This window comes from Monodelphis domestica, chromosome 2 (assembly GCF_027887165.1).
Source record: "Monodelphis domestica isolate mMonDom1 chromosome 2, mMonDom1.pri, whole genome shotgun sequence".
Taxonomy (NCBI): Eukaryota; Metazoa; Chordata; class Mammalia; order Didelphimorphia; family Didelphidae; genus Monodelphis; species Monodelphis domestica.
Window position 1 is genome coordinate 68,391,813 of NC_077228.1, and position 72,089 is coordinate 68,463,901.

Here is a 72,089-nt window from a genome sequence, read left to right on the forward strand (position 1 = left end):
GGGACCATAGAACTGTTTTTAAGGCACAGATGATCACCAAATATATATCTAGGTATGAAAGGAACTCTGACAGTCTATACTTAGCAGCTGTAAAACATATCATTCTCCCACCCTTCATTTCCTTACTTAAAAATGCAGAGATTGGACTAACTGACCCATAAGATATTTTCCAAGTCGAAATCCTCTAAACCTACATTCCTACTACTTCTTCTAAGTAAGGAAATGGATTACTAGAGAATTAAGGCAACTTGCCAAAGATCACAACTAGGAAATGATACAGCTGGGACAATAATGATAATTATCCCAAGTCCTATAACTACAATTGCTGGTCTTTCACTTTTGTCTTTGAACTTGCCCAGCACATAGTAAGTACTTAATAAATGCTTATTGTTTGATTCTAGATAATACTCTATTTAAAGTCAATTATTGTATTTTTTCCCAACATGCCAAGAACAATTTTTTCTGTGTTTTTATCAATATGAGAAATTCCCACTGTGGAAACTCCCTCAGCAATTGGTAGTGGTTGTTCAGTCATTTCAGTCCTGTCCAACTTTGTAATCCCATTTGTGGTTTTCTTGGCAGAGATACTGGAGGGGTTTGCCAATCTATGTACAGTTGATTTAATCTAGCTACTTTTCCTGTCTTTATTCTATTTGATACTTTTTTTTTCTTAAACTATTACTTTCTGTCTTAGTAACAACTAAGAAAGGCAAGGGCTAGGCAATGTGATTAAGTGACCTAGCTAGGGTCACACAGTTGGGAAGTGGCTGAAGCCAAATTTGAACTCGGGTCCTCCCCACTCCAGGCCTCACACTCTATCTACTGGGCCACCTAGTTGTTGTTGTTTTTTTTTTAATACTATTAAACTATAAATATTTTCTATTTACACATATAAATATTATACATAATAAATAAATTCTTTAATACTATTTTCTAATCCCTCTATAAGCTTATCATGGACTATAATGATATAGACTAGGTACTATTGACATGGAGTCACTGAATCATAGATTTTAAGGAAGATAGGATCTTAAGAGTCACTGAATCCAACCCCTTCATTTTACAGATTAGATACCTGAGTCATAGCAGGATGAAGTGTCTTGACTAAGGCCACACAGGCAGCCAGGCGCAGAATGAGTATTCTAATGCAAGACTTCTGACTCCAAATCGTGAGCCCTATACTTCATGCCATATTGCCTTCAGAACTATCCTTGATTGGATGGATAAGTGGGCGTTGTGGGGGGAGATAAGAGAGGGTGTAAAAAGTTTACCAAATAAATTTTTGCACATCTTTCCCATTACTCTTTTATTTATTTTCCTCTTTTCATTTTCATCCTGAAATTCTTTCAAGATGATTTTGCTTATTTGGATTCATTGCCAAGCTTTCTTTAAACTAGTTTTACTTTCCTTTGCTTTTTTTCTGCTTTGTGGAATACTACTGCTCCTAATTGTCCATCATTCTTTTTGAAAAGATCTTACAATTCAGTTTCATACAAACAATTATTGCCTTCACCTGTTATCTCTCTCTATTTTGCAAGTAGGCTATGGCACTTTCCAGGCTCCTTAAGTCTCCTTGTTACCGTAATTCCTTTGTGATAATTAATCTGCATAAAATTATGATAATCAGTTATTCTATAGTTCGTTAATCTCTTCATGCTTTGTCTATTGCATTCCCTAACTTGTCAGTCCAGTGACCCTAACAAACAAAAAAATTGATTTGTTCATTTGGAGACTATAGAAGCAAACTTGATTTCACAGCCTTTTCACAGTCATCCATCATCCTCAGTTTATTCAATCCATTCTTCAATCTTTCTCTTGCCCCTAGTATATTTAACCCTTTTTAATATTTTTAGCATTAATCATCCACCCACATTAGCTTTAATCTTTCTAACATGATTTTTTATAGATCTGTGCTATTCTTTTAAAATTCATTCTCAGTTCCTTGGGATTGCTTTCAGGTTCTCTACATGTCTTTTTAAAAGAACTTTCCATTCTTTTTTAATCAATTTCACTTCAAAAATTTTAGTCCATCAAAAATCCCTTATATCAATTTCTCTGAGTACTTTGAAATTTTTACTCCCAAAATAATATATGTATGTTAGACAGTACCTGACCTTTTTTCTCAATTCTAAGTTCTATAAGAGAGTGTGGTCACTTACCCCCAAAGATACAATCACTTCTACACTAGCACTCACTTCCTCTTTGATGGCTAAAATCAGAATGAGAATTCTAAGGGATTTTGCTTCCTTTTCCTTTTAGAGTAGTTTCATTAAAGTAAAATGTAGATTTACACATAATAGGAGTTTGGTGCATTCCTAGACCATCTAAAATGGAGTTACCCACCTGGGAGAGGCTTAGGAATTGCATCTGGGCAACAGAAAGTGACTACTGCCTGGATATTCCATGATGGTTTACCCTTGATTGGGAGTAACCTCTTTCCATTGACTATGTGGTCAGAATTGGCTAAATCTTTAAATCCACCTGATGATAGGGATTATCTTGGTCTCTTTCTGGTAGCATCCAAGGATGGAGTACTAATTCACTCACTGCAGATGAGTAATGCTTGGAGTAAGTAGAGGAATGTCTAAGAGCCACCTTCCCCTGGGGCTACAAGGACTCTTAGAAATTAGCTTAGGGTGTTGGTCTGCTTACTTTTTCTTTATCCATCCTGGGTGTAGGAGTTAGAGTCATGTGAATCTTGGAGTCCAGAATTCTAGATTAGATGTTTCATCAGTCCATTAAGAAAGTCAAGAAAACAGAGTCCAAGGTTACAAGAAGGGTACTAGAAGGGAAGGATGAGTCAGCCTTTAGATTTGAATTTGGTGAGATCAGTGCTATGTAGAAACCAAATTAAACTGTAAATCTAATCCTCCTCCCCTCCCAGAGATTGAAGTTGTGCTTCTGAGATGCTGGGGAAAATATATGTTTATTCTCACTATACTTTTGAAGTAAATCTTTCTTTATAAAAGCTAATCCATTAAATAATAAAAGGAACTGTAGTTCTCATTTAACTAACATTTGGAGAAACATAGTTGGGAGAGCATGACTTAAGCCAAAAGGCGGGATGAAAGATAAACTAATACTCCAAGGGTACAGGAGAATCCTGGGGAAATGGTCAAATGTAACACATCTGACCCACAGATCACCTACTAGAGAATCCACATGTTATAATCAGCTGCCTTGGTACAATCCCAACAGGTTTTTTAGATAGCTGAAGTCCACCATTATGACAATACAATGTTTCCATGCCAGATCCCTAATGTGTTCCCCCAAACAATCCAATTTTTACTTCTCTCTGTAGGTATGAAATGTACGCCTTCATTTTGTGCTTGTCCCATGATGGCGATGGTCAATTATGAAGAATAATAATTTCCTCAAGGTGGCCATGGAGAAGCTGATGGAAATCTGTCCAGACCAGTCTCAGTATCTTCTCAGGTTGTACAATTCCTAACATGGAATGTGCATGCTGATGCCTGCACTATACAAACTCCCTCACTTGACTGTTGTGGTACATAATGTACTTGACAAAATATTCACATGAGAAAATCCAGGAACCAGGGGTGGAACACCATAGAGAGCATTTGGGTGAAGATCAGTGAAAGCAGAGGCAGGAGTAAAGTCTTCTCCCAATGCTGCAAATCACCTAATCAAAAGGAGATAGATGAGACAAATTCCAAACCTGATGAAAAGATGTTTTCAGAAAGATAATATTCATATTTTTACCAGTTTCTGGTGTTGGATAAATACAAAGTTTGCCTCAAGCTCAAGACAAAACTAACAACAAAAGTAAAAAAAAAAACTTCTTCATCAAGAATCAAAAAATTGCACTCACTTTTATTTTTTCAAACTGTTACCTTCTATTTTATGATCAATGTTAAGCATCAGGTCCAAGTCAGAAGAGCAGTAAGAGCTAGACAATTAATGTTAAGTGACTTGTCAGGGGTCACACAGCTGGGAAGTGTCTGAGGTGAAACTTGAGCCCAGGATGTCCCCTCTCCAGACCTGGCTCTCTGGCCACCAAGCTCCCTAGACTCACTTTTTTAAAGAAGCAAAGATCCTTTAAAAGTACAAGGACTCCAAAGGTATTCTGCTGATTATCGACAGAGCATGCAACAAAACAGTGAAATAAAATAGAAAAAGGAGAAGCTTCCTGGCAGAAATGAAAAATAATCTCAGCACTCTCAAGATTAAACCTGCCACAGACACCAAAAAGAAAAGCTTCAGGACTGACAAAGAAAATGAAGTAATACTTCAGCAGTAATAAATCTGGTTCCAATCACACTAATTTTCAGAACATCTACATCGGAAAAGTCAAAACCCAATTTCTCCTCTAAGTCTCAGTAAAATGAAGCACCATTTATCTCACCTGAAAATGCTACTTAATAGTGAAGAAATTCAAAAGACCCCATATCAAAGGATTTCAGAAATGTCTTGCCCTCACTCTTAGCAGGGAATTTGGTGTTAAACACTAATAGCTTTTGACATTGGAGAAGTTGCTGAAGGAGGAAGAACTGTTTTATTCATAGCTTTAGGTTTTCTGGATATCTGCAGCAAACAGTTTTCTCTGACATCCTTTGCATACTTATTAACTGGCATTTCTGGATTGCCTGGCATATGGCCTGAACAAGTTGTAAATAAATGTAGGCCTTATGATAATATAACATTCCTTAACATTCCATTGATATCCATCTAGATGTTCTCTACCATATTACTCCCTGTCTTTCCTCACGAATTTCTTTTTTATTTTTTTCACTTATTTTATTAATTAATTTTAACATACTTTTTTATTTTGTGTTGTCAATTCCCTCACTTCCTTCTGTGCCTCCCCCACCCATGGAGAAGGCAAGAAATATGACACCCACTTTACATATGAAGTCATGAAAAGCATATTCCCATGTTAGCCATTTTGGGAAAAATTAAAATGAACAAAAAGCAGGAAACATAAAGAAAATTATGAAAGTATACTTCAATCTTAATTCAGAATTCATCAATTCTCTGGAGTCAAATAGCATTTCTCTGTCATGGATCCTTTGGAATTACCTTGTATCCTTGCCTTGAACAGAGTAGCTAAGTCTTTCACAGTAGAGCCTCATTATTGCTGTTACTATGTACAATATTGTTGTGGTTCTGCTCACTTTACTTTGCATTGTTTCTATATTCTTAATATAAAATGCTACTAACCATCTCACCTGTTATTCTGTTTACTGTCTTTTGCGAGGTGTCTTCCCCCATGAGAATATAAATTCCCTGATGGCAAAGATTGTCTTTTTCTTTCATTATTTTTTACCTTTATTTGTATCCCCAGCAATTAGCACACTGCCTGACATGTATTAAATGCTTAATAAATTCCTGTTGCTTTCTTCCCTTTCTTTTAGCTTCTGTGTTTCTTTCAAATAAACTCTACCCTTCCAGAGGCAAATTCCATTCATGAATTTCATTTCATCGTCTCAGGATTCAAATTTACTTCCCTGCATTAGAATCTCTAATTAGCCATGTTTCCTTAATGTACATTATTAGCAGACATCTGAGCCCTTAGATTTTATTGGTGGTTCTTCTCTTGGATATTTTGGGATCATGATCCCTCCCTACCATGATTCTTTTGTTAAATCTATATTTCTCTATAGTATGAAGTTTGTTGTGTATTTACAAGTAGTTTTCTCTCTGAAGAGGAAGGGGAAAGCTCTGTGTGTGTGTGTGTGTGTGTGTGTGTGTGTGTTCATATGATATGGACAAGATGACTGGGCATTGTCCAAGGAATTGTTTGATGGATCAAACTGACTCCATTGTGAGGAAACAAGCTTTATTATTGGAGAATATAGTAATAGAGTATCTATTATAGTAAGCAAGTAAATAAGGTAAGATAAGGAGGTTCAGTAAGTAAAGAAAAGAGTTAGAGTAAAAGAAAGAGAGTGAATAAGAGTCAAAGGGGGTAGGGGCTTTCAGGAATGTTTTTTACCTTAATTGGTTACAAGGAAGGAGTCATTTGTTTGGGTGGTTTCAGGGAACTGATGTCACTTTACCCATGGTCCACTTTGGTCTGCATGGTTCCCTTTGTTTGCCCAACCAGGGGGAATAAACTGCAATGTCAATAGGATGCTGATGATATGTTAAATACCCTGGGGCAACTTTAGGTTCAGTTTTGCTCTTTTCTGTGTAGACTCTAAGAAAGGCAGTGTATGTAGAAATTAAGCATGATTTGAACCCAGTCCTGTGTGACTGAGGAACTGAACCACCTGAACTAGAGATTTCATCCAATGATCTGGTTATATTTAAAAACTGCTGTGAGGAGTTTTCTCCTAATTGTGAATCTGAGCAACTCGTATGTCTTCTATGAAAGGTAACCCCAATTCTAATCAGCTAGTTATTGTTTCAATGTTCTTTTGATTGTGTACAGCTACGTGGCAGGGTTTGTGAGACATTATTTCAGTCCACATCACATACCTACACACTTTCACCAACAAAAGAATGAACAGATGAATAAATTGGGCGTGAAACTTAAGCAACTAGAAAACCAACAAATGTTAAAACCTGAATGCAACACCAAAATAGAAACTGACAACAGACATACAGTCCATCCCTAGGCCATACTCAAACTCCCTCCAGGTTGGTAGGACTTGCCAAAGTATATACTTCACTGGATCAACCTTCAGAAACACAGGGTAGCCTACACACTTTAATGAGAGATCAGAGAAGGACTTCAGTGAAGGAGATTCATTCAGCAAATAGCAAGCATTCCTTTGGTAACTCTTGTGGTTACTATGCCATGCAAGGCACGTGAACCAAAAGGGTAAATAAGATTTAACCTCTGCTCTCCAGGTATCTACGGTCTAGTAGAGGCAGCTAGATGGCACAAAGAATAAAACTTTGGAGCTAAAATCAGAAAGTTGGTTCAAATTCAGCCCCAATCACTTACTAACTCTATTACCCTAGGGAAGTCACTGTTAACTTCTCTCTGCCTCAATTTCCTGATCAACAAAATGAGGATAATGATATCACATATCTCCTAGGGTTGTGGGGAAGACGATATGAGATGACATTTGTAAAGAGCTTTGCAAACCTTAAAGCACTAATATATAATGTATATATATATAATATGTATGTATATACATAGAGAGAGTAGAATTATTAAAGAAACAATATTAAAGAATTATTAATAGAAACAATAAACAACTTTGTTAAGGATAATGACAACAGTGAGACAACATGTCAGAATTTTGAAGATGCAGGCATCTTTAAAAATAGATATATACTAACTATTATTAGGAAAGACAGCACTGGCATGCAAATACCTAAAATACAGAGTAGATTTACAGAAGAAAGAACTCAGCACAATCTAGGAAGATTGTTACTATTTAGAATCAAGAGAAACAGAATCTATTTAAAGCTTCATTACTGACTCACTGTATGACCTGTCAGGTAAGTCCCTTTCCCTCCATGTATTCTAGTTTCCTCATCTGTTAGAGTCTCAGATCTATATTTTCTCGTTGTCTTTTCTATAGATTGTTTCATTAGGACTGTTTGTCCCCAGGGCAGGAGCTATCGTGATGATAGAAGAGGTTAGGGACAGAACAGCTGGTACAACCCAGCACTCTGAGTAGTCCTTTGCCATTTTAGTAACTAGTGACTGGGCAGAGACTGGAAGATTTCTTTGTTTTCTCATCACAGCCCCATGAGGTTATAATTCTAAGTATTATTACCCATTTACAGATGAAAAGACCGAGACACAGAGAGGTAATGGGGCTTGATTAGTGAGGTTTGAAACCCAGATCTTTTGACTTCAAGTCCAATTCTTTTCCCACCATACCAAACTGTCTGTTGACAAGGTATGGTAGCACCTTCCACAGCAAGCCTGTAATGTAGCTACAATTATCATCCCTATGTGAGAAATGAAATTAATATACAATAGCTCAAGTATTATACTTATAAGATTTATTACAATAAATAATTAGAGATTTTTTTTAAAAGGGAGCTAACTAACTTAAGCTGTGGTCTCCTTAAAGAAGAGAAAGAGGGAGGAGCCACAGAAAGTACTAAACAATCACTTAAAGGAAGGAAAAAAGATGCTGGGAAATACAGAAGGAATTCTGGGGAACATAGTCCTGGGATTCAATATTTTCCAACTATACACATGCTTTCCAAATATTTAAACTGAGTCATAGAGGGCCTAAATAACTTGCTCAGAAAATAACAGCTAGTAAGTGTCTAAGGCAGGATTTGTCTCTGAAATAGGATTTGAACTCAGTTTTTCCTGACTCCGGATGCAGTACTCTTTTCACTATTCTACCTAGTTGTCTCCAAAGCCTTTGACACTATCAGATGAGTCAAAATCAGAATAAATATGGTCTTCTCAATGGAAATGTCACTAAGGAATATGTATTACCATCTGCCTTGTGGATGAGCCCTAAGGATCAGAACCCTTTCACCACCCCAGAAATTGAACTCTCCTACTCATATAGGTATTGTTTCCTCTTATTAGGTTATTTGCTAAATGGGAGCAGGAGTCTTCTAGCTTTTCTATTTGTTTCCCAGCATTTGGTTCAATGATTTGAACACAATAAATAATAAATGCCTTTTTTTCATTCCTTTATTTATTTTTTAAACCCTTTCCTTCTGTCTTATAATCAATACTATGTCTAAGGCAGAAGAATGGTAAGGGTTAGGCAATTGGGGCTAAGTGACTTGTCCAGAGTCACACAAGTAGGAAGTATCCTCCCAACTCCAGATCAGCCACTCTATCCACTGTGCTACCTACCTGCCCAGATTCATTCATTTATAAGTTCCAGGGCTAGAATGCAGCTCTTCATTCCCACTCTAAGCACTCAGAATAGTGTTAAACACTGTGACAGAGGCTGGTACTAGAGAAAAAGTACCAGGCTGAAGAATGTGTGAAACTGATCACCTCAACAGGGTAGGGGTCCCAAGGGATTGGAATCTTGAGGAGGAGAAGACTCTGGCTGATAGAGGAATTGGTCTCTCTCAGGCTTTTGGAAGCAAAGGCAGAAGGTGGGGAAAGACTTTCTCCTGAGGATTGCCCACTTTTCCTGCTGGTGACTGGAAATCTTTCCCCCCAACACTCCCCAATTGAAGGGACTTTCTGAAGAGGAACCTGAGCAGACTTTACCTCAGCTCCTGTTGCCCAGGGGTGAGTCAACCTCACTTTCTCTCAGGGGGCTCAGGCTGCCAAGGCCTGAGTTCCCCCCAAACTTGAGGAGGGAGGGGAAAGGGTTTAAATAGAGACAGGGACTCTCTTTCCCCACTTTCCTTTACCCATTCTTCCCTGCCCATTATTCCTTTTGTATTACCTGATTGAGTTGTCATTAAAAGTTATCTGTTCCCCAAGCTGAGTGTGAGTGAAGAGATCAAAGGGAGGCCCTTTGGTCTCAAGTAGTGGAGGGGGGACAAGAAGGACAAGAGCAAATTGGGGAGAGCAGCTTTAGCTAAGAAAGAAAGGCAAAAGGGGGAAATCTTTAAACCCCCTCTCCTCTCTCTGAGCCAACCCTAAACATCAGCTGTCTCCCCTGAACCCCACTTTGAGAAGGGGGGATCTCTCCTCTTTTTCCCCTCTCAATACTGAAAGTCTGAACCCCTCAAATACATATTAACCCCCCCCTTTATAATACAACACAACATATACAATAATTATAAAAATAATTGAAATACTTTGTCAATAGACAGTTAAATTTTAGGAAACCAGACTAATTGAGAAATATCTGAAACCATGAAAGATTTAATCAGAACGCGTATAAGGAAACATATCATTACTTTCAGGTACATACAGAAATTTTATATATATTATATATATATATATATTATATATATATATATAGTTGTTGCTCATTCTTTCATGTCTGACTCTTTATAAACTCATGCACCTTAGTTGCCTACTACATTTTCTTGGCAAGGATACTTGAGTGATTTGCTGTTTCCTTCTCCAGTGAATCCTTTTGTCAAGCCATCAAAGGTTAAGTGATTTGCCCAAGGTCACACAATTAGGAACTGTCTGAGCTCTAATTTGAACTCAGGTCTTCCTGATTCCAAGCCCAGTTCTCTATCCACTGAGTCATCTAATTACCCCCTAGGTATATAGAAGTTAAGTGACTTGCTCAAGATCACATAGCTAGGAAGTGTCCAAAGCTGGATTTGAACTCTGGTCTTGCTGATTCTGGGATCAGTGGTCTTAACCATTGAGCCACCTAGCTACCACATATAGAAATCTTTAGGGGACCTACCTTAAAGGACAGATTAAAATGATTTAAAATTAGCAAATAAATTTTCAGTAGCATAGGCTTAAAAAATTATTGAAGAGATTTATTTCAACATAATGTTATGGGGAAAGCATTGAATTGGGTAATAGGAATCCTGAGTTTGGATTCCAGTTCTGGTGATTGGGCAAGTTACTTAAAATTATTTCAAACTCATTTCCTTCATCTGAAAAATGAAGGGCTTTCTCTTAATGATCTCTAGGTTCCCTTCTGTCTCTAACGCCCTATGATTCTACTTGGAAAGAATTTGTCCCTTTAAGGAATTTGAGCATGATCCTAACAACTGGCTTACCATACTTGCTTGCCCAGCAAACTTAACCCTACACAACCTGTGCTTATGAAATATTCACATGATTTGAAAATGGGTGATAGTTCATATTTTAAATGATGGAATATGAATTCCACCACACACACACACACACACACAAAATGGCGGGCAGGAGCTGGCAGTCAAATCTGCTTAGAATCAGTGTGAAAAGAATGAATGTAATGTGCCCCTGGCCTTAGAATACAGGCCTGGGGAGACATGACTAGAAAGTTTCATCTGAGGAGGATTAAAAAAAAACCCTGAGGCTTTCACTGGAGTGAAGACTCAGTAAGAGGCAACCTTATGATGCTGCAGCCAAAAATGCTAATACGATCTCAGGCTACATTAATGAAATGTGGCATTACAGGGCTTATTTCCCTCTATTCTACTCTACTCAGACCACATTTAGGAGACTGGGTTCAGTAATGGGCACCAGTGTTAGGAAGAATAGTAAGCTGGAGCAGACATAGCCAGTGAAAACTGATGAAGCTTGGGACAGGTAGATGATTGGGTAGTGTAATATAGGGTCCCATCAAGGAGGTTACTCCCCCCTGCACTGGTGCATTGAATGAAAGGGAGAAAAGGAGTTGAGAGACTGAAAAGGGAGAAGAGGTTGATCTTCCCCTCTCTTCCCTTTGGTGAAGAAACCTTACTTTGTTTTCCAGAGGGACAGAGTATGTCTCCTCAGAGAACTGGTTTGGGAGGCAGAGGATAAAGACTAGAGGAAAGAGCTTTTGTGAAATGACCTACTAACTCCTTTCTTGATCTCAGCTACCATTTGAGAGGTAGGATAAACTTTCCTGACACTGGGTCCTTCCAATATCCCAACTGCCACTTCTTCCCCCTAAGACTTGATGTTATTCCTCAGCCCAGAGGAGGAAATGGCTCTCTGATCCTTGGGATCCTAAGCTAATCTTTCCCTTTGGAGAGAGGTATGATTCTCCCAAAACCTTCATTCCCCTTCTTTGGTGTCAGAAAGTAGGCAAACCTGATCTAAATATTAACACTTTAATAGAGAATCACTCAGGGGAGAGAAAAATTGAAGGTTTGGATAAGGAAAGTAGGTGGCAGGAATCCCTAAAAGCTGGCAGATTGGCCTCCCCCTCAAATCTCAAGGGGTCCAGGCTCTCAGCCTCGATCCCCTTTCTGGTCAGCTACTGGTTGTTCTTACTCCTGAGCTACTCTGGTCAAGTTGCTGGAATTCAGAGCATGTTGGGGAGAGTGAGAGATGTGGAAAATTCTTGGAGAGGATTAATAGATGGCTTCCTTTGAAGTCCAATCTATAATAGTCGAGTTGAGTTGAGCAACAGATTTCCAGGGGTTGCTAGGAAGTCATTGGTGTCCAAAGGGGATCTCCAGCCTTTGAGACCTTCTGGTCAAGCTCTCAGCTAAAGGACTGGAGTTGAAGTGGCAGTTTCTGAGTTCCCCCTCAGCCTCTGAGCCTTTCCTGGAATTTTGGGTCTCCCCTTTCTGCCCTTCCCCTGCATGGGTTGTTCTTGCTTCATTGGATCTAATTCTCTCTTTTGCTATTTCTCTCTTTGTATATTCCTCTCTTACAGTAGCAAAGAGCCAGGACTGGAGATGGGAGGTCTTGACTTCAACTCTGGCCTCAGTCACTTCCTAGTTGTGTGACCCTGAGGAAGTCACTTAACTCCAATTGCCTGGCCTTTACAACCCTTCTCTCAGAATTAATACTTAGTATGGATTCTAAGTCAGAAAGGTAAGGATTTAAAAAAAAAATTTAATAGGATGATGAGAATTTAAAGAACCAGCAGAGGGAACTAGGCAACAGTTTCATGGGAAATATCTGACAATTGGCCTTGGGGGGGGAGGGGGAAGGGCGGGATGCACAATATTATTTTGAGTTTAATTGGCATCATTAACATTTTCTTCAATACTTTCAAACAAAAATTAAACTGATTCACAGATTTTGCTATTTCTGTAGTTTAATATTCACACTGAAAATGCAACGATCCAGCAATACCACTACTAGGTCTGTGTCCTAAAGAAATAAAGGAAAAAAGAAAAGATCCTATTTGTTCAAAAATTTTATAACAGCTCTTCTTGGGGTGGAAAGGAATTAGAAATTGAGGAGATGCCTATCAACTGAAGGAATAGCTGAACAAGTTGTGGTATTGGAATACTATTGCATCTTGAGAAACAATGAATATGATGATCACCAAAAAACCTGGAAAGACATTTATGAAGTGATGCAAAGTGAAGTGAGCAGAAGCAAGAGAATGTTGTACACCGTAACAGCAATACAATAACAATGATCAACTGTGAATGACTTAGCTATTCTCAGAAATAAAATGATTCAAAACAAATCTGAAGGATATGACATGAAAATTGCTATGTACCTGCAGTGAGAAAAACTGATGAAGTCTACATGCAAATCAAAGTATTCTTTTTTTTAACTTTTTTATCTTTCTCAGTTTGGAGGAGTGGGGTGTTGTTTTATTTTGTTTTGTTTTTGTCTGTGCACTCTCTTTTTTTTTAACATTTACCTTCTTTCTTAGAATTCATGCCAAGCATCAATTCTAAGGTAGAAGAGAAGAGCTAGGTAATTGGGGTTAAGGAAATTGGCCAGTGTCATACAGTTAGCAAGTTTCTGAAGCCACATTTGAACCCAAGTCCTCTGAACTCCAAACCTGGCTTTCTGTCTGCTAAGTCAAGTAGCTGCCCCACCTGTGTTCTCTTTTGCAACCTAGCTAATATAGAAATATGTTTTGCATGACATCTATCAGTATAATTTTCTTCTTGCATCACTTCTACATGTATAGTCTATATCAAAGTATAATAGAGGGAAAGGAAAGAGGGAAGGGATTTTGGAACTCAACATTTTTTATGTATTAAAAATTGGTTTTATATATAAATGAGAAAAAAATAAAATATTAAAAAAAAAGAAAATTCAACAATTGGCTCCTGTGAACTTTAAAATTACCCTACCCTACTTAGACTGCACTTTAGGGGAAGATAAAGTTGTAATCTTCTGATTGAACAATGAAGGTACTTAGTTCCCACCTTATAGTGAAGCTAGAACTTTAAGCTGTCTGTTTTTAGATCTTAATACAAAAAGGTGTTAAGTACCTATAAAGGTTAAATTAATCACAAAAAGGTCAAGTATCTTAATACAAAAAGATGCTAAGTAACTATAGAAGTTAAATTAATCACAAAAAGATCAAGTAACTAACAAAAGGTGAACTTAACAAAGAAGTGTTAAGTAACTCAAAAGGTATAATCTAATCAAACAAGATGAGAACTAAAAGTATGGGCAGTCCTGGAGAAAGCCTTTGATGTGATTGGTAGATGTGAAAATTTAGAGGAGACACAAGGGTGAAAGGTCTATATATTTGGGATTTTTTGTCTCTCCTGGTCTCACTCTTTCCCTGATTGGTGGAGGAGAGTTAGCTGAGAACAGAATGCTGAGCTTTTGGCCTCTTAGCATGGCTACATGCTATTGTGTTCGGTGGTGAGTTTCTGGCTGAGTTTACTCCTTTACTTTCCAACTTTACCCTCTTAGAAGCCGCTAATCTTCTTCAGAGACTTAGAGGTGGGGATTTTAAAATTTCCCTGGCATAGGCCAAGCAGGAGAAATCCTATATCCTCTTTCCTCCTCCTTAAATTTCTTTTCTCTATATTAATTAAATTACCATAATTTCCAGACTGACTTGGGTATTTTATTTGGTGACCAATTAGATCTAGATTTTTAAATCACAACCCTAAAATCACCTTTACACTCCTGGACAAGTTTAAGATGACTCCAGTATCCCCTTGGAACTAGTGATATTTAGCCTACAGAAGACTCTGTAGAGATATACTAGCTGTTTTGAAATATTTCAAAGGTCATCAAATGATAAAAGTATTAGGATCAATATGCTTGGCCCCAGAGAGACATCTAGGGATAACCATGAGACATTATAGAAGGGCAGATTTCATTTCAATATTAAAAAATAACAACTTTTTATCAGTCAGGGCTGGACTTATGAGCTCATTGGCATAAGAGGCCACCAAAGAAGGATACTCCCTCTACCAATGTAGAAAAGTAATTCTTCTGCAACTTATTGTCCTAGAGAATTGCCTGGGGCAATAAAAGACTAAGTGACTTGCCTAGGGTCATACAGCCTGTATGTCAAGAGAAGACTTGAACACAGACTTTCCTGGCTCTGAGACCATCTTTTAGAATTTGGATTATGCTTTATGCCACAACTGTCTCTCCAACAACTAAAACTTATTCCCCATCACTGGAAGTCTTTAAGTAGAGCCTCAGTGGGTACTCACTAAGGTTGTTATGGAAGGAATTGTTATTATAAAATGGATTAGATACTCTGGAATAAAACAGAAACTGCTCTGCTTAGCTCTAGATTATCTTTCAAATATGACTATACATTGTTGGTATTGTTGTTTAGCTGTTCCTGTTGTGTCCAACTTTTCATGACTTCATTTGGGGCTTTCTTGGCAAATACTGGAGTGGTTTGCCATTTCCTTTTCCTGCTCATTTTACAGGTGAGGAAACAGAGGCAAACAAATAAGTGAATTGCCCTCAGGCTGAATTCAAACTCATCAAGATGAGTCTTCCTTACTCCAGGTCTGACACTTTATCCACTGTGCCACCTAGCTGGCCCCATCACTATATTACACATTCAAGCATTCCTATCAGATTGACCAACTTAGTATCCTACCCACCATGGCACTACATCTCCTAACTCTGCAACTTCACTTGAAATATTTTACTTTCTCATTTCCACTGCTCAAAATTCTTAGCTTTCCTTCAAGGTTCAATTCTAGAGCCACATCCTTCAAAAAGCCTTTTCTGATTCCATTAGCTTTTGGGGAGTATGTGTGTTGGTGAGGTGTCCCACCTCAAAATTTCTTTCAATCAATCAACAAACACTTATGAAATACCATACCTGTCTTGACAAACCTTTGGAAAGTGTGCCAGAGCTTCGAGGGGGGGGGGGGAACCCTCCCTACAACTTCTCCATTCACACCTGAAGACACATCTCACATCACCCACCTCTCTGCCCAGCAGCCCAATGGGAGCACTTCCTCTCTCCCCTATCTGGGGTAAGACAGGGGGCTCATGTGCAGTGTGAGGGTTGCAGTTTGGGCACTTGATCTCTAAGGTCTCTAAAAGATTCACCATCACTGCAGACTATATGCCAGCCACTGGGATAGATACAAAGAAAAAAAGTAAACAGTCTTTGCCCTAAATGACAGGAAATATTACATCCTATAAGAGAAAAATACATATACACAAGAAATACATGATAGTGTTAGAGGAAGATATTAATAAATGGAAGAATCAGGAAAGGACTAATGTAAAAAGTGGTGAACAAACCAAGCTTTGAATGAAAATAGGGATTCTAAGAGTCAGAGATGAGAAAAATATTTATATTTTAGGCACGGGGACAACCTGAGCAAAAGAATATTGGCCAAAGATGGAATTCCATGTATTTATTTGTATTTTATATCTATTTTCATTTATTTTGTATATATATTGTCTTTATATTTGCTTATCTGTGAGTATGTTGCTTATTGCATTCTTCCCCTCTTACCAATAGAATATAGTCTTCCCTTGGGTCAGGGACTTTCTCAGTTTTGCATTACTATCCCTAGCACCTAACATGGGGTCTGGCATATAATAACTGTAATAGAACTGACAAGGCCATGCTGTAAATAATAGTGGTGTTCTAAACATGAATTACAGAGCAGCTAAGTGACTCAGTGGATTGAAAGCCAGGCCAGAATGTAGGTCTTGAGTTCGAATCAGACCTCAGATACTTCATCACTGTGTGACCCTGGGCAAGTCACTTAATTCCTATTCCCTAGCTCTTACTGCTCTTCTGCCTCAGAATCAATGCACAGTATTTGATTCTAAGTTGGAAAGTAAGGATTTTAAAAATAAATCAATCTAAAATAAGCATAAATTTTGCACAGTACATATTGCATCATACCAAGAAAACGACAGTTCTGACCAACATCCTCTTGTTGCCTTTTATAATTTTAAAAGTAAAATGCCCAAATACTATTTCAAAAACAGTGGGAAAAACTGTGAGCTAAATTGGTTATAACAGTGTGGACATTTTTAACCCTGACTCATACCAAGAAAGTGGAGGAGGAAACAATACTAAACAATGTTGAGAGAGTGACTAGGACATGTGTCTTGTTGAATCATTAATGTTCCCCCTTGGCATCTGTAGGGACTTTCTTCCCTCCCCCTCCCCATTTTTGGTGGATTAAGGACTCTTCTAATGAAATCAGGGTCACTGAATCCTTGAAATCATTGGCCCATTGGCCTCCAGGCTTAATGACCTTGACTATGTTAACATCATTCAACATTAAAGTTATTAGCATGCAGAGCATTTAGCATCTTGACAGGAAAAACTCTGCCCTACTAGTTCACATTGTATCAAAAAGCCTCATTTGCCACACTCCTGTTATAAGAGGAAAGACCATAGTTTCATAGGATCAAAAATATAATGCTCAACAATGTTATAAGCAGTAAGAGAGAATTTAATTGAACCCCCAAAAACGTATTAAACATATAGTTAAGGTACTGTGCCAGATACTTGGAAAACAGATTTAAAAAATAAAACAGTCCTGCCCTCACGAAGCTTATATTCTACTAGTGTATAAAAATAGGTTGAATGGATGGTCTTTTGGAGTTAAAGGAGAAATACAGACTAAGTGCTCTAATGAAATTTGGAAAGAGAATCTTTTCATTGGGGCTGAAGTTTGGGGAGAGAGGATGTTTAGGGAAGGAATTTTTTGAAGAAGCAGTCCCTGAACAAAGGCTGGATGACTAGAAGAATGATTATGTCATCAATAGATATAGGAAAAGTGGGAGATGGAAAAGGGAAAAAAGAAGTGATACTGTAGTAAGCAAAGACTTCTTGCAAAATGATTGACAAGGGACAGGTGACACAGAATCACATGAGAGCCTGAGTCAAGATTCTAAGGGGGTTGTGTGGTCCCAACTGAAACCAGACTTCTGGGGGAAGCTTTGGGAGTTAGCTGAGATTTCCAGCTTTATACAGGATTTTTGGCCCTTTTTGAGATACCAGCTTGAGAGGAGAAAAACTGTTTGAACCAGCTGCTGGCAGCTAGAAGGAAGACTAAAGAAGAACTTCTCTACTGGACCTACTTTGGACTTTACCTCTGGGATCTTGACTCATTTACTGGACTCAGTTTGTGAGGTTCTGTATGGGGAGAACTTAACTTATTTAGTCTAAATAAGTTAGCCTATAGGATAGTATTAAGAAAATTAGTTTGGGGATAAGATAAAGAACTTTTCCTTCTCCTTTGTTACCTCCTTCCTCTCCCATTTCCCATCAATAAACTTAAAATATTTAGATGTTTCCCTCTTGTCTCTTTCCCTTAAACAATCCCATAATAATAATACATACAATTGTAGACCTGTTGAAATTCAGGTGCTAATAAAATATCCAAATGGAGATTTTCAGCAGACAATGAAAATTTGGAGCTAAATAGAGTTTAGGGCTAACTAGTAGGGCTAGGTATATAGAACTGGGAATTATTGGCATGGAGGTGATCATTGAACCCATGGAAGGAAATAAGATCACCAAAGAATAAAGGAAAAAAGATGACCAAGGACAGATCCATCAGGGACTCCCATACTTTGAGATTGGGAAGAAGATTATGAATCAGCAAAAGAGATCAAAAAGGAGAAGTCAAATAGGAAAGAGAAGAGACTCCAGAGAATAATGTTACAGTTAGATCATCAAGGAAGAAAAAGATGGCCAACAATGCGAATGTGGCAAAGTACAAGGAGAATGAAGACCAAGAAAACACTCTTGGATTTAGCAAACGAGATCATTGGTAATGTTGAGAAACTAGTTTCAATAGTTGTTATTTGGGAAAGAGGGACGTCTGGAAGTCAAATTATAAGACAGGCAGGTGGCACAATGGATAGACCACTAAACCTGAAGATAGGAAGACACAAATTCAAATCTGATCTCAGACACTATTTGTAAAACCCTGGGCAAGACCAGGGTTATCATAGAACCATAGTTAGGATAACACAGTACCTGGCTGCATCCACACTGAAGGACCAGAAGGCATGGAATATGATATTCCAGAAAGCAAGGAAACTGTGTCTGCAACCAAGACTCAACTACCAAGCAAAATTAACTATATTCTTGCAGGAGAAAGTATGGTCATTTAATAAAATAGAAGACTTCTAAGCATTCATAAAGAAAAGACCTGACTTAAACAGAAAATATGATGCCCAAACACAACTCAAGAGAATCACCAACATATAATTAAGAAAGTGGGAAAAAACTTTTTTAAGGGTCCCAATAAGTTCAAGTGATTTATATTCCTATAAGAAAATATGATATTGATAACTCTTAAAAATTGTTATTGTCATCAGGATAGCTTGAAGAAGTATACTTAGAGGGAACCGTGACAAACTGCATTGGATGAAATGTCAAAATACATATATAATATAAACTAGGGGCAAAAAAGAAGATAATACTAAGAGAAGTTGGAAAAGAAATAAAATGGGGTAATTTTATATTTCATAAAGAAGTACATGGGGGCAGTGGGGAAGAAGACCAATACAATGGAAGGGTGAAAGAAGTTGGATACAGTCTCCAAGAAAATTTTAATCATTACAGTGGGAAGGGTTAGAAAGGTTCAAATGGAAAGAAAATCTCCAACTCCAAATTCAAACACCAGCAGCAGCAGCATCAACATCATTATCATCACCAACAACAACATCATCACCATCATCAACATCATCATCATCAAAATCATCATCATCAACATCATCAATATTATCAACATTAGCATCTATCCATCTTTTCTTGGCCCAGGAAAGATTTTTGCTGGGTGGCCTAACCTAATTGTATACTATGCAGAGTACTGAATGAGAGCCAAAAGACCTAGACTCTAGGCTTGAGTGCCACTATATGTTCTTTGGGTATAAAAAGAAAGACTGGACTCAGTTTCCTTATTTATGTATGAGTGAAGATTACCTGGACTCTGCACTAAGTTAATCAATTAAATCAAAGAATAAACCAAGTGTAAACAAGAGGGGGGGGGAAGAGTTCACAAAATGATACATATGATATTGATTTGGCTGTGCAAATAGACATGTACAAGGCAACAAGATATGATGATTATATATAGTACAGAATTAAGAATAATAAGTTACTTGATGTATATTTTTAAAAAAAAGAATGGTACAAGAGACAGCTAGGTGACTCAGTGAAGAGAGAGCCAGGCCTGGAGACAGGAGATTTTGGGTTCAAATCTGCACTCAGATACTGCCTAGCTGTGTGATCCAGAGTTAAGTCACTTACCCCCATTGCCTAGCCTTTACTACTCTTCTGCCTTGGAACAAATGCTTAGGATCCAATCCAAGACAGAAGATAAAAGTTTTAAATAAAAAAGAATGCTACAATAAACCTTATTTGTTCAGATTAATGGGGTTTCCAAATTTAAGTAAAGATTGGAAGATGTAGAATAAATTTGTTTCTCAGATAGAGGTTGGATTGCAATTAATCACCATTAATCAGAATTCTGAAGTCTTTTCCTGTGGTTTTCCTTTATAAAATAAGTTCCCTATATTTTCTATTTTTAATAATGTTATATATATAGTAGTAGTCTCTCAGTAACCGAGGATGATGATTGTCTTTGTGCGTTTTCATCTATGGTGTATAGATGAGTGTGCACAAAGACACTTGTGCGTGAAGGAGATTTAAGTGGAAAAGTCGATGCACAGAGACAGTCCCACTCTCTCGTCTTTGGAAGCCTGGGTCCAGTGGCACGAAAGGTCATTACACCTGGAGACTTCCTCAGCTGCATTGGATGGCCGTGTTGTCTTTTGTGCTCCAACACGCCCTAAGCACTCCACAGTGCCTTGCTGCGTCGCCATCTCAGCCGTCGAACCTTCTTATTGGTTTCTTCTGTCTGTATGGCCGAAGCAGTCTTCACATCCTGGGTGAGCAAAGCCCTGGTTCACCAGGGGTCGATGACCCGATGGCTACCCTCACAAGGTTTAGGCGGCCTGTTGAAGCCGTTGCCCGGGGTGTGGCTGCTGCTGCATGCTAGCAGCTACTGGGAGCCACAAGTGAGAGCTGGGGGTCAGGTGGGGGTCAGAGGCTGGAGAGCTGCCCTAAGAGGGCACGACAAGCCCTCCATACCAGAGATACTACCCCTCCCTGAACAGCCCATATATATGCCCTTTATATATGATATGTGTGCCATATATATGATAGAAAGACAGAGAGATAGATGATAGATAAAGATAGATAGATAGATAGATAGATAGATAGATAGATAGATAGATAGATAGATAGATAGATACATAGATACATAGATACATAGATACATAGATACATAGATACATAGATACATAGATAGATAAAAAGTCATTTCACTTCTTACTACTGTAGGAAACTCTCCAAGACTCTAAGTTGCAGGGGAGGTATCTAAGTTGCAGGGATAGAGGTATGGTGAAGGGTAGATTAGAGATGCAACCTTAGTTTCAGGAGGATCTGAGCTCAAGCAAAATACTGGCAGAGGGAGAACAGAGAAAAATGGAATAGAGCAGGATTTAAAGGTGATAACATGATGGAGGGCAATACAAAATATGTTAAAAGATCACTATTGTGAATATGAATAACATGGAAATGGGTTTTGAGCAATAATACATGTATAACCCAGTGGAACAGTTTTTCAGCTCCAGGAGGCAGGGAGGGAAGAGGAGTGGGAAAAATCATGAATCATGGAATCATGAAAAATATTCTAAATTTTTTAAAAAATTAAAAAAAGAAAGTGTGAGATAAGCTGGTGGGGAGATTAGAATTGCAGGAAGTTCAAGGGGAAAAAAGAAAATTTAGAACAGCTTCTATGCAGAGTGCAGGAGAGAATCAGAGTTAAAAGAATTAAATTGCTTCAGTGAGTATTTGTTATGATTAAATAGCATAAATTTGCAGAGACCTCACTTTGCCCAGTTTTATGGCTTCCTCCAGTCCAATTCCATAATACATAAGTAGCAATGGGGGAGACTGATCCTGACAGCAGTTCAATATTGGAGTGTGGCAAGGCTTGAGCATCAATATGGGGCAGAAGACTCAAGATTAAAGGACTGTTCAAGGGTTGAATGGGAAAGGAAGTGAGGCAGAGTCAGATTGCAGAATATCAAGAAATATAGCCTAAATTTGGAACTATGCCTAGAGGGCACTAAATGAGTGTCTGCCCTTTGATCTAGCCATACCGCTGCTGGGTTTATACCCCCAAAGAGACCATTGTAGGATGCAGTTAAGTTTTTCAGTGCATTGAGATCCAGGCCTAATAATGAGAAGTCCTGGGTTCAAATCTAATCCCACACACTTCCCAGCTGTGTGACCCAGAAGTTGTTTAACCTCCATTGCCTAGCCTTCTGCTTTGGAAACAATACACAGTTTTGATTCTAAGGCAAGGGTTTATAAAAATGATAAGAAGAATGTATAATAGAACTGAAAAGGTAGAAAGTAACCAGATTATGAATGACTTTCAATGTCAAAAGTGTTTGTATTTTATTCTAGAGACCAGTGGAATTTACTGAGTAGGGGAATGACCTGATTAGACTGATATTTTTAGAAATTCACTTTGGTAGTAAAGAAATTTAAATGATTCTGTATAATCTTATATTTTATTCTATTCTGTAATGGATCCTATTCTGTATTCTCTATTTTGTGTACTCTATTTCTGTATACTCTGTTTTGTATAATTGTTCAAGCCACACATCTATGTCCTTGAATTGATCTCAGGAATTAAAATACATAGACATCTATTATTATCTTTGAGTCTTGAAGCTAGATCTAAGAGGTATATTGTCCATCCTTGCTTGTCCTCCTACAGTTAAGGAGGTTCTTATCTTCCTAACAAACTCTCCCAGGAGCCAAGGAGTCTGCTATCCCTGGTCCACTAATATTGTCCTCATTTTTCAGATGAATCCTATAAATCAATCCTCAATGGCAGAGAGAAGTGGTTAGTAATTCCACATGTGTACTAGCCTGATATTTTTGTAACCAACAAATTTTTATAACCCCCCCATTATTCTCTCTACCCTGTAACATAGACTAACTCTCTACTCCCCAAAACTATAATAAGGCTCATGAACCCTACCTTGGAGTCTTTGGTCACTGAGAGAGGCCATTGACCCAATTTATTGGTTTCTGCTTGTCTAACTAATAAATTAATCATGCTCAGAATCTTGTCTTTCAGTTTAACTTATTTCAAATATAACTGTAGCTATGTGGATGGCAGATTGGAATAGCACAGGATTTGAGCCAGTTAGACCCTACTCGATTCTAAAATCAGTGTTTGCCTTTAATTTGTTCATCTATCAATTCAGCCTAGGCACCACCACCTTTTACTCTGTAACATTACCCTAAATGCAAGTCCCCTCCTCAATCTGCCTGGATCTATGATTCAAAATTAGATAGTAAATTGCAGAACTTTCACTTGGCATTAGTTGTTGCTTCTTGCACCAGGTCAGAACTCTCTTACATGGATCTATGCTTTCTTCTTGCCCTGGTGCAGTCTTTGTCTTTGTTCATTTCCTGTGTACAAGAATGCTTTTCATGGTATACCCCATTCCCACTCCTGTTGAAGATAAGCTTTCTGCCTTACCTCCCTATGTCAATCTGGGTTTGAAAAAAAGATGTATGTGTGTTCTTTTCTTTTCTTAGATTTCCCAATAAAGACTTGGACTAGTGAATTTTCTAGATCATTGTGGAGAAGGTATATTATAGAGGTCCATCCAACAGACTCTTTCAGGATTCAAGGTCTCTCTGCCCAGATGTGACATCACAGTCAGAATAAGGAGATGAGACACACCATGCATTCAACCCAAGTATGCAGGCATCACACACAGTGCTCTGCCATAGTACCATGGTTCATTTATTATATAGGTTTTTTTGATACATGCTTCTTTGACACACAATCAATCTTCTATGTATGTGACATTCTACAATTTGATTGGATATCACCTTATATTAAGGTGATTATCAAATCACCTTAACAATACTCTTGTGATGTTACTACAACAAAGAATTCTGTGATCATTTACTAGGTTTCTATAATACTCTGTGATAGATATGATTAATGTGAATAAAGCCATTTGTAGGTTAGTACCCCTTGACCTGCTAAGAGGATCATTGTGCTTATATTCAGTTTTCACAATCAATCACAATTGCTTAGGAGATGAATAGCAAAGCATCTTCCTATCTAGGTGTGAGGACTTAAGCAGAGCAATTTGGGGATTTTCCTCAATTTACAAGTTCTGTTTTTCTTGTGTTACTTTGAAGTGCCTAGCAATGCTGCTTGACTTCTGGTCATCAACAAATTCATTTAAGTGTAATAACTGTAGGGAAAGATTCATTATAGTACTCAAGCTTTTGGCCAGTGTTTATTGTAAGGCCTTGAAGCATGTCTTGTGCTTCAGAAAGGAGAGGTTATGTGCAATAATCTTTGATTCTGTAATTGCAATCTTTTGGGGGTAATAACCTAGGGGGCTTAAAGTAGGAGATAGATAGATAGATAGATAGATAGATAGATAGATAGATAGATAGATAGATAGATAGATCCTATAAGTATTTGCTCTCATATTATTTCTCCTGTATTGGGGAGAGAATAATAATTATAACAAGTCCATTAGTAGGGAAAATTTGGGGAGAGAAGTCATAGAGGGGGATCAGTGGAGGGGCCTCATTCTATGGTCTGCATTTCCTCAGACTGTGACCTTGTCAACTGGTTGGGGTATGATGGCCTTCAGCAGTATATGAAAGAATTTTGGGCTATAATTTCTGCTACTCTGCTATCTTAGCACTACCTCCCAATCAGTTGTTCCAGGTAAACTCACATTATAGTCCCCCATGCATACTTTATTTCCCAACAATCTGGGCTATTCATTATTCCCTGTACATGTTATTTCATTTCCCACCTCCATGCCTATACACAGTCTGTCCCTTATACCTAGAATGCTCTTCCTGCTCTCCTCCAACTGATAGAATTTCTAGATTCTTTTAAAACCCAGTTCAAGGGCCACTTCCTACAAAAAGCCTTTCATCATCCACCCAACAGTTGTCAGTGGCTTCCTTCACCCAGGAATTATTTTGCATTTTTTGTATTTAATTTGTATGCAGTTCTTATCCATTTACAAGTTGTTTTCCCCTGATTCTTTATGGCAGGAATTGTTGTGCTTTGGATTTTAAATTCTCAAACCCTAGCACACTGTGTCTTGCACAAAATAAACCCTTAGTGAATTTGGTGAATAATTAGTTTTACTCTTTATTCTAGTCAGATTCATCACAAGCCATTTTGAACTTTTTATCTCTTTACTGTGTTACCTTCCTTACTAATAGGAATTAAGGTGCTAGGATGTTGGACCTTTAAGGTCCCTTCTGCCTCTGACAATTCAATTCAACTTAGCGAACATTAAATACCTATTAGTGCAAGCATGATTCTAGACATTCTACAGATATGTGAAGTAGGAACAAAGAGATATTCTTCATTTCAAGTTTCACTGCCATTCATCCATTTATTCAATAACCATTCTAAGCTGAGAAGTAGCTAGGTTACTCAGTGGATAGAGAACTGTGCCTGGAGTCATGAAAAATTTGACCTCAGGTACTCACTACTTGTGCAAGACCCTGGGCAAGTCACTTAACATCAATTTGCCTTAATCTACTGGATGAGGAAATGGCAAACCACTCCATGGTCTTTACCAAGAAAACCTCATACAGGATCAAGAAGAGTAACATACAACTGAACAATAATATCTATATCTATGCAGGGCATGAGGGCAGATAGAAATGTAGCTTTGGGAATTTTAACCAATAATAATATGAGGCCATTTCTCCAGGAATAACATTATAACCAAAAATGGCTCTCTCATTGGCCTCCTAAGCAAAAAAGGGAGGGAGCAAGTCTTGTCTCTTGCTTAAAATGGGAGCTGTATCCTCTTTCCAATTTTGGAAAACCTTGGGACCTCCTCTTACAATCCCCATTAGGGGATATTTGGAAAGAGGAGGTAGGCTTAGAGACCTTAACCCCTTCCTTATTATTTCATCATATGAGAGGCTGATCTCACAACAGACAGCAGGGCAAGCTTTCCCCATCCATATGGCTACAAAATTCAATAACTAAAGCTTGCCAACTTCCCTTACCTAAGAGAGCTCTTGTTTCCAAATAAATAAGGAGCAAGTTTCCACCCTACCTCTAACAAAATCCAGCCGGAAGGAATGTCTTGAAGCCAGGGAGTAAATGATTGTATCTTGGAAGTTGACTGATCTTAGAAACCCAAGGATTAAGAAAGATTGTATATAGAAATGATGATAATTCAACTTTAATTTTCCTCATTGAACTCATCAAAGGAAGAGAATCTTAACTGATGTTTGTAACCAAAAGAAAAAGATCTAATCCTTTTGGATCTTTCTTTCCTCTTGCTGTCTGTTTAATTCTTGGGTTCAAATACTTGAATCCAGGTAGGTCTGATCTCAATAGATTCAAAAGCAAAAAATTTAGTTAGGGGGAAGGGTCATAAGTCAAAGTTATTCTTATGTTTAATAATAATAATTAATAATAGCCATTCAAAGATTTCCCAACCATCAAAAATAAATTATTGTCAACTATATGCCAGGCACTATGTTAAAGCACAAGAAGCAAAGAATTCTAGAACTAAAAGGACCATTAAAAAGTCCTGTTATGAACTTCCGCTGCCCCGAGTCAAGGAGATTCCATAATCTTTCACAGTAACTCATCAAAATAAATTATGGTATAATAAATGAAATGCTGGCTATAAATTCAGAATGACCTGAATTCAAGCCCCTTACTCTATTATGAGTAATTCAACTCCATACAAGTCACTTAATCTTTATAAGACAAAAGAAAACTAAAGCTTATATTTAAAGAATCTTAGAATGCTGTAAAAATAAAAATAAAGTTAGTTGTTATTATTACCAATGTTAATTACAGCTGGTATTTATATAGTGCTTTAAATTTGCAGAGTACTTTACATACATTATCTCTCATCTTCACAAAATCTCACACAGTATGTGCTATATAATTTCCATTTTTCCACATGAGGAAATAGGAATTGAGAAAAATAAAGTAAGTGACTAAGGCAGATTTGAACTCAGACTCCAAGTCCAGAATTCTTATCTACTATACCACTTAGCATCCTATAATGTTAAACTATTCTTCCTAAAAATTTAAATTTCTACTTAATGCAAGCCAGTCATAAAACATAAGTCTATATGCTCTTATCCTATTTTCAGTGGAACTAATAACTACTCTCCCTAATTCATTTTTTCTGTTTGATTTAATTAATTCTGATAGAGGAAGATTCGGGTCTCCCACTAGTATAGTTTTTCTATCTATTTCATCCTTGAGTTCCATTAGTTTCTCCTTTAGAAATTTGGATGCTATGCCATTTGGTGCATACATGTTGAGTACGGATATTTCCTCTTGTCTATACTGCCTTTTATCAGGATGTAATTACCTTCCCTATCTCTTTTGACTAGATCTATTTTTACTTTGGCTTTGTCAGATATCATGATTACAACTCCTGCCTTCTTTTTATCAGTTGATGCCCAATAGATTTGGCTCCATCCACTTACTTTTACCCTATGTGTCTACCTTCCTCATGTGTGTTTCTTGTAGACAGCATATGGTAGGGTTTTGGTTTCTAATCCACTCTGCTATTTGCTTGCATTTTATGGGTGAGTTTTTTTCCATTCACATTCAGAGTTATGATTACCAGTTATGTATTTCCCAGCATTTTGATTTCCACTCCTAGTTCTGTCCTTTCTTCTTTCACTATTTCCTTCTACACCAGTGTTTTATTTTTAATTAGTCAACCTAATTCCCACCCTTATTTTACTTCCCTTTCTACCCCCCTCCCTTCTTATTCCCCTCGTATTTTCTTTACAGTCTTTTTCAACTACACCCCCACTTTCTCTCTCCCTTGTATTGCTTCCCTCCCCACCAGTCTGTTTGTTACCCTTCTACTTCCCTATAGGGCGCAAATCAATTCTCTGCCCCAATGTATTTAGTTGTTCTTCCCTCTTTGAGTCAATTTCAATGTGCATAAGAATTGAGTATTTCCTATCTTCAACCTCTTTACCTTCCAGTGTATTGATGTTCTTCCCCCCTTCTGGCCATGTGCTTCTTTGTGACATATAAATTTACCCCCATTTTATTTCTTTTCCCATTTCACTTCATATTAGCCTATTTTTTAAACTCTAGTTGTACATATACACACACACACACACACATATATGTGTGTGTGTGTGTGTGTGTGTGTATATATATAAGCATACACATATCTATATACATATTTATGTCTTGGCATTTCATCCTATACAGTTTGTCACTGTTCTCTCTAAGTATAATTCTTCTAGAGACCCAGGTGATAATAACAATTTTTAAGAATTACCAATGACCTCTTTTCTTGTGGAGATACATATTATTTTAACTTATTGGGTCCCTTAAGAAAAGTTTGTTTTTTGTTTTGTTTTTGTTTTTCCCCCTTTCTTTCTTTCTTTCTTTTTTTTTAAACCCTTACCTTCTGTCTTGGAGTCAATACTCTGTATTGACTCCAAGGCAGAAGAGTGGTAAGGGCTAGGCAATGGGGGTCAAGTGACTTGCCCAGGGTCACACAGCTGGGAAGTGTCTGAGGCCAGATTTGAACCTAGGACTTCCTGTCTCCAGGCCTGACTCTCAATCCACTGAGCCACCCAGCTTCCCCCCCCCCCCCTTTCTTAATTACCTTTTGATGATTCTCTTGAATTCCGTCCTTGGGCATCAAATTTTCTGTTCGGGTCTGGTCTTTTCTTTATGAATACTTGAAAGTCTTCTATTTTATTAAATGACCATACTTTCCCCTATAAGAATATAGTCAGTTTTGCTGGGTAGTTGATTCTGGGTTGTAGACATAATTCCTTGCTTTCCAGAATATCATATTCCATTCCTTTTGGTCCTTCAGTGTAGATGCAGCCAGATCCTGTGTTATCCTAACTGTAGTTCCCTGGTATCTGAATGATTTCTTCTTAGCAGCTTGTTATATTTTTCCCTTGGTCTGGTAGTTCTTGAATTTGGCTATAACATTTCTGGGTGTTGTCAGTTGGGGAATAAGTACAGGGGGTGATCTGTGGATTCTTTCAATCTCCACTTTTCCCTCTTGTTCTAGAATGTTGGGGAAGTTTTCTTGAATAATTTCCTGTAGTATGATATCCAGGCTTTTTCTTTTGTCTTGGTCTTCCGGTAGACCAATGATTCTTAAGTTGTCTCTCCTGGAACAATTTTCTAAATCTTCTGATTTGTGAATAAGATATTTCATATTTTCCTCCATTTTTTTCATTCTTTTGATTTTGTTTTATAGTTTCCTGCTGTCTTGTGAAGTCGCTTGCTTCTAATTATTGTATTCTTGTTTTTAAAGACTGAATTTCATCCCTGGCTTTTTGATCATCCTTCTCCTTCTGATATTTCATCTCCTTTGTCTCATTTTCAAGCTGATTAATTTTGGCTTTCAAGACACTATTTTCTAGTTTTAGTTCAAGTGCCTCTGTTTCCAGATGACTTATCTTGCTTTTTAAGTTCTTTTCTCAGTTGTCTTTAGCCTATCTTAATTATGTTTTGAATTGTATTTTGAGTTCTTCCAAAGTTCTGTCCAATTCGCTGGAGTTTCTGTGTTTTTGCTTCGTGTTCCTTGACCTTCCTCTGTTACATTTGCTCTTTATTCATTGCCTGAATAGAAACTGTCGATTATAATTTCTTTTTTCCTTTTTCTGTTGTTTGCTCATATTTGCCCTCTTCTTTTCCCCCTGTAGTTGCCTGCACTCTTACTCCTCTCATTTTGTGCTGGATTTGTGGGTTTGGGCTTTTCTGTCAGCCTTCACCCTTGAAGCTTAGTCAGCAAAGCTCTCAGAGCAGTTTGTGGGGGAGAAGTGTTGGACTTTGAGCTTCTTGACCCTCTGAAGGCTTGATAAGATTAAGCCCAGTGGAGAGGAACTTGCAGAGCTGGATGTGCCCTGAGGCCAAAACCTTGGGAAGGGCATGGGGGGCAACATAGAGTGTCTCCACTGCTGCAACTAGGCTGCCTCCTCTGTGTTTCTCCTCGAGCTGCCTCCCAGCTGCCTGTATTCAAAGTCCTGAGCCTGGCACAGCTTTGCCCACAAGGTACTCCCTCCAGAATAGTGCCCTTGCCCGCCAAGAGATTCCAGCCACTGCTGGAGGCTGAGTACTGTAAGTGGAGGAGGAGTCTTGGGACCTTCCTTCTTCCTTCCCCTTAAACCTGAATGTTCTTGAATTCAGACGTTTTGGGAGGCGTATCTTTTAAGTTGAGTCCAGCAGAAGAGTTCCTTAGCTCTGTCCTGTTATTAGATTTGGTTTTCAGTCCCTTAGGAGTATTTGGTTTTTAATCAGTGAGGTAGAGTTTTCAGAGATCTGAGCTTTTGCTGCCTCTACACTGCCATCTTGACTCTGTCTCCCTCTCTCTAATTCATATTGTAGACTTGAAGATCATCAGAAAGTGGCCTATAGAACCCAGAGATCTATAAAAATAAAAAGTAGAATATGACAAAATAAGGCAAAATCAGTCCCAAATAGCTTCCAGGTAAAATGGGTGTCTGATAAATATTCCCAAGTGACTGATTTCTCACTGGAGTGATACTTAGCATTGAAGAGGTTGGAACAAGGGAGCCAAGACCCATAATTTCATTGGTATAAGTAAGGCAGAGATGTCAACAGCAGCCCACAAACTATATGCAGCTCACAACACTCCCCAGAGTCACCAGAGCCAGATTAAAATATAACTTGGAAAATATTAATAAAATAAATAAAAACATAATGGAACTTAAATAGTATTAATATGTGGTTTTCTATGGGATAGCTAAGTGGCACAGTGGATAGAGTACTATAAGGAGTAAATTTAGGGGTTTTTGACTGAATATATTATACTATGGTCACCAAGGATTTAATTCAAATCCCAATAAAAATTCTCATCAGTTTGGGAATTTTATGGTGGTTTAATTAATATAGAGGGAAGGAATTAAGAAGAAGAGAAAGGGAAAGGGCTATAAGATTTCTCTGGCCTAGCCTGAGCCAAGGGGATTTCAGAAACCTTCCAGCCACAAGGCCTCCTCTAAGATGAGGGGCCTCCTAGGAGGATGGTGTTTTTAGGAAAGGAAAAAGGGATAAAAAGAATCTGGCTAAACTCTGAGAGAGCTCAGGGAAGACACCTCACCTGAACCACACTACTAAGTTTCTCCCAGTCACCACATCAAAGACACACACCGCCAAACCAGGACAATTGCTACACCACATCAAGATGCCAAGACACCCAGCATGCTGCGACGAGTCACCTCTCTGCCAAAAAAGAGCCCAGAAAGAGGAAGTGACACAAAATATATAGACAATTTTTTACATCACTTCCTGCATCTCACATGTACCAATGGTAGCTTAAGCTTGACTTAGGACAACCCAGGGAGTCTGTCAGTTGTTTCTGATTTGTCACGTGATAGCACATGTCGGTCATAGGCAATCCTCCGCAACACTTAATCTTTAAGTAGGGGTGTAGACATTCCTGTTTTGTTAGGATTTTAAAGATTTAATCAGGGTGAAGAAAACCTAAAATTCTCAGCACCAGGCCCTGCCTTAGAGTTATTGCTAAGACAAGATAAGGTTTTTTTAATGTGAGTTTCTAAGTCAATACACTGTGAGCAAGAATCCTTATGTACAGTTTAGTGGCCTCATTTCTATTTGAATTTGACACCACTGGAGTAAGGAACTCCCAGAATAGAAGCTCTCCCTCCCAGTGCAGATCAAAAACTCATCTACCTCCATTTTGTTCTTATCTTGGTAACTGGTATAAGATATTGAGCAAAACCAAGAGAATATCATATACAGAAACAGAAATATTGTTTGAAGAATAACTTGTGTAAGTCCACCTCCAAAGAAAGAACTGATAAATAGAAATAAGCAAGTCATAGTTTTGCAGACACTTATATCTTCTTGTCAAATAATGCCTTTCCTAACAGAGGGCAGGAAGAGATGGAAGGATTTGCCTAGATGTTACAAATTCATTCATTAATTTAAATTTTTAAAAATACATCATCTGCAACTTAAAATTTTAGAAAGTTGCCTTAAACACTGAAAAGAAAAGAGATTTGCCCAGATCACATAGCCAGTATGTTAATGGCAGGCCTTGAACTTAATTCTTCCCAACAGCATGACCCATTATTCTTTACTGACTATCTAGCCATTAAACCAAAATGGGAAAATCATTATAAAATAACAATGGCTGATATTGTGTCCTGTTTTAAAGTTTCTAAAGTACTTTAGAGTACTTTTCTCATTTGATTCTTACAATAAATGTGAGGTAGGTGCCACAGATGATATTTTCTTCATTTTATAAGTGAAGAAACTGAGGCTAAGAGCTGTTAGGTGATTTGTTCACAGTCCCATGGTTAGTCAATAGCAGAGGGGGCATTTAAACAAGATCTGACTGACAATCCAGCACTCTTTCCTTCCATTCTGGAATTTCCATTCCATATCTTTAACTTAGATGACCTACACAATCCTAATTCCTACCTACTCCCATCCACTCTCTCTCCAAACCCCAACATATAAAAGCACATAGAGAAACAAAGCAAATATAATCATTCAGGCAAAATGCCAAAGATTAAAGCACCATATCAATGTCAGCTTTCATCATCATTGTCAATCATTATTTTAAGACAGGGATGCAATAGACTAAGGCATCCACATATCCAAACACACCTTAACAAGAAGGTAAGCTTATCCTGTAAACAATTGAAAACATTAATAACAAACAATGGTCAATTCATAAGCATTTAAGTACCTACTATGCACCAGTTGTTGCTATCTTGTTGTTCAGTCATCCCACTCTTCATGACTCCATTTGGGTTTTTTTTAGCAGAGATAATGGAGTAGCTTGCCATTTTCTTCTCCAGCTCATTTTACAAATGAGGGAACTGAGGCAAATTGGGTTAAGTGATTTTCCCAATATCACACATCTAGTAAGTTTCTGAGGCCAGATTTGAACTCAGGAAGGTGAGTATTCCTGATTCTAAGCCTAGTGCTACTACTATGCACCAGATATTTGGCTAAGTGCTTGGAATACAAAAAAGGGGGAACAAATAGTCTCCATCCAAAGGACTCATGATGAAAAATGCCATCCACCTCCAAAAAAAGAATTTATTGAATTTAAATGTAGACTGAAGCATTCTATATTTCATTTTCTTTCTTCGTTAGGGGGGGGGGGGATTGAAATTGTGTAGGTCATTCCACAAAATGACTAATATATAAAAATGTTTTATGTGATTTTACATGTAAAATCTATATCAGATTGCTTACCCTCTCAGGGAGGGGAGAGAGGGAGGGAGAAAATTTGGAACTCAAAAAATTTGTTATATAGGTAATATGTAACTCAAAAAAGAAGTTATATATGTAATTAGGATTGTAGGATGGGAAATAAGATGTCATTTTTTAAAAATAGTCCCTACTTACAAGAAGCTCACAATCTAATGGGGGAAACAACATGCAAACAACTATGTGCAAACAAGATATAGAGAGGACAAATTGGAGATAATCAAAAAGGAAGTCACTAGAATTAAGGCTTCCTAAAAAAAAGGAAGATTTTAGTTAGGCCTAAGGGGAAGCCAGAGAAGGGAAGAGATGGAAATGAGGATGGAGAGAATTCTAGAGATAGGGGACAGCCAGTGAAAATTCCCAGAGTCAGGAGATGAAATGTCTTTTTCTAGGAATAGCAAAAGATCAGTGTCACTGGATCACAACATGTGTGGGAGGGAGTAAATTGTAAAGTCTGGGGGGGAAATGGAAGGAGGCCAGGATATGAAGGACTTTGAAAGGCAAACAGAGGATATGTCCTTGGTCAGTTAGAGTGTTTAGTTCCTGCAAATAGATCATTTCATTCATTGCATTTGTTTCTTTACCACCTAGAACAGTAACTGGAACAAAGTAGGCAATTAATAAATTGTTGATGGAATGATGAAGGTTATCAGGAAGACAATGTGATACTGCCAGTAAGGTTCTTCTCTTAATCTGAATACAGAGAACCTAGTTTCAAAATCTCTCATGCTTATTACATATGTGACCTTGGGCAATTCTTGAACATCTGTGGGCCTCATTTTTCTAATGTGTAACAATGAGGAGGTTAGACTTAGACTTGTAAGAGCTATTAGGATCCTACAACTGTACAACAGGAAGGATATTTGGATTCCCAGATTGGACCTGAAGGGAAGCCAGAGAAGACAATATTGAAATAACCATATCTTCCAGGATCTGGAGTGTCATTTCTACTATATTCAAGAAATCCCCTAATTGGAAGCTATTGGAGTAGGAGAATCAATGGGTAGATATTCTGGGCACAATCCAGGCAATTGACATCAACATACTTGAGTGTAAAACTTCTACCAATAGCCAACGAGTCATTAGTTATTTCAGCAAAGATAGCTGTAAGAAATTGGAGGTCTGGTGGGAGAGGAAACTAAGGGTTAATTTCTCCTGGTGGACATTTGGAAAGTTCACTCATGAAAAAGGTCAAGAAAATCGTCATAGTCCAAACTTGGAAGAAAAAGATAAATAATGGCTATATTAGGAGTGGGAGGAAGAAGAGAAAGAAGGTCCTTGACTAGGCTTTGAGATTGCAAAATAGTTATTAAATATATCAATGAATCTAGAATTGACATTTTTTCTATTGAATATTGGACTATAATTACATGGAACCTGATACAGGATGATGAAGAGAAAATTAAAAGAAACCTAGCACACTTAAAAGCATGATATATTAATTTCATTACCATATGTGATTCATAGTCAGGAGATTATCACATAGAGCCCTTAAATGGAAACCAAGAAATGTTCATAAGAGCTGTTAACATTTTAGTGATGTTTTATTTATTGGTTTTATATTTCTTACTACTGAAATCTAACCTCACAGTGTGGTAAATTATCATTTTGGACACAAAGCCTTGAGTTTGTATCTTAACTCAGATATTTATTCTCAGAGTAACACTGGGCAAGTCTCTTAACATCTCTGAGTCTCAATTTTATTGTTAGTTATTATTCAGTCATTTCAATTGTTTCTGCCTCTTTGTGGTCCCATTTTGGGTTTTCTTGACAAAGATACTAGAGCAGTTTGCTGATTCTTTCTCCAGCTCATTTTAGAGAAGAGGAAATTAAAGCTAACAGGGTTATTAGACTTGCTCAAGATCACACAACTGGTAAGAATCTGAGGCTAGATTTGAACCCAGGTCTTCCTGAATTCAGACCTAGTGCTCCATCTTTTTCAGCAATATAGCTGCCCCTGAGCATCAATATCCCCATCCTTTTTAAAAATGGAGATAAGACCTACCTCACATGATTTCCATGAAGCCCAGATGAAATATTTATAAAGTCTTCTGCAAACCATAGAAGTACTACAAAAGCATGAGCTACTGTTACTATCTTCACTGTGAGCTGCTATCTTTAGACTTTACTATTTAGATTTCTTTTTTACTCTGAAAAGTCATTGGTAATGAGAATAAGAATGTTATTTGTGAATATATCATATCTGCCCACTTGACTATTAAGAACCATGAGGGTGAACATCATGTCTTATGTGATCAATCATAATTATAAACATTATATCTCATCCAACACCTAGCACAGTGTTCTACACACACATTAGGTACTTAATCAGTATTTAACTAAATTACCAGGTCTCTTTTCTTACTTTCTCTGAAAGCATCTAGAATCTGAAAGACACAAAGTTTTCTTGGACTTATTTAAACCTTTTTTTCCCCATACCATGGTAGAGAAAATGATCCTGGGTTCTTGAAGACCATGACAGTGGAGTGAAGATCTTTGTCAGGCCCGATCAAGTTGGGTTCCAGTATGTTCATAGGAATGGACCGCATATTAATTGTTCAAAGAAGCCCATTGCCAGAAGGATGATTCCAAATGGTCATTTATTTTTTAATCACAGGAACAAATGAAGCCATCTCCCAAGATATATATACAGCAATACCACTACCTGGTTTATATCCCAAACTGGTCAAGGACCAGTTTGTACAAAAATATTTATAGCTATGCTCTTTGTGGTAGCAAAAAAAAAAAAAAAAATTGGAAAATGAGGGATGTCCCTTGATTGGGGAATGGCTAAACAAATTGTGATATATGATGCTGATGAAATACTATTATGCTGTAAGGAATGAGGAATTGGTGGATTTCCACAAGAACTGGAAAGACCTACATGAAATGATGCTCAGTGAAATAAGCAGAACCAGGAGAACATTTTATATAGAGACTGTAACATTGTGGGATAATCAAATGTAATTGACTTTGCTACTAATAGCAATGCAATGATCCAAAACAATTCTATGGGACTTAAGAGAAAGAATGCTATCCACAGCTAGAGAAAGAACTGTAGGAGTAGAAATCCAGAAGAAAACATAAATTTATCATTTGTTGATATGTGATTTCGGGTTTTTGTTTTAAAGGATTGCTCTTTTACAAAAATGAATAATATGGAAATAGGTTTGAGTGATAACATATATGTGTATATACCAGTAAAATTGCTTGTCAACTCTGGGAGTGTGGAGAGATGAGGGGAGGGAGAAAATATGAATCATGGAACCATGAAAAATTTAAAAATTAAAAAAATCAAGAAATCAAGCACTGGATGGAATGGGGCGGGGAGAAGAATTGAAGTCTGACAAATCATCCTAAGGCAATCATTCATTTAGGTAAGTATGATATAATGAGCTGGTTTCCAAAAAAATAGCTTTAAAAAACTGAAATAGTGCAAGAAAAAATATAAATTAGTATTTTCAACAATTAAATTTAATTGCCTTAAATTTTCTATTGTCTATTTTCAAATTTGAAATAAAATCTCTTCCCAATGGATAGATGTATATTCAATTGGGAACAACTGAAACTAATATTAGCACAGAAAATAAATTTTACATCAATGAACTTCAAAAACACAAGATCAAAATCCTTCCCAAAAAGATCCCCCCAAAAAAGAAAATACAATCCACTGAATTTATAATTGGGATTCACAAGTCTCAGTATCAATTACATCATAATATGTGATTGAGGTTGTTGATGGAGAGGAAATACTTGCATTTGCTTTGTATCAATGCTTTATCTTTTAGCATAAAACCTAGTAAATGTAAATGACCATCTGGAAAGTACATATGCAAAATATATTGGCAAGATAAGGAAACATTTCCAGAGATAAGTAGATGTCTTTAATAAGGCAAATCAAACCTTTTTAGAAAACATGTCTGTGGCATTAAACATATTGCATTAGAACCTGACCCTGCATAATTCCACTAACTACTGATACCATGAATCTGGAGGTTGGTAAGTGTTTTCAAGGAATTTGGGGAATATAATTCCATCTCTATAAATCATTCTGATATAAAATAAGATTACAGATTAGGGCTACATTCAAATACTATAAGGTTGCTAACAGAATTGCTGAGGGTAAAAGCTTCATCTGAAAGGAAAAACATTAGAAATTCTATCAACTTGACAAATCAGATGAAAAACAGTTCAAGTATTTCCAGCTGCACATAATGCAATTGGAATGATAAATGCCGGTGGTTGTGGTGTTTGTGACTAATTAGTTGAGAAACCAAAAACTTCCTATAAATTTTCCATCAAATTAATGAAAATGACGTAATATGGGAGGACTATATTGGATCTTGCATCTCAAGAATTCAATCAATCAACCTCAGAACAAAGCATAGTTCTATAAGCAATATTTTAATTTGTAGTCTCTCATCTAACTTTGGCATATCATGTGCTTGACAAGATAGAGTAGACATTTTTCTACAAACCTCATAAACTCTCAAAACTTCCCAAAATAAGAATTATGAAAAGTTAGTAAAGCAATTTCCACTGTCTCCACAGGTAACAGGTCTTTGCCTGGGCAACTTTGGCATGGCCCAAGGTAGGATCCTCTTGACATAATTTCACCAATATGCTATTTCCCATCAAAATGGGGAGTTTTCCCACCTGGTTAACCTGAGCTTTGTTTTTGATACCCTGTGACTATATGATTGGCTGTCCTATATGATTCATGCCTGAAATCAAACAGAACTAAGAGAGTTTTTCCCCTACTATAATATATGACATTGTTTTAACTATGTCCATCTTTTTTCTTTCATGGCAAATTTCTATAATCAAGGAAGATGAACAGTAGAAGTTTTCTAAGTACAACATCAAAGCAATTAACTAATAGATTGATACTGGAACACATCTGATTCCTTATAATAGAGTGAAAGAATTAAAAATCTTATAATTTAATCTGTATTTGTAGTCAAAATATTACATAGGGATTATGTTCTCCTAAAAAGAAATTAAAGTATTAAGACAAAAATGCAATGTAAAAGTTTTCTAATTAAATAGAATAGTAAAATTTTAGACAATCACAGGATTATATTTTTTCCCCTATAAGAACTATATACATATGCATATAATTGACTTCCAAATGTAACTATTATGGAAATTCAGGCTGAGTAAACCCTTTAAAATTTAAAGTTTAAACCCTTGGAGAAGGGTTTTTATTTTTAAAATCAGATTACCTAATGTTGTATTATTTCCCTTCAATTAATGGTCTTATTTGTCTTTACTATATAAAAGTCTGTTTTCCCTCATATTCAGGGTCTAGCCCTAAACTGAGGAAATATGAGTATGTGTTGGGTAATTGGCATGCAGTTCTTAACAAATCAATATGCAGAAGATCAAACTGTTTTCCTCAGTCATTTCATCATTTGCTAGTTATATTTTCTCACCCCAAACTGCTTCAAAGTGTATTTGAACTAAAAGAAGAAATTCACATTTTTCTTATTTGTAATAAGAAAGATAAAGCAGTCATTTTATAATACAACTTTTCACAATTTGAATATTTGGTGGATTTTAAAAAAACAGTACTCTATTCTGCAAATTCCTACTCTGATCCAGGAAGATAAAGTGATGACATCTGGGGAGACAGGAGATAAAACTTTAGAAAAGTCTACAAAATAATACATTTAATATACTTCTTCATTTTAAAAAAAAACCTACCTTCCAAGCAAAATTTAAAACAAAATTTAAATAAGGAAAAATTTGTTAATCACTTAACTGATCTAAAGAAGCAATTTTTATAATGGATATTTTGAAATATGAATAGTAAAAAACCAATTTTCCACAGATAAATATAGAATCAGAGTATCATAAATTAAGAGGTGGAAGGAACTTTATTTTAATACTGTCTCTTCTATCCTATAGTATTATTGTTATTATTTCTAGTTTATTTATAACATTACCCAGTCCCAATCCAGTTCCCTCATTTTAAAGATAAAGAAAATGAGATACATTTAGTCTTACTTCACTTGGACACTCCAGCACTAAATAACATTTATTAAGTATTTACTGTTTGCCAGGCATTGTGTAAATAAATGCTGTGACTATAAAGACAAAAGAGTCAAAAATCCATTCATTCTATATATTTTTCTCTTAATAATTAATTGAAGTGAATGTTTTAACCTGAAGAAATGTAGTAAGTCTTGACTATTAGTGAATAAAAAGTTGCTTGGTTTGACAAACTGATAAAAATTTTACTTTATTTTCGTGAAATAAGGTTTTCTCCTATCCATTTTCCCAAGGCAAAATACTGCGAATTAATATTTGAAAAAGAACTATGAGAACCAATTTGATCAGTGACACCATATTTTGAGAAACATTGCTAATGAAAAGCAATTCAACATCATATTAATATTTCTGTTATTATTCTTTACATATTATAAATATGAAAACTAAAAATCAACTATACCTTATATTTTATGATATATTAACATGTGTTTACATATTGTTATTAAAAATGGTAATCAATTCAGTTCACAAGTGTGGAACATTGTTAAACACATATATTCTGACACTTCAATATATTGATTAGTTACTGATTTTTCCCTCTTTCTTTTTTGTCTTTAAAAAATGTTCTTTGTTATGTGGGATAGTTCTCTAGAAAGAGGGGAAGGACACTAGGGAAAACTAGAATTAAACATAACATGCAATTATATAATAGAATATAATATATATCATATATCATATAATATATAATAATATAGTATAGATAGTATATTTCCAAAGCAATATACAATAATCATTTTTTAACTTTATAATAATTTTTAACAGGGGGCAGCTTGGTGGCTCAGTGGATTGAGAGTCAGGCCTAGAGATGAGAGGTCCTGAGTTCAAATCTGGCCTCAGACACTACCCAGCTGTGTGACCCTGGGCAAGTCACTTGACCCCCATTGCCTAGCCCTTACTACTCTTCTGCCTTGGAGCCAATACACAGTACTAATTCCAAGACGGAAGGTAAGGGTTTTTTTAATAATAATAATAATTTTAACTACAATGTGAGTTAGGAGAATTATTTTGTTAAAAGCAATGAAGGGATAGCTAGAAAGCATAATGAATAGGGACTGAGGTTCAAATCTAGACTTGCATACTTCCTAGCTATGTGACCCTGGGCAATTCACTTAACCTTCCTTATCTACCTCTCACTGATAGTTCTGTCTTAGAACAGAAAGTGAAAGTTTTAGGGGGGAATTTTTTAATTAATGGGCAAGCTTTTCATATGTAGGGGGTAGCATACATAAAGTTTGGGAACCTCTTCTTAGGTGGATCTACCCAGTAATTAACAAAATAATTGGGACGCATCCAAATTACAGCAAAGGTTTGTACAAAAGAAATTTATCATTCCCTTTGGGGTGGAGTTTTCTATGTGACCAGATGTGTCAGAGTGCAAAATATATTGCCATTTCTCAGAATAATAGAGAGGGCAAGATGCCTCAAGGTACACAAACAAGGTAGATAGACATGAAGGATACATTCAGTCATGAAAAAGAATTCGTTTGTCATAAATGAATCACAGAGATCTTCCTGGGCCCATACCATTTTTGAGGTCCACATGGTGGTGCTAGAGAGCTACATTATTTTGTCCCAAGAAAAAAGTGAACAAAAGAGAAACTGATTCACAATGCTCTGACTCCACCAGATGGGCATTCTTTAAATATACATTATCTAGCTAGGATATTACACCAATTCCAATTAACTAAATTTTTTTCAAATTTAGAAATTTTTATTAAATGAATTAATTTAGAATATTTTTCCATGGTTACAAGATTCATGTTCTTTCCCTCCCTCACCTCCTCCCATTCCCCTCCCATAGCTGATGCACAATTCCACTGGGTTTTACATGTGTCATTGATCAAGACCCATTTCCATATTATTGATATTTGTACCAGGATGATCATTTAGAGTCTACATCCCCAGTCATACCCTATTGACCCATGTGATCAAGCAGTTGTTTTTCTTCTGTGTTTCTGCTCCCACAGTTCTTCCTCTGAATGTGGATAGTGTTCTTTCTCGTAAATCCCTCAGAAATGTCCTGGATCATTGCATTGATGCTAATAGAGAAGTCCATTACATTCAATTGTGCCATAGTGCATCAGTCTCTATATATAATGTTCTCCTGGTTCTGCTCCTCTCACTCTGCATCAATTCTTGGAGGTCATCCCATCAACTAAAATTTAATACAGATAAATGTTATTCTTCCACTTAATTTCAACATATAAATTTTCCAAATATAAAGTGGTTAAAGGGACATGACTAACTAGAAAGCGATTAGAAGATCTTGTTGTTGTTCATTCATGTCCAACTCTTTGTGACCACATTTGGGGTTTTCTTGGCAAAGATACTAGAATTGCTTGCCATTCCCTTCACTGGCTCATTTTACAGATGAAGAAATTGAGGCAAACAGGTTAAATGACTTGCCCAGGATCACACAGCTAGTAAGTGACTATAGCCAGATTTGAACTGAAGTCTTCCTGACTCCATACCTGGTACTCAGCAGATTTTACCAGTGGAATATTTGAACAGAGAGCAATCCACAATGTCAAGAAAACTTTGATTCAAGTCCTCAATCTGAAATATATAAGCAAATTGCATAACCCCTCAGATTCAGGCCAAGATTTTTTAAAGATCAATATGAGTAAATAGTAGGATTAGGCAGCCAAAAGTTTTATGGTGGTATTGACTATATTAATAAATCAAATATAATAACAGCACCTAGTATTTATATAGCAACTTAAGGCTTTCAAACCACCTAACAATTTTATTTCATTTAATACTCACAACCCTGGGAGGTAGGTGCTATTATTTTCCCCACTTTACAGACAGAAATTAATTGACTTGCCTAGGACCACAGTGCTAGTGAGCATCTAAGGCCACATTTGAACGGAGATTTTCTAGATTTCCTGGTCAGTGCTCTATCTACAGTGCCACTTAAATGTAGTGTCCAAAAATAAAGGAAATTATTGTAGTGAGGGTAGAGGACCTAGGCAGTCCCATCAACCTCTCCATGATGCATGTTCTCCATGTGGAAAACACTGGGAAGATGGTTTCCAAGAGAATCTTGATAAGGTGAAAAGGATGCACCTTGGAGAGACTATGAACCCGAGACTGGTTCCCATTAACAGACCATGTAGTAGATAGATGCTATGTTCTTTGATTGGCTTCACCTTCATGACTTGGATTTCTTGTAGAGCCCTAGGGCAGAAGATTGTCACATCCTTGAAAAGACCAATGATTATGTTGGCTTGATTTTTCACCTTATTAAGAAATGGAAGATAAAGATTGATGAAAGAATTGTACATGCCACTGCCAGGATACAACAATTACTGCTCTGGCTTGGTGGTCAAGATAGGGGTAGATGTAGATGGAGTCCTATGACCTGTCTGGTTATATAGGTGAGTTATGTGTCAGGTATTCACTTCCAGTCAACAAATAAGTCAGTTATGGCTCATAATGGGAAACTTACATTTTCTGTGTGAATATTTATACTTATAAATTGGTAAATACTACAAATCAAGACATTATTAATTCTATTGATGTTCTAGAATCAAAACTTGAGAAATTTATGAAGAGAGGCAGCTAGCTGATTCAGTGGATACAGAACCAGGCCTGGAGACAGGATGTCCTAAGTTCAAATCTGTCCTGACTTGTTAGCTGTGAGATCCAAGGTAAGTCACTTAACCCCCCTTGCCTAGCTCTTATTGCTCTTCTACCTCGGAACCAATACTTAGTATCAATTCTAAGACAAAAGGTAAAGGGGGGGGGGGTTGGTTAATAACTATTTGGTACTAAATAACAAAAATAAATAAAATCTTAAATCAGTAAAATAGAACAGATAAGCTAGAACCAAGAGTTGGAAATAATAGCCATGTCTGATTAACTCAGTAATATAAAATACCTAGGAAAGTATTAGTTATCTCACAAGAACAATTTAGAAAGACAGAAAAGAAGTTTGACTAAAATTTGGTTTCAATCAATTTCTCATACCACATTCCATAATAATTTCTAAGTGGATAAATGACATTTTTTTATTAAAGAACAAAAGGAGATACCTTTCAAACTTTTAACTAAGTGGGATAATTATTAAGCAAATGAAGAATTGAGGCAAAGTAGAACTTCAAAAACAAGAAAGAAGGTTTAATATATAACAAAATGTTCCTAATAGCACTTTTTTTGTAGTAGTAAAGAACTAGAAACAAAGTAAATGCACATTAACTACTAAGAAATAAATAAACTGTGGTATATGCATATAATAAAATATTATACAATAAGAAATAATAAATATGAGTAATTTGTAGAAACATGAGAAAATTATTCCATGACACATGAACAAAAACAGGAGAAGGTAAGTAGGACTATATTTGAAATTTCTCAGCATTTAAACTCTGGTCTGATTCTCACCAAGGTAGATAGTGTTTGTTTGCATGGAAATGATGGAAACTTTGGAGTTGGACATCTAATACAGGAAGTCAACAGAGAGGTCAGGGCTTGTAGATAGATTTGAGAATCATCAACATAGAAATGAAAATCCATGAGAGCTTATAAGATCAACAAGTGAATTAATGTAAGAGGAAAAGAGAAGAAAAAGTAGAACAGAACTCTGGGGAATCATTCAATTTAAAGGGGTGTGCCCTAGAAGAAAATCCAGCAAAGGCAACTAAGAAGGAGCTATCAGATCTGACAAGAACCATAAGATAGGAGTGTCACAAAAGAGAGAGGATAGTATCAAGAAGAGGGTGATCAGGGGCAGCTGGATGGCTCAGTGGATTGATTGAGAGTCAAGCCCAGAGATGAGAGATGAGAGGTACTGGGTTCAAATTTGACCTCAGATACTTCCTAGCTGTGTGACCCTGAGCAAGTCACTTAACCCCCGTTGTTTATCTCTTACCACTCTTCTGCCTTAGAATCAATACCCAGTATTAATTCTAAGACAGAAGGAAAGGGTTTAAAAAAAAAAAAAGAAGAGGGTGATCAACAGTGTCTAAGGCTGCAGAGAAGTCAAAAAGGATGAGGATTAAGAAAAAGCCATTAGATTTGTCAATTAAGAAACAATTCATCAGTTTGTTGAAAACAATTTTGGTTGAATGATGGAGTTGAAAGCCATTATATAGAGTTAAGAACAGAAAGGGGGTTTGGGGGCAGCTGGGTGATTCAGTGGATTGAGAGCCAGGCTAGATACAGGAGGTCCTGGGCTCAACTCTGCCCTCAGACACTCCCCAGCTATGAGACCCTGGGTAAGACATTTAACCCCCATTACCCAGCCCCTACTGCTCTTCTGCCTTGAAACATTATACACAGTATTGATTTTAAGACTGAAGATGAGGGATTTTTAAAAAGAAGAAAGAGAGAGAAAGAGGAAGAACTCATTGTGGATGTTCTTCTCAAGAAGTTTAACCATGAAAGAAAGAAGAGATATGATAGTGGTAATGGAAAGACTGAAAGTTTTTTGAGGATGGGGAAGACAAGACAATGCTTGTTGGCAGTAGGAAAGCAACCAGCAGACAAAGGTAGTTTGACAATGGGTGAGAAAGAATAGGTATCATCGAAAGAAAAATCTGCTGGAGGAAAGGAGATAGAATGGGATCCCTTGTATGTGTAAAGAGGTTTGTTTGGCAAGGAGTAGGGCTGCCTTTTGTAGTATTAGGGTTGCCCCTGCAACTAGAATTTTGTCCAGAAAAATTTTTTCCAGTAAGTTCCTATAGTACAAAGAACATTCCAAATTCATCCCTTCCTAGAACAAGCAAGTTATCTTAAAAAGAAATCAGGCCCCCAAATGCAGTGCCTGTGAGGAGGGCTCCAAGCAGCCATAGCACCACATTGAAATGGCACAATTCTGACTGGCAAAGACAAGTTGTCTCATGGTTTAACAAGCTAGTTGGAAAGATCCAAAGACAAAAGGCCCATCAAGCAAAAGCCTGTTGAATTGCTTCTCTCCCTGCATCTGGTCCTATCTGGCCAGTAGTGAGGTACGCTACTGGGATTCCACACCAAGTGCCTGCTAGTAGAGGATTCAGCTTGGAAGAGCTTCTAGTGACTGATATCTATAAAAAAGTGGCATGTACTATTAGGATCTTTGTGGACCTTTGCCACTGAAATACTTCCAAAGAAACTCTACAGAGAAATATTCAGTCATTGAAAGAATATCGTTCCAAATTAATCCTCTTCCCAAGGAAACCATTGACTCCTAAGAAGGGAAATAGTTCTCCTGAAGAATTCAAGTTGCCAACCTAGCTTTCAGCACCAGTTATACCCATCAGAAATGTTTACAAGAAAGAAAAAACTCATGTTATTACTGAAAATGAGAAGCATCTCATGGTCTTTGCGCACCTTCAAATGGCAATGCCTGTTTTGTTTTGTTTTTTTTCAGAATCTGGGGAAAATGAAACAATGAGATTGTAGAACAAGGCATGAAGAAGAAAAAGTAAAGAATTTCTGAAAGCTTTCAATAAATAAAACAAAGGGACAAGTAGGTGGCTCAGTAGATAAAAAGCCAGACCCAGAGATGAGAGGTTCTGGTTCAAATATGGCCCTACAAACTTTCTAACTGTGTGACTCTGGGCAACTCACTTAACCACAATTGCCTAGCCCTTGCTGCTTTTCTGTCTTAGAACTGATATTCATTTAACGATTCTAAGATAGAAGGTAAAGATTTTTTAAAAGAGAGAAAGAAAATAAGCTATTTAAGGACAAATTGGTCTGGTAAGGAATCAAGAAGTCAAATACCAAACATTACCATCCTCAGGCAGACCCACAGCTTGTTTCAGCAACATACAATATATTGAAATATCTACCAATGGGGACTATCAGAGGATGTCCAAAGGATGAACTGTTGGGCCAATCAGAAAGAAGAAAAGAACTCCCTTTTTTTCAAAAGAAACTAGCAAAAAATGCAGTTTTTGTTCCTGGAATTGCAAACCCTCATTAATAAACAATGTTATTCTTGGAGAAATGGCCTTATATTTTTAATGGTTAAAATCTGGATGATACAGTTTCCAACATGTATCATTGCTATATGTGCAGGTCATCAAAATTTGTCTCTTTCATTATGAAAGTTTTATTATAAAAACCTGACCCACCCTGAAATCCAGCCTGATCTCAAAGGATCAACCTTCTCTACCTTGATGTATTTTAATAAACTTTTTATTTTCCTTATCCCAAGTTTTGCCACACTACTAAGGGTAAAAGCCCAAAAAGAGAAAGAATTTTCCTTTCAACAGAGGTATGTGGTGTCTAGTACTGAACCTACCTATTAAGGGTGCCACTTGTGCTAACTATGCAAATGAAATGATGATATCAGTTGGGGGAGAGGGGGTTGCATACAGACATCCTGGCATTCCTCAAGTGATTAACAGGAAAGGCAAATTTTTCAATGAAAGGAAGATATGAGTAAATGAATGACCCAACCAGATTTTGAGAGGACTATATTTTGTACCTTGTAAAGAGTATAAGATTTTAATTAAACTCATTTGTACCTAGTAAAGTGGGTGAGGATTTGGGTAGCTAATTTGCATATTAAAGGGTCAGATAAACTGGAAGAAACAATGAATTTTCCTTCTGTGTATAGATTGATTTGCACCCTTTTTTCTAACTACTCATTTACATGAACAGATGGAAGAGTCTTTGATCTTAAAAACTTTTTTTTGCTGTATTAATTTTTGGTTCTTAATCACTTATTATGTTAGCAACAGGTACACATTTTTAAATCATTATTTCACTATAAACAGATTATATGTATCTTTTGCTTTTTCCAAAAATACATGGTTTTCCTTTTATTTTCTCAAAGTGGACTCATGGTTTATTGCACTTACCTCCTCAAAATCATCTTATGCCTCCTTCTATAGGCTGAAATCATCATACGACAAGCATTTCTGAGTACTATTTGTCGTTTTAATGAACAAAGCAAAATGTATTTTGCAGGTTTAGTGCATCATTTGTTTAATTGAAATATTTTCCAACCTTTTTCAAATAACTTTACATAGGTTACAAAGGCACCATGAACACCAGAGTTATGGGGTGATTATTTCTGGATACTATTTGTCATTTGAATAAATAAATCATAAAATACATTTTATATGTTTAATGAATCATTTGCTATTTGGTTGAAGTATTTTACATTTTTTCCCAAAGTACTTTATACAGAACATTATATTATAGTTTTGGACAAAGGACCACAACCTGTTCATTTGCAGAGATGAACATTTAGGAAAGGTACCAAATTGTCACCAAAAGTCAGAGTGAAGTCTTTCATCTAGGAGACCCAGTCCTTTACTGGCAACAGTTGTCAAAAGAAAAGGCTCAGGGAGCAGCTAGGTAGCTCAGTGGATTGAGAACGAGGCCCAGAGATGGGAAGTCCTGGGTTCAAACCTGACCTCAGAAACTTCCTAGAGTGAATTTCAAAACTACTTCACCCTATTCAGACCATTCTTAGAAGATCTGATTTAGCTATTTCTGGATCAATAACAATAGAGATACTTGGAATAACAGAATCAGGTCTTGGAAACTACATTCTCCACCTACCTCAGGGTAACAAGATTAGGAAGGGCTGCAGCAAACTCAAGATTTAATTATCTGAGGAAATAGCCTTCAACAGACATGTGCAATAAGGACTGACCTCTGGGCGGTCCTAGGTCAAGCTAGAGCCACCATTGGCACATGTGAGATGCAGGAAGTGAGGTAGAGAACAGCCTCGGGAGTTCTCAGGACTTCCTGTGAGGAGGGCTAGAGGCAGTTCGAGGCTGGTGCTTGGAGTTGAAGGAGCCCTATGGACTGCTTTCCTTCAGATTGGTCACGGGAGTGATAAGGTCTAATCCCTTTCCCTGCCTTGGCTAATCCATGGCCTTAAAGCCCACTTTGGCTCAGCCTGAGCCAGAGTGGGGTCTGAGTTAAACCTCTTTCCTTCTCTCCCTTTCCCTTCTCTCTCTCTCTCTCTCTCTCTCTCTCTCTCTCTCCCTCCCTCTAATATTTTCTTCCTCCTGTTTGTAATTAAAACACCATAAAAATTTGGCCACTTACTTGAGTGTTTCATTTAGGAATTACATAAGTGAATTCCTTGGTGACCTTAAATTAATATATATATATATATATATATATGTGTGTGTATATATATATATATATATATATGTCTTTTTTAAAGTGATTTCAATATCACACTAGCTGTGTGACCCTGGGCAAGTCACTTAACCCCCATTGCCTAGCCATTACCACTCTTCTGCCTGGGAACCAATACTAGTATTGATTCCAAGATAGAAGGTTAAGATTTAAAATAAAATTAAAATAAAAAAATTAAAGGAAAGGCTCAGCCTGAGGTCATATAATTTTACAGGACAACCCTAGGGTCTAATATATAACTTTACAGGACAACCCTAGGGTCTAATCACCTGACTAGCAGGTAACAGACCACAGAGCTGAGACTGAGTAAGCAGAATAGAAGTTTCTGCCAAGGATGGATTGTAACTGGGCCAGAAATTGGAAGTAGTACAGATGATGGTAACCCAGCAAAGAGAAGTCCAGAAAGATGATTAGACTGACTTCCCTAGCAGAAACATCATGCTCTAAGAAGATCAGGCCCAAAGACATTACAAGAGGTCGAAAGCCTCTATGGGATCATAGACATGTGTTGCCCTGGCTTCATGTTTTGCCAAGGAGCATGTTTCTCTACTATTGTGAAATAGATTTTAGTGAGGCAGAATTGCACAAAGTCATCAGCCTTACTCTCTCTTCCAGAGTCATCAAAGTACAATGTGTAGAAATTCACTATTAATCAGTTTCCCTTTTTGGCACTCTGAGACAAACTTTTGATTTTAAAACAAAAAATCTTACTTCTCAACCTATTACAATTACAATTATTTTGAGAGACTGGTTTATCTTAATTTTGAAATAATTTATTAATCGACTGATCAAGACATCCTAATTGTGGTCAAATGACTCTCAACCATCCTGAGGCCAATGGAAAATCCTGGCCCAGGTACATATGTTCGCTTTTTAAAGCTCATTATTCAGCCGCTCCCCTAAATACCTTTCATTGGTCATAGCTAATTAAAAGGTGGTCCATCTGATCCTCAACCCTTCCCCAAACTAACTGGTGAGGTTTCACAGGTCCACAGGAAAAGAACTTATTAAGCAAATTCCATTAAAAAGAAAGACATTCTTTGAGATTCCCAAGGACAAAGAAAATGCAAAAAGTAGCAGATTAGAGGGTATCTCTGACCCAGATCCCAGACTGAGGAATACACAGTAATTCTCTCAAACATATAAAAATTAATAGTTTATGAAAAATAAATTCTCACAAACCTCTTAACCATGTCTCTGAGGCAATGACCTATTTCCATGATGACAAGTAGACAGAGAGAAGGTGGAGGGAGGAGAGAGATGATAGATAGATAAATAGATAGATAGACAGACAAGACAGACAGATAGATTTACTAACCTCTATTTAAATGGTACTTTACAAAGCACTCTAATTTGATCTTCATAATTCTGTGAGTTAATAAATATAAGTAACTATCCCAATTTTATAGTAGAGGAAACTGAGACTTAAAGAAAGTTATATATAGAATCACTTAGGGTCATAGAGCTTTAAGTGTCAAAGCTAGGACTCCATCATAGGTCTCCCAACTACAAATCTGATTATTTTTAATATATGGGTTTGGCATTATTTCAAAATGAGACGCTAGGTTTTCTTATTTTTTCTTTTCCTTTTTTTCCTTTTAATTACAAATTTCCACAGCTAAAAAAATCAAAAACAAAAACCTTACTTTCCATTTTAGAGTCAATACTATGTATTGGTTCTAAGGCAAAAGAGCAATAAAGGTAGGGAAATGGGGATTAAGTGACTTACCCAGGGTCACACAGCTAGGAAGTATCTGAGTTCACATTTGAACCCAGGATCTCTGGTCTCTAGTCCTGGTTCTCAATCCACTGAGCCACCCAGCTCCTCTCTCTACAGGGGTTTTCTGAAGTTCTATAATCCAAATGGTCTCCCTTCTTTCTTCCCTTCCCCCTGCCAAGGCAGGCAAGCAATTCATTCTGTGTTATACATGTATTATCACACAAAACATGTTTCTACATTATTCATTTTTGTAAGTAAATAATCTTAAATCCTAAAACATATGCCCAAGTAAACAAGTGATAAATCATGCTTCTATCTGCATTCTTACTCTAACAGCTCTTTCTCAGGAGGTGAATTCACTAGGCTTTCTTTAGAATAAAAGCTCATTGTTAGGCTCTGAATTTAGGGGGAAAATATAATGAAAAAATAATATTTGAGCAAATGAGCAATTCATTCCAGACCCATTTCTATCCTTGGGCAAGTTACAAATTGTCCAAGGGTTAGAACAGATGATCTGTGATGTTCCTTAAGATTTCTGGTTCACTTTGGTCCTTCTTTTGAGCAGTTACATTAACTGAACACCTGACACTATGGAAGATGAAGTTTATTAAAGAATAGCACAAGATTCTGGTGCCCTGGGCTCTTGGCTCCTTCTGCTCCTAGGCTTCCAGCCAAGAGAGAGGACAAACATTACCTAATATTGTCCTCAACTCTCATTATATAACTGCCCTTAGAGAAAACTGAGAGATAACCTATTCAGAAAAGAAAAAGCAGATATGTGGCTAAAGGATTTTTTTCTATTCCAAAGAGTCTTATTTGATGGGGGGTGGGGGCAAGGCAGGGAGGGACCCTCAATTGACCTAGTTCCATGTTCTCAGGATATGCCAGACTGGCAAGATTTTAAGAGCTATTGGAGATCCAGTCTTTTCATTAACTAGCTGAAGAAACTGAATCACAAAAGCCTCACAAGATCTCACAGATAGCAATAGAATTAGAATTAGGTTTATAGCATAGGTAGATTTCCTGAAGCACAGTTCAGGGCTCTTCCAACTGCACCTATGTTGGGGGGAGAAGGAAGGAAGGAAGGAAGGAAGGAAGGAAGGAAGGAAGGAAGGAAGGAAGGAAGGAAGAAAGGAAGGAAGGAAGGAAGGAAGGAAGGAAGGAAGGAAGGAAGGAAGGAAGGAAGGAAGGAAGGAAGGAAGGAAGGAAGGAAGGAAGGAAGGAAGGAAGGAAGGAAGGAAGGAAGGAAGGAAGGAAGGAAGGAAAGAAGGAAGGAAGGAAGGAAGGAAGGAAAGAAGGAAGGAAGGAAGGAAGGAAGGAAGGAAGGAAGGAAGGAAGGAAGGAAGGAAGGAAGGAAGGAAGGAAGGAAGGAAGGAAGGAAGGAAGGAAGGGAGGGAGGGAGGGAGGGAGGAAGCCTTCATATACTCATCCAAGGAGGGTCTCAAATATTATTGATAACAGTCCTTGAGAAAACAAGCAATTTGATATTGATTATACCTCTGAAGTCTCAGTTTCATCAATCAGTAAAATGAGGATAATAATATTAGTAATTCCCATGTCACAAAGTTGCTTACAATGAGCTGCTTTACACAATCTTTATATAAAATAGACTCCTATATAAAGATCAATTGGATTATCTTTCTGTCCCATCCTTGCCTGACCATATATTTATTTTGGTTGGGCCTATGATTTTATTAGTTTTTGAAAACAGAAGCTCCTTCTACCAGAACACTTGGCCAACTGTACTCCAAAGAACTGCCTGGAGCACCTAGTATTCAAGCAGTTTTCCCAGGGTCATGTAGCCACTATATATGGGGATACACACACACACACACACACACACACACACACACACACACACACATCTATCAGAGGTAAAATTTGAACCCAGATCATCCTGAGTCCAAAATAGGTTATCTACTTTGCCACAATTTGCTAGCTTTTTTTGGTAGTAGAGGTAGATTTGTGCTGAACTCCCTCAGCCAGTGACCAATGACACAAATCTAAGATATTTCCTAAGTATTAGGGGCACAATCTGGGGCATTAGAAAAAAGCAGGCATAGAGAATCCTGGGGAGAAGCTACCGGGGACTGCTTTGCTATGTGATAGCCTAAGAAAAGTGAATGGATACAATCCAAAGGACTTAACCATTGCCAACCCCTCCCCACAAAGCTAGGCAAAGCAGACACATGTAGGCCTATGGTCACTACAAGGTCACCACAAGGAAGATCAATAAAATCATGAAGAGGAGTAAGTTGTTGTCCCCTCCCAACAAAAAAGAATAAAGTCACACACACACACACACACACACACACACACACACACACACATCCCTCCTACTTACAAAACACCCAGAAGAAGCAAAAGCCTCTCTATTTGTTTCAGAAGAATGTGGACAAAGCAGGGGGTGTTGCAATCCTGGCAAACTGAAAGATGTCACTTGCCAGGTTTCTGGGGAATGCAATGTCTACCCGACAGGCATGGAAGAGTAGTTATGAAATCAATGTATTCTTTGCAAATGATTTGCTCTGACCATGTAGAAAATATAGTATTCTCTGGATTTGTTTGGTGTAAATAATTTTCTTTAGTTTGTACATCCAGAGAATCCTCAACTTACAAAAGGGATGTCTTCCAAGAGTTCATTTGTAGGTCATTTGAAACTGGGAATATTTACTCTTGCGTATAATCCTCTGCAGGCTAGTCAGGTTCTCGGTTCAACCAACAAAAATCTGTTTAACCCTATAGAGAACCTCAAGTATTGATTGTCCCATTGAAAACACAAACTAGGTGCTTGGTAAATGAATGAATGCATGACATACTGAACCACCACATTTAACAATTTCCATGAGGAAATGCATCAACATCTCTAACCCTCCCCCCCCTTTATTCTCCTCCCTTCTTCTAGTTCAAGGAAGCAATATGCTACAATGAAAAAGAACACTGGTTCTAGCATTAAAGAAAACTGGATTCCAGTCCCAGTACTTTATGGCCTCTGTGACCTAAGTCAAGTCATTTTACTTTCCTGCGTCTCACTTTCCTAATTTGTAGAATAATGGGCTTGAACTAGTCTCTGAGGTTCCTTTCTAGGGCTAAGATCTTTTTCTTTGCTTTCTCTTTCCACTGCTTCCAGCTGTTATTCCCAACCAAGATTACCCTTCTTCTCTGGCACAAGAAACACAAAAATGAAACAGCCCCACAATTTTTCCTCTACTCTCTGTCTTACCCATGAGATATCTGGGTGGCAAAGTGGATAGAGTGTCAAACCTGGAGTCAGGAAGACTTGAATTCAAATGCAATCGCAGATAATTACTAGCCTTGTGGGATCCTGGGTCAGTTACCTAATTCCTATTTGACTCACTTTCTCCATCTATAAAACTGGGATTATAATAGATCCTACCTTATGGGGTTGTTGTGAGGATCAAATGCAATAATAATTATAAAGTGCTTATACTACAATATCTAGCACATAGTAAACACTTTATAAATGTTAGCTAATATTTCTATTATTAGTTATGTGACCCTGGGTAAGTCACTTAATTACTGCTTGCCTCAGTTTGCTCAACTGTGAAATGACAATAATAATAGCACCTCTCCTCCATTTTGGTCATGAGGATCAAATGAGATATTTATAAAGTGCTTAGGACATTGCCTGGCACACAGTCTTCAATATATAAAAGTTTATTCCCTTTTCCTCCCTAATCCATGAAACAATTATTCAATTCTTATTAAGTTTTCTAAAGCTTTTTAATAGGAGAATGGAGCCTTTAATCTCTCCCCATGTCAGCCATTGAAGAGACACAAGCATACTCTCAGAGAAAAAGGAAGAAATGCCTCTTAGATTCCTGACTACAGGACCCCAGGAAAGTCCTCAGGAAAGCCATGTTGACCTTCTCCTCTGGGCTCTCCTCCTGACTCTCTTTCCTGCCTTCTTTCTCCACCATGACCCCTTGAGGTATCTTCTCTGCCTCTCTCTCTCCCATCCAGCATCTTTTTATGGGTTGTCTTTTATGTGTTGTCCCATTAAAGCCTAAGCTCCTTGTGGGGTAGATGTTGTCCTTCTTTCTGTTCATATCTATATTCCCATCTCTTGAGCACAGTGCTTGACATACAGTAAACATTTGATTAACTTAATCAATGTTTCTTCTTCTTGACTTTGAATACAAAAAAGTACACATGCAGTTATGGAGTTAGCCCCTCCTACTGAGTTTTTCGGAGTCTTACTTTCTTCCCCCTTCCTTCTGCCTAATTAAAAATCTGAAGATATTATAAATCCTATTGGATGAATAGGGATGTTTTATAGATACATATTTCAAAATCCAATATTTCTGTGTTGAGCAGAATTACATACATATTACATGGGCTATGTGTTCATAAGAACAGACCCCAAATCCTAAAGTAGGTTCAGAAAGAAATTTTTTAGGTCATTTGGTAAAGGAGAATAAGCTGGAAAAGAGGTATGGTTACTTCTCATCCAGGCTCTGGAAGTTTTACATTATAAGGGATTTATTCAAGAGCGTCCATACATAGATGGGCCACATGTAGGCAGTTAAGTAATTTTGCTGAGAAAACACCTTGAATAAATACAAGCTTGGGTGGACTCCTCACAGCTCCTGGGCGTGGTAACCCTAAACAAGAAAGATTTGGGAGATCCTAAAATACTAGAGAATGACTGGATGGTAGGGCGGGACCCTGCAGGGGCAAGGGGAAGAGTTCAGGCAACATTCTGGGTGTGGACGACCTTTAATCAGACAAGGATGGATTTTAAAAATATGATAATTTTTTCAAACAATACAACAAATCATTTCCCCTACAGATACAGAGGTTATTGCAGGCATGTATTACTCAATACACAAATGAGATTTCTAGTCAGCTTGGGAAACAACTAAGTCATATGCAAGTACATGGCACCTCATACCACAGAGCAAAGTTTCATATCACAAACTAAAAATATAAATCACATACAAGCACATTATGCAAAGCCTCCCATGTTGGGTTACATACGAATACACATTCTGCTAACAGGCACCATCTGACTCCATGTGTAAATTCTTCACCCTTTATTCTGGGAGCATCAAATGTTAGCCTAATCACTGGCTAGATTGTTCTAAAACTCCATACCCTCAGCAGCTTCACACTCACCAGCATGCCATCCTAATCCTAGAGCTTCTTCCAGAAGTAGGAAGAGTCATGAAAGGGGAGGCTCTGGATTCAGCCCCTCCACACCCTAATCAACATTTAGGAGGACTTCTTCAGCATCACCCAAGCAATGCCTTGGTTGTATTTCCCCATCCATCCTCCATCTTCCAGATCCTAAAGCACAGATCAAAATTAGAGGAAAAGAATGTTAGGAAGAATGAAATATGTACCCTATATTTGGGGTGAGCATATTTTTTTTTAAAGATGCTTAAAATCCATAGACTAAAATCTTACAGGAAATCCAAGAAAGATGGAAAGTTCTGAAATATCAAATTCCAAAGACATAAAAAGAAACATCACATTTTCTGATGAGCAGAAAAAGAGAGAGTTATCTAAAGAAACCAATGTGGATGCACAAGGAACTTGTCAACTACATCACATCATTTTTTAAAGCCCTTACCTTCTGTCTTAAAATCAATACTGTGGATTGGTTCCAAGGCAGAACAGTGGTAAGGGCTAGGTAATGGAGGTTAATGACTTGCCTAGGGTCATACAGCTAGGAAGTGGCTGAGTCCAGATTTGAACCTAGGAATTCCCCTGTCTAGGCCTGGCTCTCAATCCACAGAGCCACCCAGCTGCCCCCAACATATTTTTAAAAGACACATATAGTAGATGGAAACCAAAGCAAGTATTGAAGGCTAAATATAAATATTAATAGTGTCAGGACCACTAAGGCTAATGCTGAGCAGGGTCTGACAATAAAAAGTAAAGGCAACATTAAGTGATTTTAAAAGATCATTCTAAGAGAATAGAAGAACATCTAGTCACCAAATCTAGAATTTGTGAGTGGAAAAAGGATCTCAGCTGACATCTAGCCCAAAACACACATAAAAAGAATCCCGGCTCTAATAATCTCAACAAATAAATTTCAGTCCTCTTCCTGAAAACCTCTAAGGTGGAGAAACCCACCACCTCTTGAATCCCATTCCACTTTTACATAACTGTACTCATTGGGAAGTGTTTTTTTTTTTTTGTTATCTAATATCTATACTGACCTCTTTTGTAATTTCCATCTGCTGTTCTTAATCATGTCCTCCTTGGCCAAAGAGAGCAAGCCTAATCTCTTTCTCATGACAAAGTTTCAAATACTTGAAGACGGCTATCACCTTACTTGCCATGGAGTACACAAGAAGTAGCAGAGCCAAGATTTCAACCTTGGTCTTCTGACTAACTCCAACACAATTTGAACTAAATGGTGAATCTGTAGGCAAAGATCTATGAGCTTGACTTTTATTCCTGACAGTTATAGAAATAATAATCAAAGGGATGGTAGGAGAACACCTAGAAAAGGTTCTCAAGGAGCCAGATGTCATGCTAAGGATCCTGGGAGGGGTCACTGGCAAAGTAGTCTTGTCTTTCCTATAGAGATTTAGAGACACTGGCTGGGTAGCTTCCGAAGTAATTAGGTAATTATGGCAGAGGGGGACAAACGCAGCAACAATCTGCGGGCTGTAGAACATGCCAGTCCTTAAGAACAGTTACAAGGATGAGGAGAAATGCTGCTAGTAGCTAATATAATCATTTCATGGAAAAGAGCCTGGTTTCCCCCTGCCATCACAAGTGTTTGGGGTTTTTTGGTTTCTGTTTTTGATGTTCCTTTTGATCCACTACTTATATTCATCTGTTCTTTCTAGTATTTCCTGTTTTGTAATGTTTTGGGGCCTCGATGACTACATTGTACCTATTCTTGCTCCTAGAAGATTGGGCTTCAATAAATGAGTCAAATGAGCAACAGCAAAGATGTCATGTGGAAATCTAGTGAAGACACAGTAAAAAACTGCTGACTGGTGGAGACTCCTCTTCACACCAAAGGAGGAAACACTAAAATGCACTTCATGACCTTGATCATTTCTCTTGCAGTTGCTTGATTTACTCAGTAATACCACGATCTTCTCACCCACTTTACTGTAACATTTTTACTGCTACTTCCTGGACTAAAGTAACATAGAATCATTTCAAAGGACATTGATTGGAATAGCCAAAGGGAGAGAAGCAAGACCCTCAAACAAAAGGAAAAGAAATATGAATGATACATCTGTTTCATTCACTATCATAAATGTGACAGTGTCCTTGGGAACACTCTCTACAAAGTATGTTTACTAAAATGGCACAGAAGCACATTTTTACTTTCTTATTTAACTTCTGATTGGCTCCGTCCTCAAAAAGAATTTTGAGACGTGCCAGTTGAAATGGTCTATTTATTGTGTCTTCATGTGAATTTCAAGTGAATGTATCTTCACTGATTAATATTGATAACATGGACCCCTCTGGGCTCATTCTTATTCCATTAACCAAGGTTAACTGAACTGACATTTTTAGAGAACTAAAATAAGCCTCTAATATACTAGTATAGTAAATCCCTTTAATCCTTCAGAAGTTAATAATGATTTCAGTAATACGATCCATTTTACAATGGAAAATCTCAGGTTAAACTTCCTCCTAGAGAAATAGTAGTGTTCTGTAAGTATAAAAAGCAGACTTCCCATCCCACTTTGAAAATTTGGCTCCATGGATGCAATGAGCAATTTTGTCACTTCTGATGAAGAGTTAGCATTAATGTTCCATTCCTATTCAGTATCATGGAGAATACACATAGAATTATTGAAAAGCAACTCCATGGTCTACCTAATAGTCTTGTTAATATTTTCCCTCTACAGAATTCCTTGACCATATGCAGAAATTTGATCATTTCTGCACAAGTAGCAACCCAGCACACTGTTTTCAGTCATTCTTATGCTCTCACATTTAATAACTTTCATTTAGCAAATCGTTGGGAAGCTTCAATGCAATTCATTCTTTTTTTTTTTTAAACCCTTACCTTCCATCTTGGAGTCAATACTGTGTATTGGCTCCAAGGCAGAAGAGTGGTAAGGGCTAGGCAATGGGGGGTCAAGTGACTTGCCCAGGGTCACACAGCTGGGAAGTGTCTGAGGCCAGATTTGAACCTAGGACCTCCCGTCTCTAGGGCTAGCTCTCAATCCACTGAGCTACCCAGTCATTCTTAAACAGAATCACTCTTAAACAAAATATTTAAGATAAAATTAAAGGGGCAGCTGGGTGGCTCAGTAGATAGAGGGCCAGATCTGGAGACAGGAGGTCCTGGGATCAAATATGACCTCAGATACTTCCTAGCTGTATGACCCTAGGTAAATCATTTATCCTCCAAAGTATAGCCACTACATCTATTCTGCCTTGGAATTAATATTTAATATTTATTCTAAGATAAATGGTAAGGATTCTTTTTTAAAAGACCTAAAAGACCTAGCCTGGGTGGTAGGAGAAAGCAGGATCTAATTAGTAGAGTTACTTGTAGGTAAAAACTAGAAACCTAGAATTATGGTCAATAGCATTCACTCCTAGCTCAAAGACCAAAAAGCAAAACCACTCTTAAATTAGTCAAGCTTCACTCTGACAGGTGACATCTTACAAGATATTATGTTATATTCTCAGATTATTTTAAATTTTGTGACTCTGGTTAATAGTTATAAAGACACTGTTATCACCATAGATTTAGAATAGGAACAAGGGATTGCCTGAGTCCTTTTCTTTGATTTTTCCAGGGAGAACAAAAGAACTATTGGTAAAAGCTTGCTGTAAAGCCTATCCCTGTTGTTTGTATGTTTCAAATTTTTACGATATTCATACTATTTTTAGCCTAGTAGCCAGAAGTTGAGGTAACTTTGAGCTTGAATAAAGAAACCTTTGAAACTTATAGCACTTCTTCACCAAAACTATGCCTGCCCTAAAAAATGTCAAGGAATGTTTAGAAACAATAAACTTTTATTGACTTTGATAGAGTTTTGTGACTTTATTGTCCTGAAATTATAAAAACTGGGCTGTGATATTTGTGTTCTAACAGTAAACTTTTGTAGGGATTGGAAAGAGAGACCTTTTGGTCTACAGCTGATGGACAGCAGCTGGGGAGAGTTGAGACAGTAAAGTATTATGGGAAGAGAACCATTGGCTGGGAGAGATGCTGGGCTGCCCTGGGTCTTCTGAGGCAGAATGGTGAGCTGAAAAGTTCAGTTCTGAGTGATTGAGGAACTTCCTGCTATAACTCCTGAAGCTGTATTCCCAAAGAAAACCCATTCAACTGTTTCCTCTACCTACCATTAAGATCTCTGTTCCTGAGGAGGAGCTGGAAAGGGCTCACACAAAAACTTGAGCCCAGCCCTCTTGCTTCTTCTTGGTCTCCTATCCTTCCCTGAACTGTTTTAAGACTTAGTGATAAAAATACTTTAGCTTAGAGATAAATAGAGCTGTTGGCTGGAAAGGGGGCTAAGACATATGGAGCTTGGGCACCTGCCCCTTGATCCAGCTGCTGGGGATTTAGTTTGACAGGGCAACCTCTTCCCATTTTCCTCAACACATTTACTCTTTCCCATCAAAATAAATCCTTAGTATTCAAGTCTGATCTTGAGGTTGGTCTAACTCTGTAACAGGGGTGTTGGGCAATTGGAGATAGAATTCAAAGATTGAATCCAGTTCTTTCTGTGCAAGACCAGATTAGATCTGTCACACAATCTCCATTGAGGAAGGTTGACTACAAACCTTCCTCAGAAAAGCTGAAAGGGAAACATATCTTTTCCCCTCAGCTTGTGCTCTCATTAGTGCTCAAGAGATATAGTCTGTTAAAATATCCCTTGAGAAAGGAGAAAGTCTCTTTTCTTTCTCTCTAACTCCTGCTTCATTTCACCTAGGGAGGGAAAGACCTTGTCATCTTCTCTCCATCTCCATATCTTCCCTCACCATTTGGTCCACTCAACTCTTTCACTGGCAAGTACATCCTTCCAGTGAGACAATCCATCCAATCCTTTCCTTAAAAAAAGGTCACATGTAATTGGAAAAAAATGTGTTGTTGTTTTTTTAAATAAAGGAAGTTGTCAAAAGGGAAAACAAAAAGAAGGGAGCCTCCATCTTTTTTACCCTTTTGTTTTCAAAATACTACTGAAAGGAGCCCATATAGCACAATTAGTTGTAAGAATGTTCTCTGATCTACAAACCACCTAGAGAATATTACATTTATTTCATCGTGGAAATAAGTCTGCCTTCATTCCATTCTTGTGTGTTATTCTGGTGACTTCTGAAGTTTTAATCTTCTAATATTCCTTCTAATGTGTTTTGTGTAGGAAGCGGCACACATTTGGGTTCAAAAAACCAATTTCTCTAATACAATAAGAAGACAGGACAGATATTTTCTTGAAAAATATTTCAGTTTTAGTGAATTAGAAGTTTCATATCTGTCATCAAAATGATCTGGAAGCCAAAAAATCAAATGTGCTCTTTGGCTGCCTAGAGAGTGGTCAGAATGAGAGAGGAGATAGTCCTGCTGTGTTCTGCTCTTCTCAGAATGCATATGGAGTGTTACATTCCTTTCTAGATGCTATGTCATTCTGTTATACAGAAAGGCAGACTTCTAGACCACTTGGTCATTTTTTTTTAGAAAGGTCATTGCTAAGTAGGAGACTGCATCAAGGACCGTAATCAAAATGGTAATTGGTCTCATACCATGTGAAGAAACTCAAGCTATATAACCTGGAGAAGGAAAATACTTGGGGAGGATGCAATAGTTAGCTTCTACTCTTTTAAGGGCTAAGGGATGAGATTTGTTCCATTTGGCTGCACAGTGCAGAAAAAGAAGCAATAGGTAAGAAATACAAAGAGGTAAATTTAGGTGAAAATTTCTTAGCAATTAGAACCATTCAAAAGCAGAATGAGATACATTGGGAGGTGGCCTCCTTATTATTAGTCTTCAAGAGATGGCAAAATGGCCCTTTTTTTTTTTAATGCCAGAAAAGTAATTCCCCAATCTTACTGTGATTAGTATTTGTCAAGATTATCCCTGTAGTCTTTTTAACTCAGATCTTCTGTGATTTCAAGCAGTTAAGCTAGATGTCACCTTATAACTCTGGGATCCTGAGTCAGTGATTCAAGTCCAAGCTCATCAGTCATTTCTTCCATGTATTTCTCTGATTCCCTCTATCCAGAAGCAATTTCCATCTTCTGAAATTTTATAAAACTGTATTTTTCCCTTTCTTGTGTACTTATGACATTCTCCACAGTATTTACTTGTGCTTTGGTCTCATATTTCCCACTAGATTACAAATTCCATGAGTGCAGGGATCATAATCTGATCATCTTTGTTCCACATATACACACAGGACTTAAGTCAGTGCCCTATACATAGTAGATGCCCAAAATCTTTTTGTGAAAAAAAAAAACGACCAAGTGCTCTAGAAGTCTGCCTTTCTGTATAACAACACACAAATCATACAAGGAAGAATGGCATCTGGTCTATTTTTTTCATGATGAAAGTGTCACAAGGTTCTGATTTTTCAGTATTAAAATCTCTTTTCTTTTATTTAGATCTTTGAAAGTAAAAAACATTTCTCTGCCAAAAGTTCATAACCTGGCATTTATGAACTTATAAAAATGTTTTCATAACTATTTCAGCATAATTTGTTTTCTTAGCTCTAGACTCTCCTAAGTCTCTCCACATTCCTGGCCTATTTTCAATTCCTCAGATCTCACACTCCTCTCATCTTTGTTGCCTTCTTGAATGAGCTATTTTATTATTCCTTTAAAAAGTTAGAAACAAATAATAAACATAGGTACAGTGGGGTTACAATTATGCTGAAACAAGCTTTCTTTGCAAAATTGATTATAAGGATTTTAAAATACAAAAACAATTTTTTCCTGATAATTGTCTTAACAAAAGTAGTTTGTGTACACATTTTTATAATGCTTTTCATTCATTAAGTGCCTTCCTCACAACCATCTTGTAAGGTAGGTAAAGCAATCATTTCCCCCAATTTATAGATGAAAGAACTGAGTCTCAAAGCATGGTGACTTTCACAAGATTATGCAAATGTCAAAACTGGGACATAAATTCAGGTCTTTTGACAAATTCCAGTGGTCTCTTCATTATGCCATAATTCTGGAACACTAGAATTCTTCTGAATCTAAGATATTTTGCTTCATCACAAATCTCTTCATTGTTTTAATACTTTTTGCTTGGACTTTACAACCTTGTTTAGAAACATACATAAAAATTGCGGGTTGGCTTTGGGAAGGGTGGGTGGAGGGGAGGGAGGGAAATAAAGTGAGTATTGTAACCAAAAATAAATTAATTAAATTTAAAAAAAAAAAGAAACATACATAAAATATTTGCAACCTTTTCCCAGCAGTATTCCAGATGTGACAGTTTTTTTCAATGCCAGGATTTTATTTTATTTTCAATTTTTTTTTGCCACATAGTAGCTGAAATGAAATGTGATCCACCAATCCTTTCTAGAACTCCATGCCTCTTGAACCCAGTCTAGATGCTTTTCCTTCCCTATTAGTTTCAGGTACCTTGCCAGGTAGCTCTAAGCAGTTATGTTCTCAGTGCAACCAGAAAAATCCAAGACTGCAAATATAATTTCTAGGCCCACTTTCTGATGTTTTTCTTTCTTTCTCTCTAACCTGGGAAATTCTAGCATAATCTTAAGAGAGGGTACAATCTGGTACAAAATCTTAAATAATTAATTAATTATTTTAATTAATTAAATTCATTTGCTAGTAATCATACCTGAAATTCTCTACCTCCTCACTTCCATTTCTTAGCTTGCTTACCTATCTTCCTTCAAGATTTAATCAAATCCCACCTTCTGCAAGAGGCCTTTCCTTGTATTATCCCACCCCTGTTGATGCCTTCTTTCTAACATTACTTAAGGGATATTCAGGGAGGAGTAATACCTCTAATGTGAGTGTTTACTTAGCCTTTTTCAGGACTGCTCATCTACCTTTGTTGTCTCCCTGTTACAAGACTCTCACCTATGGTTCCAAGAAGCTATAGCGTGCTCCCTGGCCACATCCCAGTAAAACCATTTCAGCAGGTGGGCTCAACCGGATTGAGGGTAGCCTATCAGTCCCAAACCCATCACTGAGTTAGAAGGATTTCTACCTCAAGCATGTGAAAACTTCCTCTTGTGGAATGAGAGGATGAGAACAATTTATTCTAATGGCCACAAAGGTACTATGGAGGACTTAAGAGTCTGGTCAAATGTCAAAGACACTAAGATGATCCATGCTATCACCAGTTATCTTGATGTTTGTCCTGCCACTGGACTTGGATGATTCTGGAAGAGAATGAAGTCGAAGACTTTGTGCAACTCTGCCCCCATTAAATCCAATTCATGTGCAAATCATGTGATGTCACTGGTACTCTTCAAAAAGAAAGGATGAAAAACAACTTTCCATCTACTCCACATGCAATTTGTATGTACCTGGTCATTTGCATGTTGTCTTCCTTTGAAAATGAAATCCTTGACTTGACCCCCATTGCCTAACCCTTACCACTCTTCTGCCTTGGAGCCAATACACAGCATTGACTCCAAGACAGAAGGTAAGGGTTTAAAAAAAAAATGAAATCCTTGAGAGAAAGGACTAGTTTTGTCTTTCTTGGTTTTCTCCAGAGCTTGACAGTGACTGACAGTACCTAGAAAGTGCTTCATAAATGCTTGTTGTATTGTCATTATCTGTGGAAGAATTTAATAACTGAGAAACACAATGACAAACCAAAATGACAAAGGATTCATCTTGAAATATAATATCCACTTCCAGAGAAAAGCTTATGGACCCAGAGTGCAGATTGAAGCATATTTTCTTTTCTTTCTTTTTCTTTGGACACGGCTAATTCAGGCAGGTGTTGTACCTGACTATATGTATTTGTAACAGGTTTTGTTTTCCTTGCCTTCATAGTGAGTGGGAGAAGGTGACAGAGAGAGGAGAGAATTCAGAATTAAAAGTAAAATAAGTTTAGATTTACATTTAGATAGATAAATGTCTAAAAAGGCAATAAATGAATGAATATATAGATAATTAAAGAAATATATAATGGATGAATTGATATATACAAGATAGATAAATGCTTCTGACTCATTATATGACTAAAATGAGTTAAAAATAAAGTGAATAAAATGTTCCAGGAAGGTTCCAATCAGTTATAAAGAAGAATTGTTTAAAAGTTAAAAAAAAAACTCTTTGATCTAGCAATACCATTAAAAGATCTGTATCTCAAAGGGTTATGAAAAGAGAGTCAACAACTTTGTAAAATAGACACACACACACACACACACATACTGCTGAAGAATCTTATAGCCAAATCTCAGAACTTTCAAGTCGAGTAGAAAATATTGCAAGCAGTCAGAAAGAAATAATTTAAATATCATGAAGCAAAGTCAGAATCACACAAGATTTAACAGTTTCCACATTATAAGAGCAAAGAGCTTGAACATGATATTCCAAAAGGAAAAGAAGCTAGGATTACAACCAAAAATAACCTGCCCAGCAAAACTAAGTACAAACCTTCATGGAAAAACACAAATATTTAATGAAAAAGAGGGTTTTCAAATGTTCCCAATGTAAAGATCAGAGCTGAATAGAAAATGTGACTTTCAAATATGACTAAAGAGAAGCACAAAAAGATAAGCAGGAAAGAAAAATCATAAGGAGGTCAATGATGTTAAACTGGTTACATTCCTATATGGGAAGACAATTCTTATAACTCCTAAAAGTTTTGTCAATGCTAGGACAATTAAAAGGAATACACATAGACAGAGGGCATGGGTGTGAGTTGATATAATGGGATTATTTTTTTAAAAAAAATTAAGGGGTACGAAAGAGGGATGCACTGGGAGATAGAGTGAGGATAAAAAGCAGAATGGAAAAAGTTATCTCACAAAAGAGACAAAAGAAAGATTTTCCAATGAAGGGGCAAGTAGTGAGCAAGTCATGAACCTTACTTTCATGGAATTGGCTCAAAAAGGTAATAACATACACACTCATTTGGTCATAAAAAGTCTATTTTACCTTATAGGGAACAGGAAGAAATAGAGAAATTCCATTTAAACTAGCTGCAACAACATAAAACACTTCAACATCTAAAATAAACCCAGGAACTGTATAGGAACACAATTATAAAACACTTCTCACAAATAAAATGAGATCTAACCAAATGGAGAAATAGTAATTACTTATAGGTAGACCAAGCCAATATAATAAAAATAACAATTAATTAAAATTTTTATTTATAATAAATATAATAAATTAAATAAAAATTAATTAAATTAAAACTAAATTAATTTGCTTATTCAATGCCATACCAAACTACTAAAAATTATGTTGTAGAACTAGAAAAAATAATTTAAAAATCTGTCTGCAAGAACAAAAGTTCAAGAATATCAAGGGAATGGGTAAGGGAACATATGAAGAAAGGTGGTCTAGCAGGATCAGATTTCTTTTTTTCTTTGTTTTTTATTGTTATGCAAAACTCACTTCCATATTACTCATTGTTGTAAGAGCACACTCATACCTCACCAAAACCCCAAACAAAATATACACTTATGTGAAAAATACTCCAACAGTTCTTTCTCTGGAAGTGGATAGCATTCCCCATCATAAGTCTTTCAGGATTGATTGTCACATTGCTGGAAGTAGCAAAGTTTTCACAGATAACAATCATCCAATATTGGTGTTATTGTATACAATGTTCTCCCAGTTCTGCTTATTTTGCTCTGGATCAATTCTTGCAAGTCTTTCCAGCTTTTTCTGAAATCATCTTATTTATCATTTTGCATAGCACAATAGTATTCCATTACCAGGACCAGATTTCAAACTTTGGTAATCATCAAAACAATCTGTTAGCACTAACAAATAAAGTGGGAGATCAATGAAATAGAATAAGGTACATAATACATAGTAATAAATGACCATAACAACCTATTGTTTGATAAATGCCAAAATCCAAGCTTTCAGAATAGGAACTCAGTATTTGACAAACATTTCTGGGAAAACTACAAAGCAAAGGGAAGTTAGGTGGCTCAAGGATAGAAAGCCAGGACTAGAGTTAGGAAGACTTGGGTTCAAATCTGGATTCAGATACTTCCTAGTTGTGTGACCCATGGCAAATAAATCACTTAATCCCAAATACCTAGCCTTTCTTGTTCTTCTGCCTTCAAAATAATACATAATATCAAATCTAAGACAGAATGTAAGATTTTTTTTTCAGAATTGGAAAGCACTTTGGCAGAAACTTGGCATAGACCAGCATCTCACACTACATACCAATAAAAGGTCCAAATGGCTACATGATTTAAACATAAAGGAAATGAGAAGAAATTTTAATCTGTCATATCTATGGATAAGAGATAAATTTATAATCAAGCAAAAGATAGGGAGCATTACAAAATGTAAAATGGATAATTAAAATTGCATTAAATTTAAAAGGTTTTGTACAAATAAACCAAAGCAGTTATGATGAGAAAGAAAGCAGAAAACTAGGTGGGGGTTGAGGGCAGGATTTACAGCAAGTTTCTCTGATAAATGTACTGTTGTTGACCTTGGAAATTGATCTAACAATTCTGGAGAACAATTCAGAACTATGCCCAAAAGTCAATAAAATCATACATACCTTTTGATCCAGAAATACCCCTACTAAGTTTGTATCCCAAAGAGACTAAAGGAAAAGGAAAGGGATTTATAAGTACAAAAATATTAGTATCAGCTCTTTTTGTGGTGGCAAAAAATTGGAAACTAAGAGGACACCCTCAATTGGGGAATGGCTAAATAAATTTTTGTAAATTATTGTGATAGAATACTATTATGCAATAAGAAATGACAAACAGGACAATCATTAAAAAAAACTTAGAAAGACAGATAAAGTGATGCAAAATGAGGTGAGCACAACCAGGAGAACATGGTACACAGTAATAGTAATAATGTATAATGATCAATTGTGAATTATTTAGCTATTCTGAGCAATCCAATGATCCAAGACAATTCTGCAGGACTTATGATGAAAAAAGTTATCCCCTTCCAGAGAAAGAACTCATGAGTCTGAACACAGTGAAAAACATATTTCTTTTACTTTATTTTTTGTGGGTGGTTTTTTGTTTGTTTTTTGGTTTAGGTTTTGTTTTACAACATAGCTAATGTGGAAATATGTTTTGCATGGCATCACATTTATAATTAATGTCATAATTCTTGCTTTCTCAAGGGGTGGAGGAGGTAGGGAAGGGAGAGAATTTGGAACTCAAAAATTTTTAAAACACATATTGAAATTTTACATATATATATATATATATATTATTGAGAAAAATAAAGTAAACTAAAAAAAAAGAGCTACCTATTCAAAGATTTTGATAGTAGCATTACTTATAATTGAAAAAAGAAATCAACCTCATGCAACAAGGGCTAAATACGTTTGGGCACACTAAAGAAATGGAATGTAATTAACTATAATGCCAACAAAGACTGGAAAGTAGCATTGATATGCAAAAATCTGTAAACTTTTATAAATTAATGCAAAGGGAAGAAAGAAGAACCAAAAGAATAGAATATATAATGTAAAGACATAAAAGAAAAAATGGATAGGAATGAACTGATGAAGAAAGAATGCCAATGGAGGCATATAGGGAGTGATCAAAGAATTGTCATTCATATTCATTGAAATCTAATTATTTAATTATAAATATTTCAGCAAAGTTTAATTAGCTATAGCAATATTCAGTATTATGTTTATAAGCCTTTTATAGGTAAAAAATGCTTTCCTTCCTCTTATATGTGATAGTTCCCATTAAATATACCCTATGGTTAATGGCTACCATGTTAATAACAACACTGTGTTAAGAGGAAGGTAACAAGGGGATGATAAAGTGCCAGGTCTAGATAGAGCCAGGAAGAGTTCAAATCTGGCCTCAGATACTTACTAGCTGTGTGACCCTGGGCAAAACACTTAATCATGCCTGCCTCAGTTTCCTCATCTGTAAAATGAGCTGAAGAAGGAAATAGCAAACCACTTCAGTATCTCTGCCAAGAAAATCTCAAATGGGGTCATGAAGAATTGGATACAATAAAGAAAATAACTAAAAGTACAGTGAATTTACAGTGGTCAAAATACCAGATTTTGAGTCCACAGTTCTGAGTTCAAATCCTAATTCTTCCACTTGATATTTTTGTGGTCTTAAACAAATCACTTTCCCTCTCTGTGTCAGTGTTTCCTCAACTTTAAAACAAAGACATTGTACCTACATCTGTTAAAATTAAAATTAGATCTCAATAATAAAAATATATTTAGGAGATTTTTTTAATGATCACTAGAAATCAAGGAATAAAGAGGATACAAAATAAAGACCATGTACCCATCAGCTGATTAACCATTTCAAAATCCTCGCACTTAGCTTACCATTGCTACCATGCTGGCTATAAGCCCAAGAAAGTGGCCCAAGAGGACAGCCCACTCTCTATTATCCTCTGTCTACAGGAAGTATATAATGACAGGAAGTCAGTGGGCTCCTGGGAAGTGTAGTTCTTTTTTAGGGTAACAGATTTTCAATTATACATTCCACCCCCTGAAAATTCCCCCCGTGGAAGTCTAGTCTCTCCAATGGATCCTGTAAATATAACCAACTTTGAAATTACAATAATTTGGGGACAAAAGGAAAAGAGAACAAAAGCAATGATTGTTAGGTGCATTGACAAAAAGCCATTTAGGGGGCAGTCCTCTTTGGCATAAGAGTATACATACAGAACAAATGCATTCAACCCCAAACAGTTCAAATCCCCACATTCCAAAGTTCACTCTGAATCTTCTGGTGCAATGTGTGGTCTGTGCAGGCATCTTAATGGTACCTTCTCCAAATAGTTCACTTTCTGGATTCAGAGAGGTATCTTATTTCTTATCCTAAAATTAGTCTCAAAAAGAATTTAAAATTTGCAGTTTAGAATAATAATAATAATAATAATAATAATAATACTATATTCCCCCCTGAAGAGAGTGTTGAAAAATACAGGGATCACTTAGGAATGCATGGCTAAGTTATGAGGCATATGAATCAATTGGCAAGAGAAATCAAAGCATCAAAAAAATTCAAATAAAGAGAAAATAATTTGTGGATGAAATATAGACTATCAAAGTCTTATGTGTAAAAATTCTAAGTAAAGGAAAATAAGTCTATAATAGGTCCTTGAATCAAGGCCCAATTAAAGTAATTTATGTAATTATGCACTTTCCCAATCAGTAGCCAGAACTACAGAAAGTTTTACCACACAATGAAAGACAGAATAAGGACTAGATTATAGGAGCCAGGTAGGAGCCAAATTTGAGATACTTGGTAGAATGTGGGACAAGGAAGACATGCCTTTGACAAATGTTAAAATAGCCACAACCTCAAACCCCAAACAAGTTCAAGTCCTCTTGTCTTGGCTCAAATTTTCATCAATTCCACTGGGATTGGTTGGTCTCTTTGACCTTGTGCTTGATTGGTACTGTGCAGTTTAGCTTTGTGCTTCTTTGGAACTGTGAAGTGGTTCTTTTTTGTACTCCCTTCTCCTGGAATCAGACAAAATCTTTAAGCAAAGTCCCATAATTTTTTTAAACAATCAATGGCATTGTTTTTATAGTCTAAGGCTTTTGGGGTATGCATTAATATTAGAACAAATGTATTTTAAACTTATATTACTGCAAAATAAAAAAAATTAAAGAAAAATCTTCTCAATACTATTGTCATGTGCTTCAAATGCAAAAAAGAGAGAAAAAATAAAACTCATATACTATTTTGTACATGCAAGGAAAAACAATAAAAAAGAGTTTTAAAAATCAAAAATATATAGCTTACAATCAGTGACACTGTCAGCCAAGGAGAGGTAGAATACAAAGGTTTCTCACCAAAAGAAATGAGGTCCATTTCCTTTTTAACTTAACCACTGTGGGAATACAAATGATTTTCAGAATACAACAGTAATACAGTAGATAAGGCACATTCAAAGAAGTACCAGAGTCCCCAAAATTCATAATTATCCAGTTAATTATAATAGCAAACAAACCCACTATCATATTTCATATAATTTGCTGTATGACAAAAAAAAAACCTATGAACTGATAGATATTTGTCACAATTTTTACAGATGTAGCAAATCTTTCAACCTTGGCAAATATATTTTTAAACAAAGTAAAACTTATTTGGGTCTAGAACATCACCAAGAAATCTAGATTGTTCTGGTGGAAGTAAATTAAACTGAAGAGTTTTGCAAGAGCTCTTTTTGACTTCTTGCTTCATGGAAACACCTTGGTAGGAACATTTCTTTGTTTTTCTACCTTTAATAAAATATTCTTTATAATAGAAATATTTTCTTAAAATCATACATTCAGAAACCACTAGTTAATTAAAATTATTTCTAAAGACCCCTTAGAATTACCATTTAAATTCTTAGCTCATTAAATTTTTCAAAGATTGTTTGCCAGGTTGAGTCCATCATCATCATCTATGTGACAATTAGCAAATGCAAAATGGAAAAAAAAAGCTGTTTATCAGCTTTTACAATATTTTACAATATTTTGTTCAGTAGTTGTAGGGGAAAGGTAACAGAATATATCTAAGAGTTAAAATACAGTAGATTAAACTGATTCAGTATAACAGAATAGAATTGAATACATTAATATATGATCTTAAAACAACAAAATTAAATCTTAAACAAAACAATCAGCAAAATACAATAAAATACAGAGACTTTCATAAAACAATGGAGTCTGAAAAGGTTTAAAAATTTCACCTCCAGACTCTTTAAAATTCCTTTCTCTATCCATTCAGATTTCTTTTGTCAAGGCTGTGAGATTTCCCATAGCAAGAGAGAACATGTGTTTGAGGAGTCTCAAACTGGATGAATCTTAGAGACTGCCAAATGGTAAAGGGTTATAGGGAGATTAATTTCTCCCCTGAATCTCAGGCAAGATAAGTAAAAGGATCCGTGCACTCATAAAAAAAAAAATATCCTAAAGCTAGAAACTGTTTGAAATAGGTAATTCACTGCTCTTTCAAAGAATGTGCCATGCTATAATTTACTTCCTGTTTGGAAGAGTAACTTCCTTCCTCCCTTCCCCCCAAAGTAAAATGCTAGATTCTCCATCCACATGGAGAGGGAGTTAGGAGGCTAATCATTACCTAAGGAAAATACACCCCAGTTTTTACCAGTTGCCCAGAGAGTGACTCCAACTCCTAGCTTCTCAGGGGCAGCAATCAGCAGCCCAGCAGGATCAGCAACAGCTGTCAGGGTCAGGGTGGTGGTCAATTCAGGAGCAGGAGTAGGAGCAGGGCTGAAGATTAGGAGGAGGATTGCCAGAGGCATCAGCAAGGAACTGAAGAACATGGACTCAAGCAGAGTCCCCCAGCTAAAAATAGCCCAGACACTGTGGTACAATCGAATGTAATGGACTTCTCCATTAGTTGCAATGCAATGACCCCAAACAACCTGGAGGAATCTACAAGAAAAACCATTATCCACATCCAGAGGAAACACTGCTGGAGTAAAAATGCCGAAGAAAAACAACTGCTTGAATACATGGGTCGAAGGGATGTGGTTGAGGATGTAGACTCTAAATGAACATCTTGAGTGCAAAGAACAACATGTAAATAGGTTCTAATCAAGGACACAAGTAATAACCAATGAAATTGCACATTGGCTGTGGGAAGGGTGGGTAGAGGGAAGGGAGAGAAACAATGTGATTATTGTAACCAAGAAATAATGTTCTAAATTGACTAAATAAACTAATTCAAATGGGAAAAAAATAGCCCAGAGAGCAACCGGGCAAAAAATAGGGAATGTAAAAGGCAGCAGTTCCAAAGAGAGTTCGGAGTTTGCAAGGGTGGGTGGGTGGGATGGGTGAAAAGCCTTGGCAGGAGAAATGTGGCTTAAAAAATTTATCTAGGATATCTTAAAAAATTGAGAGTTTCTTCTCCAACTAGTGGTTGCCATCAATGTTAAAATTAAAATGAATCTCAAATAATAAAATATTATATTTTATAAGGTTTATTAATGATCATTAGAAATCAAGGATTAAAGAGAATAAAAAATAAAGCCCACATGCCCATGGCTGATTAGCCATTTCAAAATTCTTGCAATTAGCTTACCACTGCCACCATGCTGGCTGCAAGACCAAGAAAGAGGCCCAAGAGGACTGCCCACACGCTAATATCCTCTGTCTACAGGAAGTATGTAACAACAGGAAGTC

General features: G+C 36.8%; 2 pseudogenes; both read left to right on the plus strand.

Moving 5' to 3' along the window:
* Nucleotides 1–18,328: 18,328 nt before the first annotated feature.
* On the plus strand, nucleotides 18,329–45,417 carry LOC107648913 (60S ribosomal protein L13-like; annotated as a pseudogene).
* Nucleotides 45,418–56,244: 10,827 nt separating this feature from the next.
* Nucleotides 56,245–57,072, plus strand: LOC100619940 (ADP-ribosylation factor-like protein 6-interacting protein 1; annotated as a pseudogene).
* Nucleotides 57,073–72,089: the final 15,017 nt, after the last annotated feature.